Below are 72,089 nucleotides of genomic sequence, written 5' to 3'. Positions count from 1 at the left end.
AACAACATAATGAAAAACGGACAATTTCTAATTCCTCATATTTTTGAATTTCATTCAATTAGGTTATGATCGTAATATTAATTTTCATATTAATAGATATTAAGGTAAAGTGATTGTTACTTTCTATTAGTTTTATTCTTAGAGGTGGAAGCATGTTTTTGTGGATTTGTTGTAAGATTACTTTCTTGTTTCTTCTATGGTGTAGTTTCACTCCTTGTGTTGTTGTTTTCCACCTATTATTCTTTGTAGGGCTGGATTTAAGGAAATATTATGTGTAAAATTGGCTTTGTCGTTGTATATATTGTTTTCTCCGTCTATGGTGATTGAGAGTTTTGTTAGGTATAGGAGCCTAGGCTGGCATTCATGTTCTCTAGAGGTGGAATAGATGCTGAGATTAATATCTTTTTTATGAAAATACATCCATGAGTTGAGAGAGGAGGACTTCCACTGGCCTTTGTACCCTAGTGCCATGTTCTAGGTGCTGCTAGTGAATGGGGAACTAAGTGACACTCCAGTGACAACAGAAACCACCTTTTTCAGAATCCAACCTAAGAATGTCAGGCAGAGTTTATTTTGGCTGACTCATGGTAACCAGATCTTATATGGAGAGGGTGGGACTCATGTATCACTTCAGAAAATGCTTTTAAGTTTAGTCTTATATATTTTACAGAGAAGGAAAAGAGAGAAATAACTTCATGAAGGATAACACCCAAGAAAGCAAATGATCAAGGCAGCTTTATAGCAACACACAAATCTGCCCAACACTAGTGTTTACTAGTGGTTTGTTGGTGTTAAATAGCCATGGAGGCTACTGGACCATAGAGGGGCTGGAGAAAGTCAGATTGCTTTTTGTTATTGTTTTATTTTATTTTAACATTTCCCTTTTGAATTCAGGCAGTCTCATTTTAGATTTTTCCTGCTGCTAAGACCACTAGTGTTCTTTGGTACATTCAACCTTACTGATCTCCAGGCGACTAGACTTGTCAGGATCAGAGTGGAAACTGGATATTTTACAACCAATTATCTGGTCCACTTGCCTACCTCTGGTTATCCCAGTTTCTCCACCTAAATTCGTTAATGATAATTTCCTCATCATGCAGCCTGCCATGATTCACAGACAGGTACAACAACTGCTTCTGCCTCAGTATTAAATTCAAGTCCTTTCTCTTCTTCAGGAATGTTAATATTTGACAATATACAAATGCATTTATCTGAGGAAGAATGGGCTATGCTAACCCATTGAAGAAGACACTCTACAGTGTTGTAATGCTGGTCATCTACAAGCTAACCACCTCTCTAGGTTAACTGGTTAACTATAACTCCTTTCCTTTGTGTATACATTGTGTAACCTGGACTGTAACGGTGAAAAATACACTCTGGGAGATATTACCTTTTGGGTTATAATTGATTTAGATTGCTTCTTCACTGTTGAATCAGGAATGGCTACAGAAAAAAAAATATTTTCTATGTTATTTTTTGTTTTGGGGTTGTTTGTTTTCTTTGTTTTTTTAAGATACAATTTCTCTGCATAACCCTGGCTGTCCTCAAGATCAATCTGTACAACAGTTTTACCACAAACTCACCTGCCTTTGCCTCCCAAGTTCTGGGTTTAAAACATGCACCACCACCATCCAGCTCAGCGTGAAAGTTCTTAATTTTAGTGAGGATCAATTATTTCTCTTAGAATGAATATTTCTTCCATGAAATCTAGAACTCTTAACTCTCTTAATCATACATATACTCCAATTTTCCTAAATCTTTTATTTTGTTCTTACATGCCCTTGTGAATTATTTTACATACAGTATGAAGTTGAGATTGAGTTTGAGGCTGACTCTTTTACCTATTATGTGTCACTGCTCTCAGGTGAAACAAAACATACAGCACAAATTATATATATGCATAATTTTATAAAACTATGGTGTATGTATTATATATAATTTATTTTATATGTAATATATTTTATCATTTATAATATTTTGTTATATAATATACTTTAAATATACTTTAAATATACTTTAAAGTGAATTACAGGGTGTGATCTAACAATAGCTGTCTACCAACTGATATTCTAAGAACCTAATAGTTATTCAGTCAATGAGGTGGATTGTCTCAGGTAGTCTCCAGTGTATTATGGAATACTGAAAATGACCTGTATTGACAGTGAAGGAATGGGCTTCCCAATGAGGGCAAACAGGCAAAGAAAACAAACTCTCTTCTTCCACGTCTTTCATATAGTTTGCAGAATATTTATATAAGTGTGTGCCAGGTTTAAGGTGACTTTTCCCACTTGAAAGATTCAGATTCAAAATGGATCTTGCCATTTCAAATTATTAAGAAAAAATCCATTAACGTCTTGCCCAGTCAGTTGGATTTTAGTTAATTTTTGATGCAGTAAAGTTCAAACCCAAGAACACTCATCACATTGTCCAATTGGCTCCCCATCATTTATTGACATTTATAGCCTTCCTTCATTGAATTGCTTGTGTGTTTTGTTAAAAGTTACTTGGCAATTTGTATACATATGTCCAGACTGAGCTTTTTGACTTTTTGTTGTTATTATTTAACTCTTAAACAATTATAAATAAGCCCTCATATCTATTACACAATATTTTTCTACTTTATTCATTCTTGTTATTTTTTGCATTGTGAAGAAAGAGATGGCTCAATTCTTAAACAGTACATGTTAAACTTCCCGTTCTGTTTATAACACCAAATATAGTTTAACAAAAAAACTGTCTAATGTCAGGTAGTGTGGGAAAAGATCTTCAATCCCATCATTTGTGGGCTGGGGGCATAGGCAGGCGAATTTCTGAGTTTGAGGCCACCTTGGTCTACAGAGTGAGTTTTTGGAAAGCCAGGGGTAAACAAACAAACTTTGTCTAGAAAACAAAACAAAACAAAACAAAAGAACAAAAAAACCAAGAATAAAAACCTACTTGTGTCTCTAAGTCTTCTGGTCTCTTTGGACCCTGAATACATATCACACACACACACACACACACACACACACACACACACACACACACACACACACACACACATGCACCCTCACACGCAGAAAAACACCGTTCAGATTTTAAAATACATTATCTGACTCACTAAGAAATAAAACTACATCAGTGTCCCTGGTGCCAGAAAACCTTTAATCATAATACAAATTTAGTTGAACATCAATGATTTTATACAGGAGAGAATCCTGTTTAACTGTATTGAATGTGAGAGACCATTCCTTCAAATATTTCACCTCATTAAGCACCAGCTGACCCACATTGCTGACCATCCCTATACATGTAACCTGTGTGAGAAAATGTTTAACAGACGATCAAGGCTTCTCAGACACCAGAACGTGTCAGAAAACTCAGACAGAATTGCCAAGCTAAGGAAAATTAGCATATTGCAGGGACAGAATGTAAAGAAGGTTTAAAATCTAGAAAATTTGGGAGAGTTATGTTTCATATCATAAAAAAAGATACAATAGAATTCTACGTTGCTTCCCACTGTCTTTCATTATCTGTGTTATCCACACACTTTTTTTTGTATTAGTAATAAAAGAAATGAGTATTTCTTTGACATTTGTATCCATACCTATGTTTTTGTTTGACATCTGTGTTCACAGCAATGTTTTCTTAGACACTATACTCTGGTTTCAGGTACCATGGACTATGATTTAAATCTTCACTTATCTCAGAAGAGATGTAAAATGCTATTAGGGCTCTTGAAGTCAGAAAGAATTAATATTCATGGCATAGTTTCAGTGGCTATAATGTTCACCGCCATAGAATACCAAAACAAAGATTCAGGTAAATTTATGAACAACATGATAAGATTGTGTCTTCCTTCAGTGTAAGCAAGGTAGTTGTCACCTCAGTTTCTCCCTTGACATTGTCTATTTTCAAGGAAGCTTGGGGAACACAAGAAGACCTGAAAGCCAACACAAACCTTAGAAACTTGTAAGCATTTGAAGTCCACTTACAGATCTCACTGTCCATACTAGTTATCCATCTCTCTGGAAGTAAAAGAGAGCAGTAAAGTGACTTTGATTATTTTGGCTTTTATTACACACACTGGACTTTTTAAATGATTGAATACTACTCCTGTGCCTAAAGGGTTGTACAATTTGTGATTTCTTAATTTTAAATGAGTATAGCAGTTTTCTCTATAGAAACGTTTGAGCATTTAATTTATTGATAAGGTCAGTGCATGGGAGCTTATGTACCCTCTCCAACATGGTATGCATCTGGGATACTCGAGGGTCTCATCCACTAGTAGTCTGGCAGAGAAACACATGTGGCTTATACTTTTGGTCCCAATTAGAAGCAAGGTAGATTGAATCCCAGGTTTATGTTGAAATAACAACTGCTTGGCCAGGAGGATTCTTCTTAAGATGGCCATGTAGTCAGAGAAGTGAATCCTGGCTTGTGAGTTCATGAAAGACAAATTATATTGTGCTAGATACTTTAAGCAACATGGTAGGTTCACACACCGAGACACACCGACACAGACACACACACCAATACGAATTCACTCTAGGATCACAGAGAATAAAATTCTCCTTAATAATAATTGTTGAGATGAGTTTTCTCTAACACCAGAAAATAATCTGTCCTGGAGCTGATTTTTTAAATTATTTAATCAATCAACATCCCAAAACCAGTATTCCTTCTCTTCTCTGCTTCCTGACTTCTCCTCCACTCTTGCTACCCCAATCCACTCTTCCTCAATTTTTCTTCAGAAAAGAGATCTTCCATGATAACTCCTAGTTTTGGCTATTGTAGTTGCACATCCACTCATATTGATGATAGACAGGCCTGGCAGAATTTCATCCCATTGGCTATGGAAATGGAGCTAAGTGGAAGACAGGCTATGTGAACCAATCTTAACAAAAATGTACCCTCATTAACCATAAACTCTTTTTTATCTCTCTTTTTTTTTAATTAGGTATTTTCCTCGTTTACATTTCCAATGCTATCCCAAAAGTCGCCCATACCCATCCCCCCAATCCCCTACCCACCCACTCCCCCTTTTTGGCCCTGGCGTTTCCCTGTACTGGAGCATATAAAGTTTGCAAGTCCAAAGGGCCTCTCTTTCCAGTGATGGCTGACTAGGCCATCTTTTGATACATATGCAGCTAGAGTCAAGAGCTCCGGGGTACTGGTTAGTTCATATTGTTGTTCCACCTACAGGGTTGCAGTTCCCTTTAGCTCCTTGGGTACTTTCTCTAGCTCCTGCATTGGGGGCCGTGTGACCCATTCCAATAGGTAACTGTGAGCATCCACTTCTGTGTTTGCTAGGCCTCGGCATAGTCTCACAAGAGACAGCTATATCTGTGTCCTTTCAGCAAAATCTTGCTAGTGTATGCAGTAGTGTCAGCGTTTGGAAGCTGATTATGGGATGTATCCCTGGATATGGCAATCACTAGATGCTCCATCTTTTCGTCACAGCTCCAAATTTTGTCTCTGTAACTCCTTCCATGGGTGTTTTGTTAACTATATTACAAGTACAGCTTTACATTTTTCTCTTTAATAGTTTTACATTTTCTACATCTTCCAAGCCTGGTGGACAAAGTGCTCTTTTAGTCAAATTCTACTAATTCATACCAATATTGTCCAGGGAAGTTTCTTGGTAAGCCCTTTAGAGCATCAGTTTCTTGCTTTCTCCTGTTCCTTCATCGTGAGGAATAAAGTATAAACAGAGTACATAGCCACAGTTTCTGTCATCGATGAGGACTTGGTCTGTGAAATATACTATGCAGATTCTTAGCCTCTGAACTTGGCAATGGTTTACATATGCTGATGTGAGCAAAATGAGGAACTAAAGGACAACTTTGTTAGGTCTCAGGTCTGCTTGTGCACACAGTTACCAGATAATAATATGGGTAATGAGATCTAGTTTTTTAGTGCAGAGTCATTTGTCCCTGGTCAATATGAAAAGTTTTATACATTTCTTGAATATCACCTACTGAAATTTAATAAACTTTAAATTTAAATTATTTAATTACAACAAAAAACCAACAACAGCAATTAATAAATAATAATAATAATAATAATAATAATAATAATAATAATAATAATAATAATAATAATAATAATAATAATAATAAATACAGTGAGACTGATGAGCCTGCATTAACAGGACTTTAGCGTCTTTGATAGAATTTGAGTCAGACATTGTGTACTCACACATTAATTATGAGGATCTTGCTTAATTTTGTGTACATAGAACTGGATTATCGCGTGGAATCGTTTCCCCCTCTTAAATTCTGAGCATGTGAAGAAAAGTGATGTTTCTCTTTCTTATACAATTAAGCAGATTCGATAAAAGCTTATCTTTTCCCACTTCTAAATAAGCATTTTCTTTTAATTTATTGGCATTGTTATGCTTTAACTGTTTGGTAGTTGTCTGTTAATTTTTGGTTGATCTTACGTATAAAGCAAGTTTGATAAAAATTTGGTAAGGAATTTTATGCATTTTATAATTGTAAATTTTTTCCCACTCACCTCAAAGTGCTCTGTGGTTATAAATTGGCCTCTCAGTTAGTAATACACAACACAAATTCAATTCCACTTAACCCTCCTGAAAATGAACTTTCATGGTATTGTCTGATTTGAAGCTAGTAAATCTATTTAACTAAACCAGAGACATTTGTATTAGGAAGGAAACTACTACTGTCTGTTGTTTACAAAATGGAAAAGATACTTCTACAGTAAAAGAAAGAAAGGAGGGCCTGCCTTCAGCAATTATGGGAAGTCTGTGTTACATGTACATTTTTCAATTCAGCAACATCTAGGGCACTCAGAATACACAGAGGTTTCTTCATATGTGGTGAGAAAAACAACTCTACAGGAATCCCAGGCAAGTGCTTCAAGCGAAGACTTACTCGTGGGAAAGTAGATGTAAAACCTCCCATCTGCATGGGAGGTTTGTAGGAAACAAACAAGCTCCAAATCCTATAAATGTAGTCTCTCTGAAACTTCCAGTAGGAGGTCTGCTTGTTTTTATATGATTTTATACATTTTAATGTACTTACATTATGGGTACAATTGTTTGCTTAAGTACAGATGTGTGTAACTTTGCACAAACCACTGCACATGTGTAGAGATTGCAGGACAGTGTGGAAGAGCCAATCCTCTTCTTCTACCATGTATATTATTTCAGAGATGAAGTTCAGGCATGCGGTCTTGAGTGGCTAGTAACCTTACTTGAGTGGCTAGTGGGCCACCTCATACATTTCTTGAGCTTTAATTCTTTACATCCTCTGAAGAATGCCTGTTCATTCATCATGTCAAAACTCACAGAGACTATGAAGGTGGTCATGCTGCAAACCAGCATGAGTATAGAAAATGAAGCAATCAAAGTTTAAATGAGCCATTGATATTTCTTATCATCCTATCACTCCCATAGGTCGAAGTGGTTAAAACTCTCACCCAAGGCCTTCTAATATCAGTTGCATTGAACTAAAAGTGTCTGTAGCAGTATCTGCATGCACAGCGCCTGCAAGGTCTGAGATAGAAAGAGCCCAAGCAATGAGAGGGAAGGGCATGCATGCCACTATCTTTATCTCAGAAGTTATTTCTAGTTTGTAGCTTGGAAAGGAAAACATTCAAATTTCCACTAGGGTATCACTGGGTATGCAAACCATGCTTAAATCTAAGTCTCTAGTTCAGCATTGCCTGGCAAATGAAAATCAAACTGGATAATAATCTTGGAGGTCCTTTATATAATAAGGTATTGGCAGGGTTCTTTAAAGAATACCTTAAGGGTCCTTTGTTTATATATTATGATTTGCAGTTTTTTTTGTTTTTATGAGATTTCTGAGTGTTTGTGAACGTATATGTCTCTGTGTCTACATGTATATTTCTTGTGTTTTTTCTTTGCCTCTTTTTTTATTATGTTTGCTTTGTTCTGTTCTGGTTCATTTGTTTATTTTGTATCTTAATCTTCATTATTATTGTTATTAGTATCATTAATAGTATCATTATTATTTAGATGCATGTTTGTATTTTAATAAAGGGAGAAAGAAAAAGTGTGAATTTGGGTGGGTCAAGAAGTGGAGAGATTGTAGAAGGATTTGGGGGGACAGTAATCTGAATCTATTGAATGAAAAGCTGTATTTTCAATGAAAAGTCTCTTCCCAGAAATTTTGATCTTACTATTAGTACAAAGGTTCAAAAACTGATTTTTTTAAAGAATCGTATTGTATACAGAGGACAAAAATGAAAGCTTTTCCAACTGAGAAAAGTTTCATTTTGCAAGTATGGTAAGGACCCTAGAGTTAATAATCAAGAACACAGAACACAACACAAAGCAGAAAAAAGTACAAAGCACACACAAATATACAGGCAGGAATCAAATTAGTCAATTTATTGACCTTTATAATGGAGCACAAATCCTCATCCATTCTTCATGCAGACAAAACAGATTTGCTGTAGTTTCCAATGAGTTTGAGTAGGAATTCCTCCAGTAACCTTTCTCATCTATTTCATTAGAGCTGACTCATCCCTGCCAAGATTCCAAGACAGGAAAAATAGACTCCATCATCCATTTGGGTATGTGTTTCCAAGTAGTTTTACAGATGTTCACATGATTAAACAACTTAAATAGACCACATCTATCTTAGTACAGTTCTGGAAGGCAGAAAGTGTAAATATCAAGGAGCTGGCTAGTCTTACTAGTATTGCCTGGCACTGTGAATGGCAACCTACAAGTTGTAAGTCCTTGTGACACTTTCATGGGAGTTGTCTAAGATTATCTTTATGTCAGATATGTATGTTAGGATTTATAACACTAGGAAATTACAGTTATGAAGTAGGAAAAAATAATTTTATGTAGGGGCTCACCAAGCATGAGGAAGAATATATATGAAGGAACTGTAGCATTAGAAAGGTTGAGAACCACTCTCTGGATGCTTGAAAACAGAAAACATGATGGAGTCATAGGCTCGTCTTGGCATCAGTCTGGTATCTGCTTCAGACTATTATGTTACTTCCTTTTGTTTCTTGTGACCATGAGGGGAATAACCTAGATAGTATAGTCAAAGGACCAATCTGAGGACATGTTCAGAATCCATTTTGTGAAAACATGTGCTGTTGTATCATTTGGACAGGGCTGTCTTTGGAACCAGTGCTATTCTGCATGCACATGAGTGCTTTGGTGCTTTGCTCTTTCTTTCTTTCTTTCTTTCTTTCTTTCTTTCTTTCTTTCTTTCTTTCTTTCTTTCTTTCTTTCTTTCTTTCTTTCTTTCTTTCTTTCTTTCTTAGTTTCTTTCTTTCTTTCTTTCTTTCTTTCTTTCTTTCTTTCTTTCTTTCTTTCTTTCTTTCTTTCTTTCTTTCTTTCTTTCTTTCTTTCTCTTTAATTTTTTTATTTTTTCGAGGCAGGTTTTCTCTGTGTAGGCCTGGCTGTTATAGAACTCATTCTGAAGACCTGGTTGGCCTTGAACTCATAAATTTGCCTGCCTCTGCCTACCAAGTCAAGGGAATAAAGGCTTGCAACACCACACCCAGCTTCTTTGATTTTTTTTATTCTGCTATTAACTTATTGTTCCCAAGGTTGTTTATTTTATTATTTTATTTTATTAGATATTTTCTATATTTACATTTTAAATGTTATCCCATTTCATGTTTTCCCCTCTAAAAACCCATTAACATGCCCCTCCTCCCCCTACTGACCAACCTAAGCACTCCTGCTTCCCTGTTCTGCCATTCCCTTACACTGGGGTATAGAGTCTCTCAGAACCAGGATCCCCTCTTCTCACTGTGTCCAACTAGGCCATCATTTGCTCCATATTCGGTGGCAGCGATGAGCCCCTCACTTTGAATTATATGGTTGGTCTTTTTTTTTTAATTACATATATTTTAACTTACATTTCAAATGTTGTATTCTTTCCCAGTTTCCCACTCCTCCAGAAACCCCCTATCACATCCCCTGTCCCCCTTCTTTCACCAGGGTGTTCCTTCACCTGTGCACCCACTCCCACCTCACAGTGTGGTGGCTAACAAGTTTATATCTCTGTATCCTCATCATTCAACACCATAATGGGTATCCTGCAGCTTATAGGGAAGAGATGTCCAGATTCTGAGCATTGCAGGGTACCATCCAATTCTCAAGCCACATGTGGGTACATCTTCCTCAAAAACGTTTCATCCTGTTAATAGCTTTCAGTTGGATCTTTAAGTACCTCAGCCAATATTGAGGAGTCTGCTCCCAGCACAATCACTTCCCACTTCATTTTGGGGAGCATCTGTGCCAGGAAGTCAGGGTAGATCTCCACATAGTTGATGCAGATTTCAGTGGCCTGCAGGCACAGATGGAAGTCATGCATGCCCAAGCCCTACACATTTGAGCTTAGGAGATTGTAGGTGAGCAGTTTCATGTTGTCACTTTGGATTTCTGCACAGGACTTATATTTTCTTTCATTAATTTTGGGATTTATTTACATTTTAAATGATAGTTCCCTTCCCATTTTCCATTCAACAAATCCCTATCCCACCAACCATCTCCTCCCTTCCCTTTAAAAAAAGGCTTAGTTTGTCTTATATTTCTACATTGCACTCCATCACTGAGTGAAATCAAGACAGGACACATGTAGGAGTATAGGCAGGGTACATGGAGAAAGGCTGCTTATTGGATTGCTTTCTCAGCACAGTTTTCTCAGCTTTTCTTCTTACAAAATTTCAAAGCTTTTTTAAACTTTTATTTTAATAACATACCCACAAACACACACACACACACACACACACACACACACACACACACACACACACACACACACAAGACATAAGATCACTAAGGAACAAGCGAAATGATTGTAAAGCAATGTCCTAAATGTATTTCATTATCTCCAGTGCCAAATTTATAAGTCAATTCTAGAGGCCTTATGTCTAAACATATTTGGCAAATGGATATAACCCATTATGCAGAATTTGGAAAACTAAAATATGAACATGTTTGTATCGATACTTGTTCAGGATTTCTTTTTGCTTTTTTCTGCTTCTCTGCATAAAGGAGAGGTTTCTAAAAATGTAATTGATCATTGCCCACAAGCATTTAATGCAATAGGATTGCCTAAACATATCAAAACAGATAATGGGCCATCCTATTCTAGTAAAAATTTTATTTCATTCTGTAAGGAATTTGGAATCAAATATAAAACTTGAATTCCTTATAAGCCCATGGCAAACGAAATAGTTCAATGTGCTCATCACACCTTAAAGAATTGGCCTTTTATGACAAAACAGTGGCAGTTATATCGCCCAAGGTCACCAAAGGCACATCTTGCCTTTACTTTATTTGAACTAATTTTTTTTGCAAACTGATATTAAAGGTCAGTCTGCAGTAGATCACCACTGGCATCCAGTTACTACTAATTCATATGCATTGATAAAATGAAAAGACCCACTAACTAAGGAATGGAAGGGTCCAGATCCGATTATAATCTGGGGAAGGGGCTCGGTTTGTGTTTTTTCACGAGAAGATGGAGTACAGAGGCTGCCCAAGAGATTAATTTGTTTGCTGAACACAGATCCTGAATCTTCTTATAAGTATCACTCTGAGAACTAAAATTCCTCTTTTGCATAGAATTTAGTTGGGGACTCAGCCTCCCAGAATATCTGTTTTCTTGCTACTCTCAGAGCTTTGCAATTTGCAACTGAATAAAGTACCTGGACTTCCCCAAAAGAAGCTTTGCATTGCTACTTTCTCATTGATTGGTCTCTTTTTCTCAAGCAGGTCAATCAACATCCTCCAATCAGACTGCAGTGGGAGTGCATCCCTGCAAACAAAGGCTTAAGGTGGCAACTGCTATTTTCATTCTAAAGACATTCTACCATGCATTTTGGCTTTAGGTCTGATTAGAGAAATAGGTTTATTAGAAGGGCTAGAAAGGCAGATATTTCAAATATTAGAAGAGATTGGTTTTTATTCTGATAGACAGTCTTAGTCCCTTTGCTGGTCTCTGGTTTTCCACCCTTGCTGTTACTGCATGCTCCCCTAATTTCCTCAGGCTGTGGGAATAACAGAGATGAGGAGGATGACCTCCAGCTCCTAATATAGCCTAAAAGCCAGGAATTGTGGTGTTACCAGTGATATAATTCTTGTTGAGGCCTTGCTAAATCTGAGGTTGGCAATTCTCCTTTAGGAGATGCACAGTACTGAGAACTGTGCATACTGATTCGTGATGATATGAATACAGTATGGGTACTGCTTCGGTGCAGATATTTACTGTATAATATCATGGGTATTCTGTGTTCTTTGTCTAATATCCACATAACAGTGAGTGCATACCATGTGTGTTCTAGTTTTAGGGAGAGATGTTCCACATGTATCTGTTAAATCCATTTGGCCCATGACTTCTATAAGTTTCACAGTGTCTCTGAGTTGAATGGTAGGGATATAAAGTAGGGAAAGAATTTGTTCAACCCATATTACATGAAAAAATTAAATTAATATATACTTTTATTTAATCCAAAAAACATGCCTATAGACCCATCTAATGTAGGGAGATCCTATTTGATGTTTCCTCTTCATAGGTGACTCTAGGTTTTTCACAAGTTGGCATAAGATTACTAGCATACTCAGATTAACATAAAAGCATTTTCAGTCATGTCTAAATCCATCACACCAATCGACAGAGATATTCTCTGTACATTCCATGAGATAAATATCTGAAACACGTGTGTTTTTACAGTGAGTCTCGGCTTTAAAGTGTAAATCCTGAAAGGAGGGCCATGGTCAACCTTCCTACTTCCTGCTCCTAGGCCACTATTTGCTGCTCTGTGGCACTACAAAGGCTTCTTTGTTAATCAGGTACCACTGTGCCATAGATATCTTGAAGTGACAGAGTGTACAAGCATCCATGGGACCTAGATGCTGATGAGAACACTCTTACACCATCTCCTGCCTTCACAACATACTTATTAAGATGGTGAAATATTGGGAAAGTCATGGTAGAACAAATTCTTTAAAGCCCAGGGCTGTTCTCAACAGTCATCTCCTGATTTTCTATATGGACCTCATATGTTACACTTTGAAGTCAACCTACAATCTCATGTTTCTTGTGCCAGTCATTAGAGTGTCAATTAAAGCTAGACTTTGGGAATATATTAAAAAGTCTGCCTTATCTTCATATTCCCTGCCCTTAATTATGGTAACCTTGCCAAGAATATATGTCTCACCATTCTCACTGACAGTTTACCTGGTAAATAGATAGTTGAGAAAAAGACATTCTTCTAAGACCCAAATAGCCTAGTTAATCAGTATATGAGAAGCAGCACTGACATCACTCAGCACAAAAGCTAAAGAGAGTCTCTTGTTTTGTGGAGAACTGTGAGAGCAGCAGGGACAGGGGCCTTAATGATAGTCAGTCCAAACCTGGAGGCTGGGTCTAACAGCATCCAAAGGAATACAGGCCAATTTCCTCCAGCTTCCTGGAGGAGCACTGTTTCTCTTCAAAATGTGACAGGGATGGCACCCACAAGGGGAAGAATGCAGTGTGTTCTAGACTTATTTTGAGCCATCAGGGTACTGATCCTCCCACCTTTCCCTTGCTATTACAAATGATCAACCTCAATAGGGATCATGTAAGCTCTGCTGACACCAGAATCTCGAATTGCAAAACCCTTACAAGAAAAACCAGTTTTCCTCCACTCTCAGGATAAAAAGCAAGGATTGGGCTCATATGGCTAAGCATTTTCTGACTAGCTTTGAGAGAACAGCGTGTTCCAAAGCCCAAATTTCAGATTTAGAGATTACTGACAGTTTAAAAAGTAAGTACCTGTAATGTTTGCTCTGTGGTACTAAAAAATATTGTCCCCAAATGTATGAGGACAAAACGATGAGCCTGTAGCCTAAGGTGCAACATTTCCCTGATAGAACACTAGGCACTTGGCATTCATTCTATACACAGAAATACCCCCCGAGTCTCCAGACCACCTTCCTCAACTGTACATTACAAGCATTCCAAGTTTTTGTTATAGCCCATAAGATACAAGTCTTCAAGAAAACACAATCTGACACAAGGCAGAAACAAGAACTCATGTATTGATCAAATTGCATTATCAATAAAAAATATCAGCAATGGGTTGGCATTGCTTAGTGTCTGCATAAAATTGGTAGAAATGGAACTAAATGTTCTGTAACAGTTCATGAGTACAAGAAAAACAAGATTATAATTTCTTAGTAATAAAGAGAGAAATACTTTCTGTTAAAGTATTCAAAACCCTGTGTAAGGTAGATTTGTCACTCAATTTGATTTGTAACTTCAAAAGCTGACCCGTCCAGCAGGTCCAGTTATTCGAGGGTCTCGAGAGGACTTTCTCCTAAGAAATACATGGGGGGTAGAGAGGGATTAGGGTATTGTGCGAAAAAAAGATATGGAAACGTTCTGAATTACATCAGGACCCCAATGTATTAACCATGACCAAGGTTTAAATGCACAAGCAAAAAGGGAAGTGCCTTTCAGCAGGAGGAATGGGGCAGAAGCAATGCACCTCAGCAGGAGGGATGGGGCAGCGGGGTAGGGAGGGGGGAGAGGAAGTACCTCTCAGCAGGAAGGAAGGGGCAGCGGAAATTTTTCTTTTGGCGACTACTGGTGGAAGCAGGAAACTGGTGTTATCAGGGTACATCTTGAGGTCAGGACATCCAGCACTGACTTAGGGTTGGAACAATCTGTAGTTGTTCTTGGAGCAGCATGTCTGTGGCCTGCTTTTGACCCTCTTTTCTTAACGGAGGGGGGCGTGAGACCCAATTCAGAGATCAAGACAATCGCGTTGCAGTAATAGCTCCCAACAAAAAGCATAGATGCACTCCCTACCACAAGAAAAGAAAAAACAAAACAAAACCAAACAAAAACAAACAAACAAACAAGCAAAAAAGGCAAAAGATAATCCAATGCACTGTATCTGCTTTGTTGTGAGTAAATCCACAAACATGAATGGATAGCAACACAGGAAGGAATTATACACAGCAAGGCACACACATACACACACACACATACACACAAGTAAAAACAAACAGTCCAGTCAAGAAGCTATTGAAGAGAGTCCTTTAAAATTTATGATAAAGAAGATGAAGTGTATTTCTTCACAATTGATGATTTCTGGTGGAGGGCAAGGAAGATTCACTTTTATAGCTTGTGTTTGATATTTTCTAGGTTCTTCTTTTTATACCCCAAAACAATAGATAGGACAGAAATAAGGGTAGAGAGAGGAATTAGAAAATCTCTGATTCTAATTTTTTTCCTAGTGCTTCTTCTTTAACTATGGCTATGAAAAAACCACAACCAACTTGCGTAACCAACCACCAAACACCAGACAAAAAGTACTAGCTTTGACACTCAATCTTGTGCAAAGTTAATGCAGCAGGAGTTTTTCACTAATGTATGTTGTATGTAAATATAGTATTCCACCAATCTTCGTAACTCTGTATTCCATACTTCCTGCATTCAGCTGTTTACTATTTTAATATTAGTCATACCTGTTCCATGCTGTGCCATGTGTTTTGATGCAATTAAGTTTCATCTGGGGACCTCATATGAAATGCAAATATTGTGTGTAAATCTCCCTTAGTGTTACTTCATAAACATGTTTCATATATGGAGTAACAGTATTAATGCTTTCTGTTTGAAGTACACTTTCAGTGTGCATAAGTAGATACTCCTCTTTAGTATTTTATGATACACTAAATATAACATATAGTGTATACTTAGAAGATGAATCCAGTAAAGGATTTTTAAAATGTTGTGTGAGTGCTTTGTGATTAAAAAAAAAAAGTGTTCTCAATAGCGTTGGCTGAGATTCTGCAGTCTTGTGTGTGCTCTTTTCTAATGAATCATAATTAACGTTTATGCTGAGACTCGGGGAGTCAGGCTTATCAGTAGGAAGAAAGCCATTATCTTGGAATCTCTCCTTTTATAAGTATTCCTTGTGTCTGCGTGGCCAATTAGACAGAAACCATGTCTTGGTATACTTGTTGCAATCTGATAGCTTTGTCGTAACCAATCACCCCACCTCTCAGGATTTGAATTAATGTAACTTCCTAAAATGTCCAAGAATTACAAAGACACACACCAGGTACATGCACACCACAAATTCTGACTCATTCTCTAATTCTGAATCTTCCTATGACTGTCCCTGTGACTCTGCCTCTCCTTCTATTTCTGCCTCTACATTCTCTTCCTCAGCCTGTATCTGAACCTCTGCCTCTGCACCTTCCTATACCTTTGATTGTCCCACTGCTACTTATTAGTGCTGAGATAACATTCAGGTTAGTTTAGTTTTAGAATTGATCTACTGTGGAATTGGTTTTCTATGAACATTAAGTTGCCTCTCTACCTTGTACTAAAACCATTTGATTGAATTTGAATCTTCAGTATAATGAGAGATGTAACCCAAATTCATAGGGCAACAATTGCTAGGTAACTGTCTGGCATTCAACCGTCACTCCACTGTTCTGAACAAACTGTTTGTAACCAGTAGTTTAAGCACAGTCAGATAGCATAAGTGTAAGTATGCAAGCCTGTCTTGATTTCAATGTGATAAAGATCGGGGCCCAAAACTACAAAAGGAGGTAATGGTTTCCTTCTGTTTACAAGTCTCAGCTTGTAAATTGCATGACCTAGGAAAGTCAGGACAGAACTTGATTCAGAGCTGGTAAGTAGAGGCAGAAACTGAAGCAGAGACTATGGAAGAACTCTGGATTACTTTCCTCCAAGTCATAGGGATGCGAGGTCCTAGGGGATGCAAAACAGAAAAGAAAGAAAAAATAAGTACCAAACATATCACAATTGTTGACCTACATGCATACTTTAAAGTCTGCTCTTCATAATATGTGTGTTCATTTGGAAATCAAGTTCTACATGGCGATTGGTAAACAGCATACTTTTCATTATTTTTATTGGATGAACATTTTTACCTGAAGGAGTGTATTTTTTGGATGTGAACATTCCTGGACTACATGGAGGTCCTAAGTTAGCTTGTATCAGATCCCCTGGAACAGGACTTACATGTGGCTGTGACACACAGGATGATCACTGGGAATTGAATCCCAGACCCTCTGCAAGAGTAGCCAATGATTTTATACTCTGAGTCATGTAAAGATCTCCACATTTCTGGAGAGAGAAGGAAGGTGTAGGAAGAGAACATTACTCAAAAGGTCCAAATTCATTTAAGAATAAATTAATGCTTGCAAGGGTCTGTCAAGATACACAACAAAAACAAGAAAAAATAGAAGGTGGTAAAAATTGAAAAGAATGTTTGTTTCTGCTCTGTGGTGTGTTCTGACCAGGACTAAATGAACACACTAAATGAAGCTGCACTGAGAAGCATAAAGAAGACAGGTACCACATTCTGACAAGTGCTAAGGTTGTTTCAACTGTATTGGTGTAATCCTTCAGGGGCTTCTTGTCAGAAATAAACCCCCTTTATCAATTCCCCAACAGTAAATTCCGTGTGTCTCATTTGGAGACTGGGCAGAAGATATGTGAGATGCACCAGGAATGATTAAACTTTATGTTCTCTAGCTCAGAAACCATTTTCAGGGATCCTATGAAATCCAAAAGGTCAGCTCCAGACTGCATCGCATCAGTTTTTTCTTTGCCAATTCAAAAGTAGAGCCAGCATCTAAAAAGATGACTTATCTGTTACACAGAGTTGCTGCTACCACATAGGAGGTAGCTATGATTCCCAACACCAACACTGTGGATCTCTCTCTCTCTCTCTCCCTCCCTCTCTCTCTCTCTCTCTCTCTCTCTCTCTCCGTCTGTCTGCCTCACTCTCTGTTTCTGTCTGATCGTGTCTGTGTGTGTTTCTGTGTGTGTCTGTTTCTGTGAGTCTGAGTGTGAGTGAGTGTGTGTTATTATAATGTAGCCCATTCTTAAAATAAGAAAGGTGCTTTCACTTTGTTTTGTTTTTTTCTTTCCATTTTGGCCAAATTGTATTGATTAGCACTGGCTGGCCTCAAATTGGCTATGTATGTGTGGCTGTCTTAGAAGTCAAAAGAGATACGATTTCATAAGACCCATAGTCCTCTGGTTAAAAGCAGGAGTCACTGTGAAAGGCTTCCATTTTGTAATATTATAAGGTTTGAACTATATGAAGGTATGTAAGTAGTCTTCAAAATTAATTACTAGGTGCCAGGGAATGGGGGCAAACACACATTTAATCCCAGGACTTATTATGCTGAGGTGGGAAAATCTCTAAATTCCTTGTCAGTCTCGTCTATAGAGCAAATTCCAGTTCAGCCAAAGATATTCCATGGAATGCAACCTGAAAAAAAAAAGAAACTTGAAATGAATAAACTACATAGTTAAGTAATGAATAATTAAAAAAAAACACTGCGAAAGATGAGTGAAATATGCAACTATCTAGACATATACCAAATCCATAAGATAAACCATCTATACAGCCCCTTAACACCTTAAGAAATAGAAACAATCATGAAAATCTCCCACCAAAAGTGTTGGGAGCCATTTAGGCAACGCTATTGTCCTGATCTCTGAATTGGGCCTCTCCCCCCGAGAAGAAAAGAGGGTCAAAAGCGGGCCACCGACACATGGATTCCAAGAACTACGGGATGTTCCAGCCCTGGGTCATCACCGGTGTCCTGACCACACCCTGATACCACCAAGTTCCTGCTTCCTGGTGTAGCTGCCAAAAGAAAGAATTTCTATTGCCCCCCTTCCCATAAGTACTTCTCCTTTTGCTTGTATTGCCCTACCCCTCCCACTGATAAGTATCTGTACTTCCCCCTTTGCTTGTGCATTTAAACCTTGGACCTTTCTCAATACATTGGGGTCTTGATACAACTTCAGAACGGTTTCCGTGTCGTTATTCGTACAAGACCCTCGTCTCTCTCTACCCCCCATTTGGTTATTAGGAGGAGGTCCCCTCGAGATCCTCGAATAACTGGACCTGCTGGACGGGTCAAGTGGCGCCCGACGTGGAGCACGAGGTACGACTGCCCTCCGGACAACGGATTAAGGATTAAAGAGGTACCGCACAGACAGAGAAACAGTGGGACAGTCCACCGACACTTCACTCGAGTGTCGAGTACGGACGTCGGGAGGTAAGCCTAGGCATTCAGTTGTTGTCCCATTAACCATGGGGCATTTAGTGAAGAGATAAAGGGTTCTCTTAAGGAGAGAGGGATAAGAGTTTAAAAAAAAAGGGGAATTTAATAAAATATTTTTGTTTTGTGGACAAGAGATGTCCATGGCTGGTATTAAATGGTTCTGAAACTTAGAATAAAGTAGGCAAAGAAATCAATAGTTTAATAAAACAAGGAGAAGATGTCCATGAGTCCTTTTTTAGTTATTGGGGAATCATCAGAGATCTCCTTGAGCAGGCAGAAAAGGGCGGAAAAGGTGCTCGCCTCCTAGCCCTTACTGAAGGTTTTTTAGAAAGCTCCCAATCGCCATCTCACAAAAGCAAAACTAAGCTGCCGGCGCACAGTATCTCTATTAGAAGGTTTAGCAGAAGGCTACTTGGTACCCAATAAATGAAATAAAGTTATTCAGTCTGTCCTCACTAGAGGCCAATATTTAACTTGAAAGTCAGAGTTTGTAGAAGACAGCCTCCTGGACTGCTAACAAAATCTGTGGTTAAGACAATTTTGCTGCAGAAATAAAACAATTAAGGCTCTCCCCTGTTGTCCTCGCCCAGACAGCACAAGCAGAGGCACTGAGAGCTTGATGCGCTGTCCCTGCTACAGGGGCACTAACTATGCCCCTAACCAAGATTATACAAGGGCCCCAAGAATCCTATGTGCAGTTCGTTGCCAGATTGCAGGAAGCAGCTGAGAAAATTTTGGGACCTTAGGAAAGTGAGGGTCTGTTAGTCCAACAACTTGCTCTTGAAAACGCCAATTCAACATGTAGGGCTGCCCTGAGAGGTAAAACCAAGAGTTTAGATATAAATGGTATGATCAAGCTTTGCAATGAGGTAGATGTGTTTTCTCAACAAGTTTCTAAGTCTATTAACCTAGCCATTGGGGCTGCTCTAACTCCAGCTCCAAGATTGGTGCCGAGCCCCATTGGCCCAAGTTAAAAGTAGACATCTGTGTCCTCACATTGGGTGCAGATGCCGCCTGGGGCACCCCTGGTTATTATATGCCTCAATTAACAGCAGTTAACACAGGTAAATTTGAGCCCCCTCCCCAAAAGACGTTTTTTCTCATCATCGGCCGAGTGTCCAGACTTTTACGAGGCCTAACGGTGACTCCTACAGTGGTTGACACCGACTACCATGGGGAGATGAAAATCTTAGTCACCGCCATGCAGGAACCACTTACCCTTAGGGCTGGAGAGCACATAGCCCGAGCCCTACCACTCCCACTATTCGGCCGTTTCCCTTATATGAAAGAAGAGCGAGGACCATCCTCCCCAGGATCCTCAGAAGTCTCCTGGGCACAGAAAATAACTGATTCACAGCCCATGCTGACTTTGTTTCTAGAGGACAAACAGTTTCAAGGGCTCCTGGACACCGGGGCAGATGCGACAGTAATTTCCTCAACACATTTGCCTGCAGCCTGGCCCTTACAGCCCACTAAGAGATGGTGTAATCCACTGATCATAAAATTTACTGCTAAGAGGAGGAACTTAGAGGCTTGAGAAAGTTCTCGCCCTCTCACCTGGGGCCTAAGATTGTATCAAGATAACTATGACAATGGCCTGACCTTTAAAATCATCCCTAACAATCATAAAAGATCCAAAGAACTTCCAGGCACCCGCCCCCCTGTTCCTGCCCCAGGGTGTGCTACGATCCTGTTTCAGCCCACTCTCCCTGCGGGGAGGCCCCCCTCTTCCACTGATTTACTGTGGTCAATATTGAATGCTTCTGCTTTAGCCTTGTTGTATAAGACACAAAGAGATAATGCGTCAGAATCTAAAGATTGTTAGATGTGCTTTTCTGCTTCCCCGCCCTTTTATGAGGGCATAGCCTTATTTGAAAATTTTACCCTGCTTTCAGACGCTAGGCAGCTTCCCCTTGAGTCAGTTCAGCTTACCTTGACAGAACTCTCTGGGGTAAGAAGTTGTGTGTTGGGCCCAGACATGCTTCGAGGCCCTTGCTAGAGATTTGCAATAACACGTTTAGAGTAAATAAAAATGGGTTTTAAAGAGACTTCGTAAAGGTCAAAAAATTCATAGATTAGGTTTTATTGAAAGTTAAGAAATCATTTCCTAAAACATATATAATTCATTTTGTCAATGGTGTTTTTGTTGGTTGCAGAAAATAGAGAGCGTTTTTACAGATGGCTATAAAATATTTAACTAAGTGTGGACTAATAATGACTTCAAAAAAGATTTAGCATGGTAAACTTTTAGGCTATTTGAGACATTTAGTGTATAGAGATTGTGTGTTTTCTCAAAAATTTGCCCTCAGATTAAATAAATTAAAAGTTTTAGATGCTTGCCAGAAACTGTTAGAAAATTTTGGATTTTAATCTTGGTTTGACAAGCTACCTCTTCTTACAAGCAGAAAAGGAAAGAAAAAAATAAAAGAAAATAGATTTTAAAACTCCCAGGGACAGAGAGAAATCGGGGGACGCCCTGTTTTATTCTCTCTGGCCCCTACAGGAGAAGCTCTCTACCCTCTTTCTATTGTCTGGTTGGTGCACCAATCACGTGTCAATTCATGTATGTTTTCTGTTTCGTTGTCTAAATGATTGTTTCATTGTCTGAATGACTGGCTGTTTTATGTTTCATGTTAAAAAGAAAAAAAAATGGTTAAAACTTTACCTGCTGAATCACTCTCAGTTTGCACAACTGAGGCTGAGAGGCCCTTCCCTTTAGCCAAAATCAAGCACAGCAAGAGAGGTCCTGCTAAAAAACTTAGAATCTACAACCTCTTAGTTCTAAGGCAAATAAGCTGATAGTTATTTTTTCCTAAAAAATTCTCTGCAATTTTGTGATTATTGTGTTTAACAAATGACAAAGTGTGTTTTTATCTTATAAGTATAGCTATAAAAAAGTAAAAGTCTTTAATTGATCTAAATTTATAAGTTTCGTGAAGCCACTTCATTTGGTTTTTGATTGGTCTTAAAGGTATAAATATGATCTACATATCTTGGTCATAGAGAATTGGCTTATAAGTTATTTGGGTATGATTAAAAAGGTATAACACTGGTTACAAAGTTAGCTTAGTAATAACTCAAGGCTAGAGTCATTTTCAAACAAAAGCACCTGGCATAAAACAGCCCAGAAAACTAGTCCTCTAAAGATACTTCTAAATTGAGATAAAATTTTGTGTAATTCTTATCCCAGAAAGTAGACTTATAGAAATAAGATTTTAAAACAATGTCTCTTTAATAAAACATTAAAATTTACACTGTCATACATTCATGAATTGACAGCCAAACTTTGTAACGTGATAGTGATGTTTCTAGTATTGATTTTAAAGAAAAAATATTGTTTAAAATTGGGTCTTACTTTTCAAAAGTTATAGATACATTCTAATATTACAACGAAAACTTAAAAATTATGGTTAAAATTGCCAGTGTTCCATTGACTGCAGCTTGCAGTTTGATTACAAATTTAAGATCTTTAATTCACCTGTATATTGTAATTAAGATAATTATAAGAGTAATCATCCTTAAGAAAGAGTATCAAAAATTAGAGACATAGACAGTTAAATTGTTCCTCTAAAACTGGTCCTTATTACAGGAGGGCCAAGATGCTCAGATTAAAAAATATCCTACGTTTAAGTTAATGTAGCCCAGAGAAGCTTGTGGCCTTCTTTTATTTTACAAACAGTGCCTAAGAAAGTTTTTCCCTGTGTTCAAGAAAAGTTCTTTTTAGCTTTGTTACAGATCTATTCAAATGTTTAAAATAATGCTTAAATTCAAAGAGTTTTACTTTTAGTGAACTGGTGATCACTAGATAATTTTGCCTGTAGGTATGGCTAACATAGCTTTACAATATGTATGAAATTTTTATTGTCTGCTTCAATACAAGAAACAAAGTTTAAATCTTTCAGTGTATATTGTTTCCTAAGTAAAAAAAAGTATTCTATTAGCTAATGCCTCCAAAGAGAAGTTTAAAGTTCTAAAAAGTAATTGTTGCTCCATAAAATTTAGAGGCAACATATTTTTAATATTTAAGATTTTAGTTACAGAAAATCTAAAAAAGAAAAATTTATTTGCTTCAAAATTTTTATTTTCAAAACCTCCAAAAGATGTTTTGTCAACAATTTAATGTTACACATGTTACTGAGATATTTTATAATTCTCAAAGGTATTGTAAAACTTTAAAAACTATACCTTCTTTAAAAACAAAAAAGGGGGGAGAGAAATTATATCCCCGTGCACATTATTTGGATCACATATTTGTTTTGGAAAAACTGGATAGAATAGTGTCTAGGGCAGATAAAAAGGATCCACTTATTGGCACTTGCCATGATCCTGTTCAGATACTTAATATGGGGAAAAGGGGGAATGTTTCTGTTTTTTCCACAGAATGCTACAAGAGCATGCTAGCTTCCAATGTGACAGACTGACCTGTGACTTGTGAGTGCCCTGACAGTGGTGACCAAAAAGCTGTGCTGAGTACACAAAAGAAGAAAAATCGGAGAGCATCCACTTACAAACAGATAAAGAAACTTCGTATCTCCACCATGGGCTGCAGCAAGGAGTACCAACCTGGTGCCAACTTAAAATACAAACAACTAAAAAAAACTGACTCGTGAGGCAAAAAGACTGGTACAGAGAATGTACAAGATGCTTTCGTCAGAGACACTGTTTTTTGCCATTCAGGCCAGCTCCTTATAGCTATGAAAGTTTATGTACCTTACCTATATGCTTATTGTTAGATAATTTTAAGAGTTAAGATCGCCAATCTTGGCAAGTCTTTTCATATTCATTGTAATTCTTGTCAATTAACTAATTGTGTAGATCCTAATTTAGATAAGGAATCTACTGTTATGTTTTTGTTAGAGACCTGCTTATGTTTTGCTGCCTATTAGAGTTAAAAAATGATCCTTGGTTTTAAAATCTGAAAATGCAAACTTTAAAAAGGTATCTACCACAGCTTTAGATCAGCAGCTACATACTGCCCATTTTGTTAATGATAAGCATAGGAATATTTCCATAGCTTTGTCAGAGCAACATATTATATAGATAAAAATTTAGAGACAAAAGATGTCTTAGAAGTAGTAGTCTTAGTAAAAAGACAAGATATAACATACATTAAGGCTAGAAAGGTAGAAATTTTAGACATAGCCAAGCCTTGACCGGTGTTCCACTGTCCTAGAAAGTCCTTGAGCAGACCATGGGCTTAGATTTCAGGAAGAGTGTTGCCTGTTCAGTGACATTCAGAATTGCCTCTGGCATTACACTATCACTTTAAATAAAAGCTAGGTCACTGCCTTACACAGGAATTTACCATCAACTAGGAAAAAGGAAGTTTAAGACCTAAAGAGGAACCAGAGTAGATACTTAGAACTGTAGATAACTGAGTTACACCCATACACAAGTATTTACAATGGCCTAGGGGAAAGGTGAACTACCAAAACTGGTTTTCAACCTCCCCCTGGCTTTTGACCTTGTTGCCCTCCCTTTTAGGGCCCCTATTAAAATTCCTATTATTAATCTCCTTCGGTCCTTGGGCATTTCAGAAATTGACCCGATTTGTTAAATCTCAAGTTGATTCATCTCTTTCAAGTGCATTTGTTTCAGTTCATTACCATTGGCTGGACGTTGGTGATAACAAGCAGGTTACTGGAGAAGAGGCAGACGCGGATGTCGCTTCATCACCCTCTTCTCGGAGAGAGAGACTCAATTTCCATAAAATGCTTAAGTAAGATCATTCCCCTCCCCCTAAATTCGGCCATCAGTCTCATGCCACAAATCATTTATAGATTGCCGTAGTCTGTGCTTTTCCGACATGGTAATATACGTTCTCGCCACATTGGAAACTAAACAGTCATCCCAGGCTAGACACATCAAAAAATTAAAACTTGAAGCCGTCGCCCGTGAGAGTTGTAAGACTAAGTACTACACAGAGATTAGTCTAAAAGCTGTTAGACAGTCTCTGAAAGACATGTCTGATTACATAAAAGTTGAGTGCCCCAGAGACCTTTCCCCAGAAAAAAACGGCACAGGAGCAGGTCAGGGTTACTCTGGGTAAAGATCTGTGGGCCTGAGAGTCAATCCTGTACATGGCCCCTAACATTACACACTGGGGATCAGACCTCTACCTCTACCCATGGAGCTTGCTTCGTTCCTAAATCCCTTGGCTAGCCCAAGTTATATCCAAAAGATTGGAACCATTAATTCAAGCCTCATAGATGACTTGTCCTTGTGTCCTTCGTGGTTTTAGAGAATCATCCGGTGAGCAAACAGACGTTTAGATGATCGTTAAAAACGTGGCTACAAATTTATTATACAATATGCCTTTATAAAAATATTAAAACGGGGGAGATGTTGGGAGCCATTTAGGCAACGCTATTGTCCTGATCTCTGAATTGGGCCTCTCCCCCCCCCGAGAAGAAAAGAGGGTCAAAAGCGGGCCACCGACACATGGATTCCAAGAACTACGGGATGTTCCAGCCCTGGGTCATCACCGGTGTCCTGACCACACCCTGATACCACCAAGTTCCTGCTTCCTGGTGTAGCTGCCAAAAGAAAGAATTTCTATTGCCCCCCTTCCCATAAGTACTTCTCCTTTTGCTTGTATTGCCCTACCCCTCCCACTGATAAGTATCTGTACTTCCCCCTTTGCTTGTGCATTTAAACCTTGGACCTTTCTCAATACATTGGGGTCTTGATACAACTTCAGAACGGTTTCCGTGTCGTTATTCGTACAAGACCCTCGTCTCTCTCTACCCCCCATTTGGTTATTAGGAGGAGGTCCCCTCGAGATCCTCGAATAACTGGACCTGCTGGACGGGTCACAAAAGAACCCTTGGACTAGATGGCTGTAGTGCAGAATTCTATCAGACCATCAAAGAAGAACTAATACCAATTCTCATGAAAGTGTTCCACAAATTAGAAACAGAAGGAACACTACCCAATTCATTCTATGAAGCCACAGTTACACTGCATATTCTCCTGTGGAGATGGAATGGTCACTGCCTAATGAGGAACTGGTCACTTCTTCCTTTCATACAGGACTTTGTTTGAGAGTATTTTTTGTTTCTACTACAAAATTACAAATAGATTTTAAATACAGTTTTACAAAATTACAATATTACAAATAGATTTTAAATACAGTTTTAACATATATGAATTTTTGCTTTAGAAAATGTCATGTATATTTAACAGGCTTTTATCAACCATAACTTATATTCACAACATAAAAGCAAAAGAAGTTACAACCTATTTAATCAATGAGAGAAAATTAGAGGCTATTCTAACCAAATTGAACCAGGAGGAAAACAAGAACTGTACTGAAAAACTGATTTTTAGTAACAAAAATAATGATAATAATAATAATAATAGTAATAATAATAATAATAATAATGAAATACTTTGGAAATTAAAAAAATGAATACATATATTTTGCTAGTTTAAGTAAAAAATATTAATGAATAATAAGAAATATGTTCACCTGATTTTGAAATCCCAATCCTCTCATTCTATGAAAATTTTGGTTGGAATTTGAAAGATTAGCTTTGTGAATAGTTGTCCAGGAAATTGACAGATGCCCTTAGGTTATGTTGCTTTCAGTTGTTATGGAGACATTGTCTCAATTACACTCCTTTCTGTGGCTTGGAATTCTAGGTCCTCAGTCTGCCACTGCCTCCATTTCTGCCTCTGCTCTACCTCTGCCTCTGCCTCCTCCTTCCTGCCCCTGCCCCTGCCCCTGCCCCTGCCCCTGCCCCTGCCCCTGCCCCTGCCCCTGCCCCTGCCCCTGCCCCTGCCCCTGTCCCTGTCCCTGTCCCTGTCCCTCTCCCTCTCCCTCTCCCTCTCCCTCTCCCTCTCCCTCTCCCTCTCCCTCTCCCTCTCCCTCTAGCCTCCCCACTAGCACACAGATAACCCTCAGATTAGTTCAGTTTTAGTACTGATCTACTCTAGAATTTTTTTCCTTCATGTCTACTTCCTTCCTAGCTTATTGTAAAACTATTTAATTCAATTTGAATCTTCCACATAATAAGAAATTTATTCCAAATTCATAGGCCAACTATTGCTAAGTAAGAGTCTGGTGTTCATCAACCACTCCACTGTTCTAAAGGAAGTGTTTTGTAATCAGAATTTTAAGCACAGGCAAATAACTTTAGTGTTAGTGTAAAATTCTGTCTTGTGTTCAATGTGATAAAGATCAGGACCAAAACTGTTGGAAACCAGGCCTTACCTAACTTGAACTGTGTTTCACCTGGGAGGTAAACAGAGGCTGAAAAGAGAGGGGAACTATATAGGTGAGAGAAAAATGGAGCCAAGACAATTTTCTGATCTAGGCTCAAATATTTAATAAAAGTTTGCACTTATAAAGGGGGAAACCCATTCTCTGCCATGCCAAGTTTCTTGCGTTCCTGATACCAAGTTGCCAGCACAGCCTTTTAGCACTAAGTCACCAAATTCACAGATTGCAGTTAACTACAGAAAATCTTGGAGAACCAATTTGGCCTCATGGCAGATGGCAGGTAGTGTCACATCAAAGGAAACTAGCTGAGGAGCTGCACTGCAGGTGGCCCTGCCTCAATGGCATAAGGTCTGAACCTGCATAGGTTGGAGGAGGTTATACTCCCCCCCCCCCGTTAATAATATTTTAAAAAGTGCTGTACTGAGGCATAAAATGTATTTATGCTCTATAGTCTTGCCTGGGAGTTATGGTGGCTGGAGGCCACACCTACCTTAGGAAATCTTAGATCTTCCTGAAGCATCAAATTCCATTATGGATGCTATGTGCAACTAGTTTGTGTTATATTTCACACAAAACATGGCTCTGTGTTGTGTTATCAACAGTCATGGCCTTTGGCATGTACCTCTGTCTTAGTTTGGCATGGTTCTGAGATCTGGATGTCTGTCATTGAATATCCAGCCCTCATTAGCACACCTTATTCCCAATTCAGACCAAAGTCATAATATGTACTAGAATAAAGATCAATAACTGCCACCTGGGCTGTTGGAGGCAAGGCTGTATATCTGATACAGTCAGGCTGAAGGACTTGGATGACCTGCTTGAGAAACAAAGGTGGGACTGTGATAAGCAACAGTGTGAAAGTTTCTTTGGTGAAGTCCAGGTACCCCATTCAGTTGCAAATTAGCAATGATCAAGCTTAGTCTTAGAGATCCAGGTGTGGGGGAGGTGGCTTTGAGAATTGCAGAAAGGCTGCAGCCTCTCTGGGAGTGGAGGCTGTGATCCAAATTAAATTTGCTAGCTAATTAAGATTTTAGCTATCTTCCCTAATTCTTCTAATACTGAAATTATTAATAGACCAGTCCAATATTGAATTAGAATAACTGCTCACAGTGAGGTTAGAAGATGAATCACTATAATTCTATTCTGAGACTAATCTTTCTAAATCGGATTACACAGTCTCTACTGTGCTATGTCCCATAAGTCTTAAAAACCTTGAAGTAATGCATCTTAGCTTGTCCAAACTGGGAAAATGATAAACAAAGGTGGGTCAAAAACATATACACAATACAGCTTTCTTGTCACTACAGTCAGGGCACTAAGCAAATACACCTTTTAGTTTGTCACAAAAATTAGCCTTCATATATGCAGCATTCTGTGAAGAGAACCTATGCTTGTCCATTTCCCAATAAAGTAGCTACTTAGGATCAAGCCATATACCAATAAGTAGATTATTTTCATTTGACCTAGATATGATTATGTCTCCTATTTAAGATACTATCAGGCATTTTTAAGTTCTTTGACATCCAAATTTCAAAGTTCTTAAAGTGTGATTTAAATAATGTGCATGGGGATATAATTTATCTTGTCCTTTGTTTTTTTTTTTAAGAAGAGGAGTTTTTTTAAAGTTCCACATTACCCTGTATTTGAAAATTAATAAATTGTTTACAAAACATTTCAAATGCTTTACTGTTATAGTCAGTATTAATATAACAAGGCCAGCGACTAATTACACTTTCAGTTGTTTATCTTGAAGAGCGGATTTAACTAGAAAGCTTTAAAATTTATTAATAGTCCCCTTCTTCCTTTCTCTTTCTCACTTCCTCCATTTCCAGCAGCATATGCTGCTGTAGTGTCTTCTTTCCTCTGCAGGTATTTTACACATGAAGTGTCCAAGCAAAATGACATGTACACAAACAACCATACCCACCATCAAAGTTTATATAATAAAAGAAATGATGTCTAGACTATGATTCTAATTTTTCTGGGAAAGGTAGGATAGGAGAGAGCAATCACTGTGTGTGGACTCACAAAGACACAAAGAACCCCCCAAATAGAGCCGATTTACCACTCCTTAGAAACACAAACACCGCAGGCAGGAGGAGGGATTTTGAATGAGGAACTCTTTCCTTGTCTTTCCAAGTGCTTTGGAGGATGAGCACAACTACAGGAAAAGGGTCTCACAGCAGGGAACTCCCATTACCACCCCACACACAAGGCAAAGTCACCTTGGTGGAACCAGGAGCAGATCACCTGACTCTGCAGGTTGTTTCTGTTTAGCTGCTTTTGGAGAAAGCAGTTGGAGCAGTTGCTGCCTGCTCTTGAGAAGGACTCTAAGGGTACAATGTATAGGTCTGTAGAATTGCAACAAGTTTGGACCCTAGAAAAGTAATGGGTTGCTGAAATGGTCCTGGACTGTGAATCTTAGGGTCTTGCTAGGGAATTTCTTAATCTGCAGTGGCATTTAGACATTGGAGCAAGCAGAGGTGCTTTGATCCTTATCTTAGGCACTCAAAGTTGTCCTTGAAGACAATCGTTGTGACTGTTTGTGAGGCTTTGCTGGAAGAGAGGGGATATTGACAGCCCTCTACATGATCTGTGTTGGGAGCCATTAAGGCAACGCTATTGTCCTGATCTCTGAATTGGGCCTCTCCCCCCGAGAAGAAAAGAGGGTCAAAGGCGGGCCACCGACACATGGATTCCGAGAACCACAGGATGTTCCAGCCCTGGGTCATCACCGCTCTCCGGACCACACCCTGACACCACCAAGTTCCTGCTTCCCCGTTTAACTGCCTAAGAATGTGCAATTCTATTGCCCCCCCTCCCACTGATAAATACTTCTCCTTTTGCTTGTATTGCCCCATCCCTCCCGCTAAGTATCTGTACTTCCCCGTTTCCTTGTACAATTCTACTGCCCCATCCTTCCTGCCGAAAGGCACTTCCCCTTTTGCTTGAGTATTTAAACCTTGGGCCTGGCTAATACATTTGAGGGTCTTGATACAACTTCAGAACGGTTTCCGTGTCGTTACTCGTACAAGACCCTCTTCTCTCTCTACCCCCCATTTGGTTATTAGGTGGAGGTCCCCTCGAGATCCTCGAATAACTGGACCTGCTGGATGGGTCAGATCTGCATGGCACACAACTAGAGCTTTGTTTCTTCTGAAGCATAGAAGTGACTGAGGGCAAAATACCACAGGAGACAACTATATCAGGGTCTCTTAAGTAAAATCTTGCTGGTGTATGAAATAGTGTGCCTTGCAAATACTGAAGTGGATGCTCACAGTCATCTATAGGATGGCAAACAGGGCCCCCAATATAGGAGCTAAAGAAAGTACCCAAGGAGCTGAAGGGGTCTGCAACCCTATAGGTGGAACAACAATATGAACTAACCAGTACCCACAGAACTTGTTCCTCTAGCTGCATATGTAGCAGAAGATTGCCTAGTCGGCTATCATTGGGAAGAGAGGCCCTTGGTCTAGCAAAGTTTATATGCCACAGTTCATGGGAATGCCAAGGCCAAGAAGTGGGAGTGAGTGGGTATGTGAGCAGGGGGCAGGAGGTATAGGGGACTTTTGGGATAGCATTTGAAAGGTAAAAGAAGAACATATGTAATAAAAAATGTGTGGGAAAATAAAGACACGAGGTCGTTTCTACAATTAGGAAAAGTCTCATTACTTTATCCCATTAAATGTGCACATTAAAAAAAAAGTGGCTAATGGCTTTGAACAGGATCCTTTCTGAGGACAGGATCTTATAAAGGGTTCCAGATAGACAACTCATTTACAGTTTTACAAGCTAGTACTTATAAACAATTGATCATTGGGAGCGTCAAGCTGAGACACCCGATCACTGGGCATAAGTGTTGAGATAATTTGAAGATATTTCCATTGTTTTGAATAATCTGTATGATATTGGATACATTTACTCTATGGAAGGAGTATGTGTGTGGAGTCCCTTGTGTCACTGAAGTAGAAGGAGTTGTAAACCACCTGTGGCGATGTTGCAAGTTCATATCTATGATGTGTTTGTGATGCCAGTGTTTATAAAGGAGGAGGCATCTCTGAGATGCAATAACACATTTAAAAAAGAAAACCACAAGACAGAAAGGGAATATTGCCTTATGTTGTTGTATTTCTGTTTTTTGTGTGTTGTGTGTGTGTTTTGTTTTTTGTTTTTGTTTGTTTGTTTGTTTGTTTTCTTATTTGTGTGTATGGTCTGATTTTTGGATTTTTTCGAGACAGGAATTCTCTATATGCCCCTGGCTGTCCTGGAACTCACTCTGTAGACCATGCTGGCCTTGTACTCAGAAATCTGCCTACGTCTGCGTCCCAAGTGCTGGGATTAAAGCTGTGCACCACCAACACCCTGCAAATATTGCCATTTTTAGTGAGATATTTTTAATGTTTTTTTTACTGATTTATGTAAGATATTTCAAATGGTGTGTCCATTTTTTTCACATTGTTGCATTATTCCTTTCAAAGTTTGTTGATTATTGCTCACAAAGACAGAATTTACCATCAAGACACTGACATTCTTCTTTTTTCATTTCATTCCTCTCCTTTTTTTCTGTTTAACTTATCTGGAAATAGATTTTTCTGTATAGTCCTAGCAATTCTGGGCCTTCTTGTGCAGTTCAGTCCTGAATTCAAATCTACTGGATTTTATCACCAAATCCTGAGATTAAACCCCTTTCTAAGCAGACATCAACATTTTTTTTTAATTTTCTGTCTCACAATACTTCTTTAGAAGATGTCCTCATCACGGTTCCCAAGTAATGCCTTCAGACACTTCTAACTTTCTGTAACAACCTTACCACATAGAGCCTATGTAAGGCATCCTGTTGGGTAGCATTCTGTCTTAAGCTGTGCACATCCAAAGTGTTTGTATTCTTCACAGTGGCCTGTGAGGTTAGTGTGATAAATCTGGGATGAGCTGTCAGGTGAGGAATTATTCACCACTGCAGCCACAAAGCTTGCAGTTTCCACTACTCCTGATCATGATGCTGCAGAAGGTTTCTTTGATTTTCATAGACACTGGCTTCTTATTCCCAAATCTTGGTAGTGGTACTGTATTCTGCCTGTCTGTGTAAACAATTAGACATGAACCATGTCTTAGTATACTGGTTGCATCTTGAGAAGTTTGTTGTTCTTTTCTACTGGATAGCCTGTTACTGGGGAAATCAGGCCATCAAGATTATTCTTAGCCTGGAAGGTACAGAGTCAGGGTCAGAGGAAGTGTGAAGTCTGGGTACGGACTAGTTCTTAATCCAGATATTCCCTATGTATAAGAAACGTAATTGTCAACATTTTTCATTAAAAAAAAAAAAAACACTTGAGGTTTATATGTGTTATTCCCAAATGACAGCTGTAAGTTTTTTCCACTTAAACACACCCCTCAATATACAGGAACAGATATCTACAGGGCCCTTTATAAACTATTCAGAGTTGTGCATCCCCATGGTCTCTGGTCTGTTTCCATTGTGAAAGGACATATGTTGAGACAGAGTTGTTTACCTTTGCTCTAATGATGTCCCTGGTCTTAATGTCTCAGTATTCATCCTGGTGTGAATACTGTGGAAATTGAAAATGTTAAAGGGACTATGAAGCAAAAATGTTAATTGGTGTGAAAGAGTTAATGGGAACAGCCGTTAGTTTCCACTGACTGAAACTAAAATATTCATTACCTGTTATATTTCACAAAAACAGAATTATTGCTCATTTGTTCAAAGTGGACAGCCAGGTACAAATGAAATGACTTTTATCCACTGGGCTGTTTTTTTTTCCGAAGCCTGGGCATGGCTCAACAAAGGAGTGCCTGAGAGCACCTGAATGTTCAGATAAAGTTTACTGAGGCCTCCTTGGCCTGAGAGTGCCTGTCCAGCCCCACTTTTGAACAAGAGGAATGGGTGGGACTTTCTTTGATAGAAACAGCAGGAGCTTGGTTGCCTGTTAGACAATTGTTGAAGAACAGCAGCAGGCTGTAGTGATTGAGATTGTCAGACACCCTGTGAAAATTGCAAAACCCAAAGTAACTTGGAGCTAAAAAGATAGAGATCTGATTAAGAGGTAAAATCTTGGATGTTGTAGTGAAGAGCAAAAACTTATAATTCTGGGTCTTATAGCATTGTGGTGTGTAAATTCAAGAAATTCAGGGCTGAAGAATAGACCCAGGCAGGTCCAGGCACAGCCAAACCCACCCTGTAGCTAAGAATGTCCGGCCATAAAAGATAAAAAAGAGAATGCAGGAACTAGCCACTGCTATCAGGGCGGACCAAATGGCCATCTGGCAGGATGGCACCTCCCTATAGCTCCCCATAAATCATACATTGACCAGGTGTCCTGCTGACCTCGATAAGTCCCAAGCCCTTGTGCCTCCCTACACCTTAGCATGCAAATATTACCCTGTTAATTTGTAATCATCCCGCCAACATTTAAATAAGCCAATCATGTGTAATGGCCCAAATTCTTTTGGCTCCCCTGTTTTTGGTTTGTGGTTTTTGCCTTTATAAGCCTGTAAAAAGTTTGGGCTGGGGTTGAACTTCCCTGCCCCCTGCGCGGTGCATGAGTTTCGACCCCAGCATGCTGTCTGGGGCGCTCCTTTTTTGTTTGTGTGTTTGTGTGAGATTAAAGCTTGTATAGTTACAGCGAGTTCCGCCTCAGTGTCCTACTGGGTGCGCACCTCCCTGAAGAGGGACTCACTGAAGGGGTCTTTCATGTGGTGCATTGGCCGGGAAGTGCGTGACCACCCAGGGGTCCTAGACCCAATTGGAGGTAAGGCCCTCTATCTTGTCTTGGTTTTGTCTCTATATTCTGTCTGAAAATCTTGTGAGATCACAGTTTCAGTTTTGCAAATGCTCTTATGAGACAGCGCTTTGAAGGGAGAGCAAAGTGGATAAAGACAGATGTGTCTAGGGGTCCACCATTTGTTCGCCCTGGGAGACGTTCAGGGAAGTCAGGGGCAGGGCCAGGAATGCCTAGTGAACCCCCTTGGGAAAAGTCAGGAGATAAATTTTCTCCTTGACGATCTCTTTCTGAGACCTGTTACTAGGCCTTCTGATTCTTTTCAGGAACTCTGGTTGACACAGAGTAGGCGACTGGTTTTGTTTTTGAGTCTTGTAGCCTTTGTAATCGTTTTTATCATGTGTGTGACAGAGCTTAACGTGGGAAAGACTGTGACGACCCCACTAACACTTACTCAGAACCATTGGACAGACGTTATGACTAGGGCCAACAATCTTTCCTTCAATGTCAAGAAGGGACCTTGGCAAACTTTTTGCTCCTCTAAATGGCCAGCTTTCAGTGTGGGCTGGCCTTCGCAGGGAAATTTTAGCCTGCCTTTTATTCTAGGTGTAAAGTTATTTTTCAGACCGCAGGAGGGCATCCTGATCCGGTGCCGTATATAATTGTGTGGCAGGACCTGGTACAAAATCTGCCACCCTGACTGTGTTCCTGGACTTCCGGAGCTGAGGCAGCGATGGTGGCAGTAGCCATGAAACCGAAAATGATGCCTGCAGGTCTGCCAGAGCACGTTCAATCGGCCCCCCTGAGGATCTATCCTGAAATTGATGATGCCTTTTTCCTTGACTCCTTCTCACCCCCTTACCCCCAAAGAAATTCTAATCCTGGTCACTCACAGCTGCCCACCCCAGCAGACCCCAGGGTGGCCTCTGTGACAGGACCGGTGGGAGGGACTCCTAGCTGCGAAGGCCATAGTTCAGAGGGAAGTGAATCTAAACCAGATTCCACTGTTGCTTTGCCTTTAAGAGCTTATGTAGGAGGACCTGCCCCTGCCCCGGGCAGTTAGTCCCATTGCAGTACTGGCCATTTTCATTGGTAGATATGTTGGCAGATATGTATAACAGATATGTATAACTAATCACTCCTCTTTCTCATAGAATCCCTCAGGCTTAAAAGGACTCCTTGAGTTCCTAATGTTCTCCTACCAGCCCACTTGGGATGACTGCCAGCAACTTTTTCAGGTCTCCTTTACAACTGAAGAGAGAGAGAGGATCCTGCTAGAAGCCAGAAAAAATCATCCCAGGACCAGATGGGACCCCCACTAATCTCCCCAACCTTATAAATGCAGCTTTCCCCTTGGCCCGTTCTGCCTGGGAGTTCAATACTGTGAAAGATAGGGAGCGTCTCACAGTCTACTGCTGGACTCTAGTGGCAGGGATAGAGGGGGCCACACAGCGACCCACCAATTTGGCCAAGGTAAGAGAAGTCCTTCATGGTTCAATGGAGCTGCCCTCCGTTTTCTTAGCACGACTAATGGAGGCTTATAGGAGATATGCCCCGTTTGATCCCTCTTTGGAGGGACAGCAGGCAGCTGTAGCCATAGCTTTCATTGGTCAGTCTGCCTCTGATATTAAGAGAAATTTACAGAGGTTAGAGGGGCTCCAATATTATACTCTGCAGGATTTAGTAAAATAAGTTGAGAAAGTGTACCACAAGAGAGAGACTGAGGAAGAAAAGCAAGAGAGAGAAGAGAAAGAGGTAGAGGAAAGAGAAAACCGGCATGAACGCCAGCAGGATAGGAACTTGACTAAGATTTTGGCCGCAGTGGTAGGTGGAGAAAGTTCATAGAAGGGTCAGTCAGGGTACCTGCCCAATAGGGCAAGAAGACCCCCAGGAGAACAGAGACCGCCACTTGAGAAAGACCAATGCACATCCTGCAAGAAAAAAGAATATTAGGCCAGAGACTGCCCAAAGAAGAAGCAGAGGGGCCCCAAAGTATTGGCCCTTGAAGAAGACCAGGGAAGTCGGGGCTCGGTCCCCCTCCCCAAGCCTAGGGTAACTCACTCTGTGGAGGGGACCCCCGTTAATTTTCTAATAGACAAAGGAGCTGAATAATCAGTCTTGACTGAAGCTTTAGGACAATTAGGATCAAAGAAGATTTTAGTTATGGGAGCCACTGGTAGCAAGCTTTATCCCTGGACAACCAAAAGGATTTTAGACATAGGAAAAAATAAAGTGACACATTCTTTTCTTGTGATACCTGAGTGCCCAGCACCCTGCTAGGCAGGGACCTTTTGAAAAAATTGAAAGCACAAGTCCAGTTTACTTCTGACGGACCTGAGGTATCATGGAAGAAGAATCCAGTGGCATGCTTAGTTTTAAATTTAGAAGAACAATATCACCTCCACGAACAGAAGTCTGAGACTTTACCCTTTAAAGAATGGTTGACAGCTTTTCCAGAGGTTTGGGCAGAGCAGGCTGGGATGGAATTAGCTAGGCAAGTGCCACCCAACATAGTCGAGCTAAAAGTGGCTGCCAAATCTGTTTCAGTCAGGCAATACCCCATGAGTCAAGGGGCTAAAAACAGCATTCGACCACATATCCAGAGACTGCTATAACAGGGTATATTGGTCCCGTGCCAGTCCCATTGGAATACCCCCTTCCTGCCAGTGTGTAAACCTGGGACAAATGACTATCTGCCTGTCCAGGACTTAAGAGAAGTCAATAAACGGGTACAGGACATTCACCCAACTGTGCCCAACCCTCACAACTTGCTAAGTTCCTTACCACCTGAACGGTCCTGGTAAACAGTCCTGGATTTAAAAGATGCCTTTTTCTGTCTCAGATTACACCTGAGCAGTCAACTTCTGTGTGTTTTTGAGTGTCGAGACCCTGAAGGAGGATATACGGGTCAGCTAACCTTGACTAGGCTGCCACAGGGGTTCAAAAACTCACCCACTTTTTTTGATGAAGTGGTCCACCACAACCTTGTGCCCTTTAGGGAACAGAACCCCCAAATGTCTCTCCTGGAGTATGTAGATGATTTAATCCTTGCAGCTTCAACCCAGGAACTGTGCCTTGAAGAGACCAAAAAGCTTCTAAATGAAAAAAGTGAATTGGTATACCACTAAGAAAGCTCAGCTATGCCCTATGGACTTGACCTACCTAGTATACACCCTCCGAGAAGGAAAGCAGTGGTTCATTGAAGCTCGAAAGAAGACTGTGATGCAGATCCCAACCCCCACCACTCTGTGACAAGTACTTGAGTTTCTGGGAAAGGCAGGCTTTTGTAGACTCTGAATACTAGGGTCCACAATGTTGGCGGCCCCTCTGTACCCACTCACTAAAGAAAACGTCCCGTTCACCTGGACAGAGGAACACCAAAAAGACTTTAACAGCATAAAGGCTTCTCTGATTGCAGCCCAGGCTTTGGCCCTGCCAGATTTGACTAAGCATTTCACCGTATACGTTGATGAGCCAGCTGGAGTAGCCCGCAGAGTCCTGACTCAGACTCTGGGACCCTGGAAGCGGCCAGTGGCCTACCTGTCAAAAAAAATTGGACCCAGTTGCCAGTGGATGGCCCTCCTGCCTAAAAGCCATCGCTGCAGTAGCCCTACTTGTTAAAGATACTGACAAGCTTACTCTAGGTCAGCATGTGACTGTATTCGCTCCCCATGTGTTAGAGAGTATTGTAAGACAGCCCCCTGACCATTGGATGACAAATGCCCAGATGACCCACTACCAGAGCCTGTTGCTAAATGACCGAGTGACTTTTACCCCACCTGCCATCCTCAATCCTACCACCCTCCTCCCCGAGATGGATGACTCCACCTGGGTACACCAATGTGCTGATATCCTGGCTGAAGAAACTTGATCGAGAAAGGATCTGACTGATCGAACTTGGCCAGGTGTGCCTGACTGGTACACAGATGGTAGCAGCTTTGTGGTAGAGGGAAAATAAAGAGCAGGAGAGGCAGTGGTTGACAGAAAACAGGTAATTTGGGCAAGTAGCCTTCCAGAAGGAACTTGGGCTCAGAAGGCTGAGCTCCTGATGCTAACTAAAGCTCTGCGGCTGGCAGAAGGTAAGGCAATCAATATTTACACTGACAGCCACTATGCTTTTGCAACAGACCACATTCATGGGGCCATCTATAGACAAAGGGGGCTACTTACTTCGGCAGGCAAGGAAATCAAATATAAAGAAGAAATCTTGGCTCTCCTAGAGGCTATACACATGCCCAAGAAAGTGGCCATCATCCTCTGCCCTGGCCATCAAAGGGGCAAGGTCCTGTAGCCCAGGGAAATCAGATGGCAGATTGGGCGGCCAAACAGGTGGTACAATGCATCCCTGCGCTGCCTCTAGAGACTATAGAAGAACCAAAAGGAACCCCAGAGATCAGTTTTGAATACACCTCCAAAGATTATGAGATGATTGAAGATCTTGAAGAACAAGGGAAGTCCAAAGGATTTAGCTACCATGGGATTGCAAGAACAAAAGAAGGAACAATTATTTTGCCCTATAGAGAAGGAAAGGCATATGTAAAACGCATCCATCCCCTGACACATCTGGGGGCAAAGAAATTGTGTGATTTAATCCAGTCCTCAAACTATTATGTGCTCAGGCTACTAGACGAACAAGTAACTAAATCCTGCAAGTGTGTGCCCTAATTAATGCTGCACGCCCCTTTAATGAACAAGAAAAATGACAACGGGGGGATAGACCTGGTGTTTACTAGGAAATAGACTTCACTGAGATCAAACATGGAAAATATGGTAATAAAGAGTTACTAGTTTTCATAGACACTTTCTCAGGACGGGTAGAAGCCTTCCCCATCAAGTCTGCAACTGCTCAGGTGGTGACCAAGAAGATCATTGAAGAGATCCTACCCCAGTTTGGGATCCCCAGGGTAATTTGCTTGGATAATGGGCCTGCATTTGTTGCCCAGGTAAGTCAGGAATGAGCCACACAATTGGGGAACAATTGGAAGTTATATTGTGCTTATAGACCCCAGAGATCAGTATAGGTAGAAGGAATGAACAGGACTCTAAAAGAAACCCTAACTAAATTAGCTATTGAGACCAGTGGTAAAGACTGGGTGACCCTCCTTCCCTTTGTGCTCCTTAGGGCCCGAAACACACCTGGATGTTTCGGCCTTACTCCTTATGAAATTCTACATGGGGGACCACCCGCCTTGACCAAGTCTGATGGGATATTGGATTCCAGTGATGACTCTTCCTCACCCTCTTCTCTGTTTACCCATTATAGGCCTTAGAAGTTGTCAAAACACAGATCTGGGACCAGATCAAAGAAGCCTACACACCAGGGACCACTGCAGTGCCCCACGGGTTCCAGGTCGGGGACTCAGTTCTGGTCTGACAACATTGAGCTGGCATGCTTGAGCCCCGGTGGAAGGGACCTTATCTAGTGCTGCTGACCACCGCCAAGGTCGCAAAGGTAGACAGGATCGCCACCTGGATCCACACATCCCACATAAAAAAAGGCACCCAACCAGGATGAAGACGACCTCGGAGAAAATTGGACAGTGGCCGCTACTGATAATTCTCTTAAACTGTGCCTTCGCAGTACCCCAACCTTGGGTAATAATCCTCACACTCTTATGACCCTGACATGGGAGGTCATCTCTCCAGCTGGAGATACTGTATGGAGTACTTCAAAGGTGGCCCCCCCTTATACATGGTGGCCCCCTCTGTTTCCTGAAATCTGTGCCCTGATAGATGGATTAGACGCCTGGGATATCCCTGAATAGTCACATGAAACGGTGCCCCAAGATGAGGTAATCTATCACAAGCTGCCATATCACCAGGGGTTAAGTTCCCAAGGAAAGTACATTGCAGATATACCAGGCTGTAGTAGTAGGTCTAAACAGAGGAGACTTGGTCAGGAGCCCTTTTATGTCTGTCCCAGGGACAGGGTAAATAAAAAAGAGGCTTGCTGGTGTGGGGGAATAGAGGGCATCTTCTGTAGTCAGTAGAGATGTGAAACCACTGGTACCACTCATTGGGACCCATCCTCTAGCTCGATATTATTATAGTATCCAGATGAAATAAGGGCCATGATTCCTTAAACATCACTTTTACTCAAAAAGCAAAAGAGACAAAAAAGATTGGATAAAGGGAAGACAGTGGGGCCTAACATTTTATGTGACAGGGACAGGCCCTGGATTCACATTTAAGATTCGGCTAAAGATGAAGTGTCCCCCAACCCAGGCAGTAAGACCTAACCACGTTCTTGTTAAAAAACTTCCAATGCCCCTTCCCAGACCTACCTTTCCCGGACCTACCCTAGTTGGTCCAGCTATTCCAACAGAAGTCTATACCTCTTCCTCAGACATGAAACTTACATTGCCCCTACTCCCCCAGATTCTGAAAACTGTCTGTTTAGTCTGGTACAGGGGGCTTTTTGGTACTCAATTGTACCAATCCCAACATCACTAAGTCTTGTTGGCTGTGTTATGCCTCCAATCCCCCATGTTATGAGGGAGTTGCTCAAGTCAGGACATACAATAAGGCTGAGGACAATTCTCAGTGTCCTTGGGGAGAAAACAGAAAACTAACATTAGCAGCTGTCTCGGGAAATGGACTTTGCCTGGAACAAGTCCCACATGACAAACAGTACCTCTGTAATCAGACTCATCATCTCCAGTCTTCCAATAATAGAGGTCAGTACTTAGTTCCTCCCTTAGACACAGTATGGGCTTGCAACACTGGACTCACTCCCTGTGTATTTACTTCTGTTTTTAATACTTCTAAAGATTATTGTCGTTTAGTTCAGAGTGTTCCGAGGCTTCTGTATCATGAAGACAGTTTTTTGTCAATGGATTCAACCACTGGACCCAGTATAAAAGGGAACCCATTACCATGACCTTAGCAGTCCTTTTGGGTCTAGGAACAGCAGCTGGGGTCAGCACAGGCACAACTGCCTTGATACAGACCCCCCACTATTTTCATGAATTGCACAACCGCTATGGATGCAGACCTAGGAGCACTAGAGCAGTCCATCACCAAACTTGAAGAATCTTTGACCTCACTATCAGAGGTAGTGCTACAGAACAGGAGGGGGCTAGATCTACTTTTTCTCAAAAAAGGTGGACTCTGTTCCGCAGTAAAAGAAGAGTGTTGTTTTTATGTAGACCATTCTGGTCTTATCAGGGACTCCATGGATAAGCTCAGAGAAAGGTTAGAAAAACGAAGCAAAGAAAGAGAAGCATATTAAGGATGGTATGAAAATTGGTTTAACAGGTCTCCCTGTTTTACGACACTGATATCTACCCTGGCAGGCCCTCTGATTATTTTTTTTTCTCCTGCTTTCTTTTGGGCCATGTATTTTAAATAAGCTGGTTGCTTTTGTTAAAGATAAAATAAACACCATACAAGTCATGGTCCTCAGACAGCAATATCAGACTCTTCAACAAGAAGAAAGGTCGTTCTAAAATTAGAGCTATCCACTAAAAGAAGTGGGAAATGAACAGCAAAAACTTATAATTTTGGGTCTTATAGCATTGTGGTATCTAAGTTCAAGAAATTCAGGGCTGAAGAATAGACCCAGGTGGGTCCAGGCACAGCCAAACCCACCCTGTAGCTAAGAATGTCCAGCCATAAAAGATGAAAAAGAGAATGCAGGAACTAGTCACTGCTATCAGAACAGACCATATGGCCACGTGCAGGATGGCGCCTCCCGGGCAGCTACTTCCTACATTGACCAGGTGCCCTGCTGACCTCGAGAAGTCCCAAGCCCTTGTGTCTTTCTACATCTTAGCAGGCACATATTACCTTGTTAATTTGTAATCATCCCGCCGCCATTTAAATAAGCCAATTATGTGTAATGGTGCGAATTCTTTTGGCTCCCCTGTTTTTGGTTTGTGGTTTTTGCCTTTATAAGCCTGTAAAAAGTTTGGGCTGGGGTTGAACTCCCCTGCCCCCTGTGCGGTGCATGAGTATCATCCCCAGCACGCTGGCTTGAGTGATCCTTTGTTGTTTGTGTGTTTGTGTGCCATTAAAGTCTTGTATAGTTACAGCGAGTTCGGCCTCAGTGTCCTATGGGGTGCGTGCTTCCCTGAGAAGGGACTCCCTGCGGGGGTCTTTCAGTAGGTTTTCTGAATAAGTTTGTATTACATGGCAAAAAAAAAAAGATTTATTATATTCATTTCCTTCCGTCTTGGTGTTTAAGGCATATATAATGCAATTGAAGACTGCACATTCGGATTTTTAACAGTTTCATACCAAGTTCCAAATTTAACATACCACGAAATGAGAAAGCGTACAATATATATTCCAATCATGAATAAGCAAATGAATGTAGGGAAATAGTTTTCAGGTACTAAGATACATAGCTATTAAGACATGATCATAACAATTTAGATCAGAGGATATTATCCTAACCCCTATGACATAAATTTCCTCTCGGTTGTATACTCTCACAGTATATAAGGTTCTTTCCCGAAATAAGTAATGGCTGCTTTTATCCCCCTAAGTGCAAGTTGAGCAACTGTATTAGGATACCACTCAATGAATTTTGTAGGGAAAGCATTAGGATGGACCCACAGCAAGGGCCCATTTTGCCATAAGACTACTGTTGGTAACTGTGCCGTTTTTAATATGCACAATTCAAATGACTTTGACTCGTCAATGCGTTGTAATTGAGCATCTTGTAGGGCCTTTTCTACAGTTTGTTAAGCTTGACATGCAGCTGGGCTAAGTGCTCTGTGGGAGGAGATATGGGTATCTCCCTCTAATATGTCAAATAATGGATTTAATTCTGCTGATGGAATTTTCAAAAATGGTCTCAGCCAATTAATATCTCCTAACAATTTTTGAAAATCATTCAAGGTATGTAGTTGGTCTTTGTGAATCTCTAATTTTTGAGGAACAATTTTGTCAGGATAAATGAGTGACCCTAGGAAGGCTCCCATTCGAGCAACTTGCACCTTTTCGGTGGCCACCTGCAATCCCCATTGCCCTAACGTTTTTATTAATATAGGGTATGCATCTTGCAATAACTGTGAATATTTATGGCAAATCAAAATGTCATCCATATAAATTACCACCTTTAATGATGGAAAATGTTCTCTAACTGACTTAAGTGCCAATTGTACATACAGTTGACACATGGTGGGGCTATTCGCCATCCTCTGAGGTAGGACCTTCCATTGGTATCTTTGATCCGGCTCTAAATGATTAATGTCTGGGATGGTAAACGCAAAACTTTGCCTATCTTGAGGGCATAAAGGTATAGAGAAAAAGCAATCTTTAATGTCTATGATTATAATTTCCCAATTTTTGGTTAAGGCAGAAAGTAATGCTAGCCCTTGCTGAACTGGTCCAAACAGACGCATTTGTGCATTAATTGCTCTAAGATCATGTAATAAGCGCCATTTGCCAGATTTTTTCTTAATTACGAAAATAGGTGTATTCCAGGGTGAGGTAGAAGGCTCTAAATGACCCAAGTGTTCAGAAATTAGTTTTGTGGCTGCTTGTAATTTTTCAGAGGAGAGAGGCCATTGAGGAACCCATACAACTTCCTCTGTAAGCCATGGTATGGGCATGGAACCCTCAACAGCTGTCTCTAGAAAAAACCCAAACCTTGTCTCCCATTATTACCTTTTTGAGGGATAGGTTCAAGTTTACCCTGCTCTCCTTTTCCTAATCCCCTTCCTTCTTTATAGCCCATTTTCTTAATCATTTGAACAGCTTGTGGCGAGCATTCATCAGTTAAGGTCAGTCCTAGTGCCTGTAAGATGTCTCTCCCCCAGAGATTTACTGGGAGTGGTAAGACATAAGGAGTGAATCGTCCCATTTGACCTTCAGGCGCTGTCCAGCTCAAAGAACGGGAACTAATAATGGGACAGGACTGATAACCTAAACCTTGCAAAGAATGTGATGACTGAATAACTGGCCAAGTTTTCGGCCACCAGTGAGAAGAAATAATACTTTTGTCTGCTGCTGTGTCTAAAATCCCCTTAAATTGTTTCCCTTCTATAACTAACTCTAAAGAAGGCCTGGAATCTAAAGGCATTATTAAATAAGCCTAATCATTTCCAGTAGAACCAATCCCTCTGGCAGCTTGAGGGACACCAGAAGAGGGAAAACAGCCATGTAGGCTTGGCTGAATTACTAACTGAGCTATTCTATCTCCTTGTGAAATAGAAACGACACCCTGAGGACAGGAACAGAGAACTTGAAGTCCCCCTTCATAATCTTGATCTACAACTCCAGGGTGAACAATAAGACCTTGTAGTGTAAGGGAAGCACTGCCCAATATTAGGCCGACACTCTCGGAGGGCAGAGGTCCTTTATAGTCAGTAGGAATAGGCTGCACTCCCATTTGAGGGATCAGCATGAATTGGGTGGTGGTATGGAGGTCCAATCCAGCTGAGCCTTCTGTTGCCCTGCGGACTGTGGGGTCCACTTTTCGCCTGTCGAGGTCCCGTATGTTTTCGGGCCCTGAGACCTGAGGGCCCTGTACTGGTTTTTTGAAATGGTGTCATGATCTACTGTTTGAGGGAATCCTGGCTGCAGGGGCCTGCCTCGAATGTCCCTGATTGAACGACAAGCACTAGTCCAATGATATCCTTTTCCACACTTAGTGCACAATCCTGGCACTCTCCTTTTGACAAGGGCTCTACAGTCCTTTTTTAAGTGTCCCGGTTTGCCACAATTATAGCAGAGTTTGAGCTCAGCCATGTCAGGGCATTTTTGCCATTGTAGAATGGCAGCTGCTAAACCGGCATTAGTGAGTGGCCCTCCAAGTTCACGGCAAACCTTCAACCAGTCCTGCAGTCCCTTGCTTTTTCTAGGTGTAATAGCCGCCCTGCATTCCCGGGCAGCCTGTTCATATATCAACTGTTCAATTAAAGGCATAGCTGCTTCTGTATCTCCAAATCTGCTGCCTCTGTCATTCTAGTCACAAAATCTGAGTACCACTCCTGGGACCCCTGAGTGATCTTGGTCAAATGACCACTTGCCTCTCCCTTCTTAGAGAGTGCCTTCCATGCTTTAACAGTGGCAGCTGAGATCTGGGCGTACGCTCCCCAATGATAATCTGTTTGGTTAGCAGCATGCTGTCCCTGACATGTAAGCAATTCGAACGTCCATGTCCTTTGGTCTCCTTCCATGGTGGCATTGGCCCTTGCCTGCGTCTTACAGGAGTCCTGCCACAAAGCTTTCCATTCAAGATACATCCCCATACTGGGGGCTGCAGCTTTTACTACAGTCTGCCAATCACCAGGAGTCATAGCATGAGTCGCGAGCCTTTCAACTTGTGCTACAGTGAAAATCGCACTGACTCCATAATTACAGACTGCTTCTGCAAGCTCCTTAATCTGTATATATTCTACTGGAGCATGAACACGCCCTCCCTCAGCTCTTTCAAAAACTGGAAATGCCTGTTGCATCTTCCTCTGTCCTCTTTTGGAATAAATAAGTCTGAATGATACCTCTGCACATAAGGCTCCGAATGGTGCCTCTGCACATAAGGCGGAGGTGCACTAGAACCCTAAAGTTGCATATCCGAAGACCGTGCAACGATTTGACATTTGTCTCTACTTGCTTTCGTGTTATTCTGTAACTGATTAACTCGTCTTTCATCTGACTGGTATCTTTCTCCCTCACAGCCTGTCACTTTCTTCTCTAAGTCTGTTTCCTCATAGGAGCTAAGTTCCTTATCTGATTCTGAGCTACTGACAGCTAGCTGCTTAAACTCATCTAGTGGCAGGTAGAGGCTCCTTTCCTTATGTGACTCTCCAGCTCGATCTCCCTTCTTCTCTCCCTTTCCATCCCTTTTTCTAATCTCTCCCCAGATATTTTCCCTGACATTCCTTTTTTCTCAGTCTCAAGGCCTGTGGAAAGGCCTAAATTCTTCAGTGCACTTTGTTTCCTCTCTACTTTTACTCTCTCTCCCCGCTCTACCTCTGATAGACTTTCTTGAATTTCGTCCAGAACTTTCTGACCTGCTTCTACCATTTTCTGACAATTCTCATCTGTTAAACACGATTTCACCAATTTCCATAGCGGCCTAATCCCTGCTTTAAGTTTGCCTTTCTGCTGTTCACTAACTAGATCTCCTTTCAATTTGTCCCAAGAGGCGACAGTTAATGACAATGAGCAAGCATACCATGGTGCAACACCGTCTATCTCTCTGACAAATCCCTCTAAGGTCTTCATGGCGATTTTTAGGCCACACTGCTTCAGGACCAAGCATAAGGCCACTACTATAGAATGGGAGATACCCATACTGCCGCTGTCCAGGCCTGACCACGACTAAGAACCAGTCAGCAGTTCCAGTGGTGGAAACAAAACGAAACTGAAAGGAAAAGTGTAATCGCCATGCAAACAATCAAAAGGGCTTCTAACTCTGGAGAAATTTCAAGATTGTACGTAACTTGTAGAGCCTTTTGTCCCACGGTTCTGATTCTGCCCCGCAAACGAAGTATCTTCCTTGCGCTGGTGTGATGACAGTTTCCGGGTTTCGTCACCACTTATTGCGTCCCGCTTGACCGGCGAGAAAGATGCAACAAACCAGAATTTTCCGCGGCAAGAGCTTTATTGCTTGCTTCTCAGGAAGATCCCGAACCAGAAAAATGTCGCTGCTTTTATAACCCACAGCGTGACATTTCAGCACCTGATATGGCGTGACTGCTCCTGATTCATTGCTTGCCCATCACCCCACTATTACACCCCGAGAATGGGAGTGACTAGGAGTGAGTTCACTCTCGCACCTGCGTACAAGGCTTGTTTACTACTTAGGCACAGCGGAGGCCCGCACCATCTTATAATGGTGATTGCTCCCGGCACACATGGCTCTTCTCAGAGATTACTGGCGGCATGGAGGCGATTGCTCGCAGCATGTACCGGCTCTCCACAATTCACCACGATATCTGCAGTCCCTTCTCTGAATAGTCTGTTGTAACCTGGAGAGTTCTGGTCATCCACTCTGATACCACTACTGTTGTAGCAACTTGAACTTCTCTTAAATCATTCAGACCCTTTCTATAGAGATGATTCATCTCTGAAGCATCTACTTGGGAGAGAGAATGGGGAGCATAGAGATCAGAGAGAGGCAGAAGTAATCTAGACTTCCAGCTGAGAAAAGAAAAAGTGGTCCTGGGGAAAATAGAGTGATTTCTGGGCAGAGAATATGGAAGATCCCAGTAAAGGTAGATCTGATCTGAACTGTTTATCTTGAAGGTAGACTTGGGCATTGTATAAAGCTCTCTTGTAAGGTCTCATACACAAAATTTTGCTCAATGTCTGACTCAGAAGTAATATTTCAGCAGTATCTAGGATTCATGCTGGAAAAAACTGGAGAAAAGGAATCAGGATTTTTGTGGGCCAAGGTCCATGACATAAGGCTTCAGATATCTAAATTAGCAAAGCTCATGCAGCCAAGAGAAACCTTTACACAACCACCTAGAGTCTTGTGGAAATGAGCCAAAATCAAATTCACCATAACTATCCATATTTTAGCATTCCTTGTGCTATGATAATAAAGGACACAGCCTGAGTTCATATAAATCATTAGGTCTGCTTTTATTGGGTTCTAACTTCCTGGGGCCTGGCTCTAAAGCAGGACAAATCTTTCCTCTGATCAGCAGAAGACAAAACATGACCTAGTCATGTCGGGCATGCATGCAGAGCTTAGAGAATGAGAACCCTGAAGGGGCATAGAACCTCAAGAGATCAAGAAAGAGATTGACTTCTGTTTGGTATTTGCCTGTCAGAGAGAGAAGCACTTAAGGCATGGTCATCTCTGCCTTTCATTGTTTCAGGACTCAACACTCTGCAACTTTGTTTCAATACCTTCTTTCTGTTAGCCATTAGCTTGCCTTTAGCCTCCTAGACTCAGTTTTGCTGAGTGTGAAACAGATTATACTCCTGACAGCCTCTGAGCATGTAGATGTGTAATTCACACACAAGTACCAATTCAAATGTGTTGTGTCTGGCCAGCCACTCACATGTCTGGGTTCTAATCTGGAAAGGAATCTTGGAAACCTGGAAGAGAACAGGGAGCTAGGCCAAGAAGAGAAAGATGTAGCTAAAACAATATTCTGAACAAAGCTCAATTTTACTATTTCTAAAACTCATTTAGGAAGCAGGGGTAGGGACCTGATTCCCGCCAAATCATCTTGGAGTAAAGTTGCAGGTGAACATGTGATGGGTCCAGAACAGCTAGTTGGAAAGCAGCAGTGGGAGTGGCAGGGTTATAGAGCTGCAAGCTCTGCTGAGATGCTCTCTAATATTGAAAACTGAGCAGATCAGCTGAAAATGAAAGGAAGCTTGCTCAGGTGTAAGAATAAAAATAAGGGTTCTGGGCATGGAGGAACAACACTTGGGGAATATCAATCTGATATATAAGGACAAACAGAAATAGACTAGCAACAACCAGTCCCAGAGAATAGAGGGAGATAGCTTAGGGAGGTTAGTCTAGCACCATTTGCTCTTTGGAATGCCTAACTGCTCATCCATCCAATTTTGCTTGTAGCCATCTCCTTTCTAATCTACCACAATTATTTTGGATGATATTTTTGATTAGTTCCTAGATTCAGTTTATGAGTCTTTTATTGAGGATTTTTCATCAATGTTCAGAAGAGAACTTGGTCTGAAGTAATTTTTCTTTTCTTTTTTTATTATTTAAATCATTTTAAAACTTCACATTTCATTCCTATCCTAGTCTGACACCAAACTGTTCTCCATCACTTACCTCTTTCCCCTGCTCCCCCCTCCCTCCCATATCTAGGAGGATGTCCTCACAACTACTCTCAATCCACTACACCTCCCTATTCTCTGTGGCCTCAAGTCTCTCAAGAATTAGTTGCATCTTCTCTCATTCAGGACAGACCAGAATGTCTGTATGTAATCTGATGTATATGTGTCGGGGCCTCCTATCACATCAGGTGATATACGTTGCCTGGTTGGTTGTTCAGTGTCTGACAGGTCTCTGTTATCGTGGGTAATTGAGACTTATGATCTTTTTACAGGTCGTCCTTCTCTTCAGTTTCTTCCAGCCTTTCCCTAATTCAACTGCAGGGGTCCCCAACTTCTGTCTATTGGTCAGCTAGTATCTACATCTGACTCTTTCAGGTAATTGGTAAGTCTCTCAGCAGACAGCCTTGCTAGGCTCCTTTTGGCATACACACCACAGCATCAATAGAGAGTGTCATGATTCCCAGCCTCACTGTGCACTGGATCCCAATATGGGCCTGTCAATGGACCTCCTTTCTCTCATTATCTTCTCCATTTTTACCCTTCAAAGAGGAACAATCCTTGGTCAGATTTTTGACTGTGAGTTGTCAACTGCATCTCACCATTTCATGTCCTGTCCATCCACCGGAAGTGGGAACTACAAGATCCCTCTCCATACTGTAGAGCATAGGAAGGTCCCTCCCTTTGAGTTTTGAGAGTCTCTTACATCCCAGATCTACTGTGCATTCTGGGGGTTCCCCCACCTTCTACCTCCTGAGAATGCCTGTTTCAATTAGGTCTGCTGACTATCAGAGATTCAGTGATGTTCCCTGCCCAATACCTCATCATTTTCCCAATTTTGCCTCTCTATCTCCTCCCTCCCTTTTGTCCCCTGCTCTGTGAGTGCTTTCTTTTGCTCCCAAGTGGGTTTGAAATATCCTCACTTGGGCCCTTCGGACTGTTAAACTTCTTGAGTCCTGTGGGTTGCATCCAGAGTATTCAGTACTTTTTTGAATAATATGAACTTTTAGTGAGTACAAACCATGAATGTCCTTTTGAATCTGGCTGACCTCACTCTCGATGATATTTTCTACTTCCATGGATTTTCCAGCAACATTCATGATATGTTCATTTTTAATAGCAGAGTAGTAGTCCATTGTGTAAATGGAACACATTTTCTGTATATACTCTTTCATTGTGGGACATCTGGGTTGTTTGCACTGTCTTGTTATTATAAATAAGACTTCTATAAACATAATAGAGCACATACCCTTGTGGCATAGTAGGGTATCTTTTGGGTATATGACCAAGAGTGGTTTTCTGGGTTTTCAGGTAGATATATTTCCAATTATCTTGGAACCTCCAGATGGATTTCCAGAGTGGATCTACCACTTTGAAATCCAAACAACATTATGGAGAAGTGTTTTTCTTTCTCTACTCCTTTCCAACTGATGAATTTTTGATCTTGGGCATTCTGATTAGTGTACTGTGAAATATGTATGAAAAAATTTTTATGTCTCTCAAGAAAGATATGGAAGAAGAATTGAGAAAACACAGAGATCTCCCATGTTTTGGATTTGTAGAATTAACATAGTAAAAATGACAATCCAACCAAAAGTAATCTATAAAAAAAAAAAACCACAATCCTCAACAAAACTGTAACATAAATCTTCAAAGATTTGGAAAGAGCAGTTCTTAAATTCATCTGGAAAAACAAAAACAAAAAAATTAGAATAGTGGAAATAATTAACAATAAAAGAACTTCAGGAGAAATCACCATCCCTGACCTGAAGCTATATCAGAATAAAAATGAGTGTGGTCAACTAAGAGGATTTATTCTTCAGGAGCTCGCTTTACATGAGAGGCATGAATCTAAGGAGAGATGCCTTCTACTTTGATAGCAGTGGGAGTGGTCAGCAGCATGATTCAAGGGCCTTTCTAACAAGGTTATTGATTCTCAGCTGGATGTTGTCAGACTAGAACTGCATCTCCCACCTGGAGCTGGTGTGGTACCACCAAATCTCTTTGTTCGTAGGCCTCCTTGAGCTGCTCTCAGGCGGTGTTTCTTACTAGTTCTAGGGCTTTCATGAGTGTAAACAAGGAAGAACCAGGGTTAAATTTTAAAGGATATAACACTGTCTCACTTCAGTAAGCGGGGGAGACCCCCTCCCCCATACAGGATTACAAATGGAGTGAGCTTAAATGTTCCCAGTGTGTTCCTGACTTGGAACAAGGCAAAGGAAAGGAGAGCTGTCCAGTTATTCCCACCGTGGGTATCTAAGGTCAATTTAGTCAAGTTTCTTTTTTTTTTTTTTCCTTTCTACCTAGACTGAACTCTGGGGTCTATAAACACAATGTAATTTCCAATCAACCCCTAGTTGGATGGCCAGTCCTTGACTTACCTGGGCAACAAAGGTGGGTCCTTTGCCAGACCCAATTACCTTAGATATTCCAAACCGTGGAAAATTTCTTCTAGGATTTTCTTAACCACAGCATTGGAATTTTCTTTGTTGTTGTTGTTGTTGTTGTTGGGTAGGCCTCCACCCATCCTGAAAACGTGTCTATACAAACTAAAATATTTTTATTACCATACTTAGCTGGCTTTACTTCAATAAAATCGACTTCCCAATAGGCTCCAGGGCGATCTCCTCCTAGTCTTCTCCCTGGAGCATATCTTGAATGTCCTGCATTAGTCATGGCGCATGGTACACAGTTCTTAACTATTGCTTCTGCAACATCAGTGAGTCTTAAAACATAAAAAGTAGAAGCTTTTACCAGTGTTTGAAGTGTTTGACTCCCAGGTGGGACAGTATTGTATATTTTCCAAAAATCTTTCTCCTTCTTTTTGTGGTTCTGGGAGAGCAACTTTCTGGAGAGGTTTTATCTGTTGAGTCCTGAAGGGCAGTATTGAGTCCTGAAGGGCAGTATCTTAGGGCCTGGAGAGGTTCCATCTGTTGCGTCCTGAAGGGCAGTATTGAGTCTGAAGGGCAGTATCTTAGGGACAAGTGCAGCCTGTTTAGCTTTAACATCAGCAATGTTTTTACCCCTTGTCACAGCATTGTGTCCTTTTTGATGTCCAGGAAAATGTATAATGGCCACTTTGGCAGGCAGATGAATAGCCTCAAGGAGGCTCAGAATCTCCTCTTTATTTTTTATGTCCTTGCCTGCTGACGTCAGCAACCCTCTTTGCCTATACATGGCAACGTGGACATGGGCTGTAGCAAAAACATACCTGCTATCCGTGTAAATATTGATGGACTGCCCTTCAGCAATCTAAAGGGCCTGAGTAAGGACAATTAATTCAGCTTTTTGAGCTCACTTACCTTCCTGCAGGCCGCCAGCCCACACATCTCGCTTACCATCTACCAGTGCAGCCCCTGCCATCCTCTTACTTTACACTAGGAAACTGCTTCTGTCTTGGAACACCTGGCCATGGCTGGTCACGTAGATCACTTTGAATCCCAATTTCCTCTGCAAGAATGTTTGCACAGCAGTGTCCGGGTGAGGAGATGTCCGTTTCAGGCAGAAAGGTGGCAGGATTGAGAATAGCAAGAGGAGCAAACATGACCCCTTCAGTCAGGAGCAGACTCTGGTAGTGAGTCATCCAGGCATTTGCAATCCAGAGGTCTGGGGGCTGACAAATAGTGCTTTCAAGAGAGTGAGGGGCTTCCACAGTTATTTGCTGTCCCAGAGTTAATTTGTCAGCATCCTAAATGAGTAGTGCTACTGCAGCAACAGACTTTAAAAATGTGGGCCATCTCCTGGCAACTGGGTCCAGCTCCTTAGACAAATATGCTACCAGCCTCTTCCAGGGCCCAAGAGCCTGAGTAAGAACTCCTCTGGCCCCCAAGCCCTCTCATCAACATAGAGGATGCAGGGTTTGGTTAGATCTGGCAGTGCCAAGGCTGGAACAGTCAGCAGGGCCTCCATTATATTTTCAAAGGCTTTCTGATGTTCTGATGTCCATCTGAATTCTCCACTTTTCTTGGTCAAGGGGTACAGGAGGGTGGCCAGTGTTGCAAACCCAGGTTTCCAAAGTCTGCAGAACCCAGCAGTGCCTAAGAATTCTCTCACCTGTCTTGGAGTAGCCAGTGTTGGTATTTGAGTCACAGTCCTTTTTCTAGCCTCTGTCAGCCACTGTTTTAAATCCTGGAGAGTATATCCCAAGTAGACTACTTCTATGTGACATAGCTGGGCTTTTTTTAGCAGAAGCCCATTAACCCAACTCACCCAATTCGGCTAGCAATCTCTTGGTCCCCTGCCAGAATTCTCTCTCCCTGGCTGCAGCAAGGAGCAAGTCATCAGCACACTAAAGCAGAGTTATCTGGCAGTTTTCAGCTCAGAAGGAGGCTAAATCTCGATGTAGAGACTTATGAAAAAAGGGTGGGGGAGTTTTTGAACCCCTGGGGTAACCGCTTCAAGGTCAATTGTCCCATTTGTCCCATGTCAAGATCTCTCCACTCAAAGGCGAATATGGGCTGGCTGGAGGGATGTAACTTCAGGCAAAAGAAAGCATTTTTAAATCAAGTACTGTGTATCATTTTTGCTTTGGAGGGGGTGAGCTGAGGAGGTTATAGAGATTAGAAACAGCTGGGTAAAAGTCTTGAACCCTCTTATTGACCTCTCTCAGGTCTTGGGCTGGTCGATAGTCACTGGTGCCAGGTTTCTTTGCCAGCAGTAGAGGAGTATTCCAGGGTGACTGGAAAGGTACCAAAATACCTAATTGTAATAGTCTCTGAATATGTGGCCTGATTCTATCTCTTACTCCACAGCTCATCGGGTATTGTTGCACTCCTATAGGGGTTGCACCGCTTTTCAGTCCCACAACCACAGGACTCTGACAGCCATTCCCATTCCTCCAGTCTCTGCCCATGCTCTAGGGAAAGCACTCAACCAATTTTTAGGTCTAGCACCTCCGTTTGCTTTATGCCTTTGTGGAATCAGTATTCTTCCTCAAGCTGCAGGGCTAAGACTACGGAGGTGTGAGATTCCCAACTTACTCTCTGCCCTTCTTGGATAAATCTAATGTAAGCAACTATTTAGTCAGAAGATCTCTTCCTAGAAGCGGTGTGGGACACTCAGGAATGACCAAGAAGGAATGACTCACTTGGCCTTTACCCAGATCTACTGTGCGTGCAGTGGTCCAGGGGTATTGTTTCTGACCGGTGGCTCCAATCACTATGGTTCTTTTATTTTTTAATTTTCCCAGTGGATATTTCAACAAACAATGCTCTGCCCCTGTGTCAATTAAAAAGTCCATGAGGGTCCCCTCCACCATCAGGTTTACCCTAGGCTCGGGGTGCCCCCGCCCCTATTCATCATTTTTCAGAGGTAGGTCCTTAGGGACGCTTCCATTCTTTGGGCATTCCTGTACCCAATGTCCTTTTTCATTGCAATAGGCACATTGGTCCTTCTCTAAAATCTTCTGGGCATACCTTCTTCCTTCAGGTCTGGGTTCATTGTTGCCCAGGTAACCTGTCTGTCTATTATCTGGCTTGTTTCTCCCTTTACGTTCCCCTACTACTGGGGCCATAATTCTGCTTAAATTCCTCTCCTGTCTTCTTTCCCTCTTATTCTCCCTCTCTTCTTCTTCTCACTTTTCCCTCTCTCTCTTCTCTTCCTCTGTTTTTCTCTTGTGATATACCTTTTCTGCCTCCTTAACTAAATCTTGTAAAGCCATGACATGTAATCTTCAAAAGCCATAGCAACCGCGACTTGTTGACCATCAGAGGTAAGGTTAAAAGGAGTATAGTATCTATATGCTTCTATCAATCTTTCTAGAAAAACAGATGGGGGCTCTGTAGTGCCCTGCATCACTTCTCTTACCTTAGACAAATTGGTGGGTTTTCTCATTGCTCCCTTTAAGACTAGATCCTGGCCGGTAAACTGTCAACCTCAGCCTATCTTGAGCCATGTTGTAGTTCTAATCTGGCCGGTCAAGAGGGAATGCAGCATTCCAATTGTACAGATCAGCCGATGAGAAAGGCCAATATTGAAGGGTCTGCAGAGACTGCCTGTCTGTGTGTGGGTTGCCCACAGCTAGTAAAGGAAAAGGCAAAAGTGGTGTCAGGTGCTTCATCTGCTGGGGACTCTGGGCTTGTCGGCTCTGGGACCCAGCTGCAGGTACTCGGTCCTCAGACTGTGCCTTTAGCAAACTTAGAGCCGGGTGCAGGGACCTGGGGAGTGGGAGCTGCTTGAGCAGTAGGCCTGCATGCCTTTTCACCGCCAGCTCAGAAATCGCACTGGTTCAGGCAGGGTCTGCACTATCACCACTGCTGCCACCATAACCACTGTGCTTACTGCTTCTTAGGGCAGAAAGCGAGGGCACTGTGCTGACCCACCCTCGTGCATGGGAACAGCTGGGGGAGAGCTCTGAGAGGCATGCGGGAATCCATGGTTTGATTTATGGTGGTTGATTCTGAAAGGCTGTTGATCCGAGTAGGATCCAGGTCCGCTCTGAAAAACAATGGCTTTAACTTCAACGATAAGCTTCAAAACAAAAGTCCCCTTTAGTGACCATTTTACATTAAAAGTAGGGCATTCGGAGGCTCAAGAAAGTCTGCCTAGGTCCCTTCTTAATTTCTACTAAAAAATTATGGGTCTTGATCCAATTTCAGTCCAGTGGCCTAAAGTCAAACTTCGGGGGGGGGGCATTACAGTCTGTCCAATATCATGGAAAACAGACACAAAACACACACAACCACTGACAAATACCTGAAAACAGACACAAAAAACAAATACACACTGACAAATGCCCATCTTCTAACGTACAAACAAAATCAACTCAGAAATGCAGAAGGTCAGGAAAGTGCAATACCTGCTCCAGACGGAATCTTGGAGTCATCGCCCTCACTCACAGTGTCCCTCAGAGCAAGCAGCAGCCATTGATTCCAGCATGTCTGCTGTTCACACTCAGTGCCTAACCCCAAGGCAAAGTCACTGTTTCTCACAAAACGTAGTTACTGCAAGTTTCAGGACTAAAACTCGCCGGCTCACAGAAATATTTTTAGACAAAAAATTTCACCGCCAAGTGGGTTTTTGGAGATGTGGGTGGTCATGCTGATCCAAGGCAAGCCCCAAAATAAAAGACTCCGAGAAGAGCCCCTTGCTCAGGCCTCTGGATTTTATCAGACACCCAAGAACTCACGACAGACCAAGATTGATGTAAACCACATGAGGCTTTATACGGGGGAAAGTCAGAGCTCTGGGGACAACTCAGATCCCATATAGGGGTAGAGGAGTCGACCACGAGGGGAAAGAGGTTCCAGATTTTATAGGCCATCACGGGGAAAGGAGAAGGTGGGGAGTCGGGGATTTCCAGATCTAAAAAAATGTCTATTCTAAGGATATGGGTATGTGAGGGGTATAAGGAAAGAGTCTGGTGCAGGTGTAGCAACTCTGGATTAGCCGGGATATGGTTGCTGGGGAGATTTTCTGACTCTTTCTCAGCAACCAATATCACAAACAGCTGGGCCCACATACTATGAAGGAGAAGCACTAGATGGATCAATTGCTGTGACTTCAGTTGCAAGCCCTAGACCCTGGGGGTAGTATAAAAATAGGCTCACCTTAGCCGAAATTTCAGGGTTAGGGAAATATATAGGAGATATGCCTACTTCTCATAGACACCTCTGCAATCATACCTGGACTATTCCAGTTTCTATGACCTGGTAATTATTATTGGGGGGTTGTAGCACCAGATTGACCCCATGTGTTGCTACAGCTGTCTTTGTCCAGTCAAGAGATTGTTGTGCAGTAACACAATTAGTCCCTAGGTGTGGGGAGCCGTGAGCAATTGCCATCATGAGCTCCTCTGTACCTAACTGGTAAACAAGTAATGTGCGCAGATGCAAGAGTAAATTTGTGCCAAGTCACTGCCCATCCTGGGGCGTAGTAGTGGGGTGATGAGTGAGCAGCTAATCAGGAGCTGACACATCACATAGAGGGGTATATAAGCAGCATCATTTTCCTTGTTCGTTGTTCTTCTTTCACCTGTGCGATCAATGCTCTCCCAATAAACGTGTGCAGAAGGATCCAGTCAGGCGAAAAGTATTTCATTAACATTTGCAAAAAAAAAATTTATATATCGTGTTGTATTACCAACCAAGAACAGAATCTCCAGTAACTAATGATAATTAGAATGCAAATTCTGAAGAAGTGATTGGATATACACTGTAATATGTTCAAACTTATTATTATTTACTTCTTAGTGTAAGTATTTCAATGAAAGTATAATTGATTTTATAGCAAGTAATCTATATTAATATTTTGCATATGATGTATATTCCAAACAATAATTCTATATGATTAATCTTTAATTTTAATGGTTTTCTTGGAGGGTATAGTGGTGGGTCAAACTCTCATTGTCATGCCTGTAGGTCAAAAGATGAGTCATCAAACTCTAACATCTGCATTCTTACTTTTTAAAACTTTAATTTCTTTATAGATTTCCAGTACAAAATCTTCTGGGAAAATTTGAAGGTACATTTTTGGATATATAATTTTTTAAAACTATATAGTATTAGCATAGTTTCTATATTAGGAAATATTAGTTAATATACTGTATGACATCATAGTGAATTATACTTTTTATATGTGGTGTTTTGTAACTATTTTTATTTTATTTATTTATTTATTTATTTATTTTTACTAGATATTATCTTTCTTTACATTTCAAATATTAGTCCTTTCTTTGTTTCACCCCAGATAATCCCTATTCCATTTACCCTCTCTGTGTTTCTACGAGGGCCTTCCTCCATCCACCCATTTTACCCTCCCCACCCTGGTACATGCTTACACTGGGGAATCAACCCTTCACAGGATCAAGAACCTCTCCTCCCACTGATGTCTGACAAGGTCATACTCTGCTATATATGCAGCTGGAACCATGGGTTGGTGCTTAGTCCCTGGGTGCTCTGGACTGTCTGGTTGGTTCATATTGTTGTTCTTCCTATAAGGTTGCAAACCCATTCAGCTCCTTCAGTTCTTCCTGTAACTCGTCTACTGGGGACGCCATGATCAGCCTGATAGTTGTCTGTGAGCATCAGCCTCTTTTCTTGCCAAGAAATGGCTGAGCTTCTCAGGAGATAGACATATTTGGCTCCTGTCAGCAAACACGTGTTGGTATCCACAACAGTGACTGGGTTTGGTGTCTGTATATGGGATGGATCCACAGGTTGGGCAGACAATGGATAGTTATTTCTTCAGTCTCTGCTCTGCACTTTGTCTCCATATTTTTTCCAAGGAGTATTGTGTTCCCCATTCTAAGAGGGATTGAAACACCCACACTCTCATCTTCTTTCTGCTTGACCTTCATGTGGTCTGTGAATTACATTTTGGATATTCTGAATTTTTAGAATAATATCCCTTCAATAGTGAGTGTGTGCCATGTTTGTAATTTTGGGAATGGGTTACCTCACACAGGATGATATATTTTATATCCTTCCATTTGCCTGTGTATTTAATGAAGTCATTGTCTTTTTGTCATTAGCATATATTTTTATCTCTATTGCTCTATTCTACAGCTTGAGGTCGAGGATGATTCCCCCTGAAGTTCTTTTATTGTTGAGAATAGTTTTTTCGTATCCTGGATTTTTTTTTATTCCAGATGATTTTGTAAATTGTTCTTTCTATCTTTATGAATAATGGAGTTTGAATTTTGATTGAGATTTCACTGAATGTATAGATTGCTTTTAGCAAGATGACCATTTTTTACTGAATTAATCGTGCCAATCTATGAGCATGGGAGGTCTTTCCATCTTCTGAGATTTTCAATTTCTTTCTTCAGAGACTTGAAGTTCTTGTCACACAGATCTTTCACTTGCTTGGTGCGAGTAACAGAAAGGTATTTTCTACTTTAAGTAAATGTTAATAAGATTTTAAATTTTGTTTTACATTTGTTGTGGAAATTCAGAAGTTTTCCACAAAGATTTAAAAATGTACTTTATGGTTTATTATGTTTAACAGTATGGAAAAGAATCAGTTACATATACAGGCAGGCAATTTGTATATTTTAATTAAATTATGTTTTACATTAAGTCTTAACTGAGTCAATATAGGAAAAAAAATTAGACCTTCTATTTGGTAGAACAGAATAAAACCCTACTCTGAAATACAATTAATTTTCTAAAAAAGATTATCTATCTATCTATCTATCTATCTATCTATCTATCTATCTATCTATCTATCTATCTATCTATCTATCTATTTATCTGTCTGTAAACTTTAATTTTGAAAATCTAAAACATGAAATAAAACTTCTCTGATAATCTCTTAGGAAAAAAATCTGTAATAACTTCCCATTTGATGATTTTTTACTGCTATTTTTCTTTTTATAGTATGAAAAGAACAATTTAATTTTTTTGAGAGTTCTTTTCCTATTTGTATAAATTTGACTGCTTTCATTACTTTACAGGGACATGATCAACAACAAATTATATGAGCAGTATAAAAATATGTTTCAGAAGTTGGATGTGGGTGTACAGAAATTCAATAAAGAACAAGAAAAAACAGTGGTTGGTATAATAAATAACTTTATAAATAACCTCATATACCTATGTATTAATTAAGAATGGAGAAACCGGCCTTGTGTTTGACACATGAAACTATATTAAGTCTCATTATCTAACTATCCTTGGTTCTGTTTTAGTCCTATTGAATTGTAAATCAGAGAGGTATGGTTACATACTATACCAATGAATACCACTAAGAATTTTAATGGAGACGAGATCATAAATTTCCAAGAGGCAGACATTTGCTGAGAGATGAAGAGAGGATTACCAGTTTTTACAATATGTCAGCCTCAGGTATAGTTGAAAGATAGACAAAGATTACTTACTGTTGTCATCTGGACTCTGTCGTTTATTTTAGAAAACCAACTCAAACTAGCAAATTAGTTTTTACAATCCTAAACTTAGTCCCTATTTAGTAAAAAAAAAAAAAAAAAGTGTATGGAAACAACTTTCCTAACAACCCTGGCAAAACACTCCTGTGGAAGAATATCACCAAACTATTTTAGATCATCTCCCCATTAATATAACAATCACTGTAGTCATCAAATGGTTTCCAAGTAAGATCTGAGGCAATTCCCATATTAACCATTTCTTTTTTAATTTGGTTGGTTAATTGTTTGGGGGGGTATTCAATTTGAAATGAACACGAGATCATTTCCTGCCTGTGAACAACGTGGAGGGTGCTGCCATTATGAGTCAGTTCAGGAAAGAGATAGGGACTACAGATAAAAATTAAATAAATACTGCAAATGAAGGCCATTTTTAAACCTTTCATAGCATGGCAAAAAACACTATAGTCATTTACAGACCAAAAGCTAGAACCTCTTTGTAGTGTGGGCATTGCGCTTACCAGCCTAGTCTCAGTATACTACCTTACTTGGAAATTATCATTAAAAAGTACACTGAATATTTTGTCTTTAGATCTCTAAAAACCTCAGAAATACTTATCAAAATAACAGACTACAATAAATTCAACAGAATAAGTTTCATTTTATTTCAACAAAAATTTAGGCTTTTTATAATATTAAATATTTGTTATGAGTAATTCTAGCTCATTTGGTCAAAAATATATATGTTTTGAGGAAAATAATTCTAAAAACTTAAAATTTATGTTTTGTAGTATTATGTATAACATTGGCAAATTAGATAAGACATGCTCATTCATGTTAAACTCATAAATCTACTCTTATTTACTGAATCTTTTAAAAATCAGAAACCACCCTAGGCAAGATCTTAAACTACTGTTCTCCTGTATGGAATGACATTTTTAGCAGATATTTAAATGTATTAACTGATCTACTAATGAGTAGAAATCTGAAAGACCAGAATCTCTGTTACCTTTCACATAATGACTATTCAATATAAACTATGACTACAATTAGAAAAATACCGAAATCCTAAAGTCAAATCCTCACCTCTTTTATCAGTCATAGAAAATCTTTTAATAGCTATGGTACTGTAATCTGTAATCCCAACACTTAGCAGTTGAATGCAGAAGGATCAAGGCCTTTGACTGTCCATAGCTACATAGTGAGTATGAGTTCAGCATGAGTAATGTAGGACTGTCTCAAATAAACATGTCCTCTACAAATTAAACAGAAATATAATGTTAGTATAAAGATATAAAAATAGTAAATATTTCTGTCACTTCAGTAGGAAAATGTTGACCACAAATACTAAAATAAATGTACAATTGGAAATTTTTTACTATATTTTTGAAGTGAAAACTATTGAAATCTTGATATCCATAGAATTCCCTGTTTAGAACATTATCCTGACAGCATATAGCCTAGAACTGGTAATAAGCAAGGCTTGGAGAATCACAGGAGTTGCCTTGCCCAGACTTTAGAGATGGCAGCAAATAACTGTAAGAATCACCTCTTATTTTAGACTGAGGCAGTGCAATTGATGATGGCATGTTCCAATATAATAATAGAAAAACAAACAAACAAAAAAACAAACAAACAAAAAAAAACAACTATTTTTAATGCTTCAGATCTTGGCAGGGCCATTCTAGCCCCATCGTTTGACAAAAGCACAACACACCTCAGAAAATTGTTTTGATGACATCAACAACTGTCAGACTTAAAATCTATCAATGTGCTTCAAACTTCTCTCATCGTCTGCGGTTATACATGGTGATATTTATGAGACCTCTAAATGATCCCTAGGATTAGGAGCATAGATGGTAGAGTTGGGAGTGGATATATAGACTGGAGAGATAAAATGGGAAGCATGGTGATCCTTGGATTGCCTGTGCCACATACCTTTGCAGTTGTGCTAATAGATTCAGTGCAGATTGACACTATGAGCACTACCCTAGCACACAGTACAGTGCTTTCTTTTCTTTTTCCGGGCTTTTGCCTGTGACAGGGAATGTAGCTTGGATACTACTGGGTATTGTGTGGAAGATAACAATCTTTGGATCAGTTCAAAGCTTTGGGAGCTGCCAGTTAATAGGCTAAGCTTCAGACTACATCCTACCAATGGATAAATAGGGTCCAGTCTAGATGAATTTCTGGATCCCCAGGATACATGAATAGCATGCAGTATTCTAGAGTAGTATCCAGCTTAATGATACTTCTGTTGCTCTTGTGTCTTTCCCTCTTCTGTATCCCCCAAGTTCATTCTGCTTTTTTGGCATGACTCACAAATGAGCCTTTGTGTATTAACCTGTGATATATGAGAGGAGTTTTCTGAATAGAAATGAAATATTGAGTCATGGCAAACACAACTATGGAAATGGAAACCATCCAGAGGCAAATTTTGGAAAATTAACATAGTCTGTGAAAGAAAAATGCTTTTGCTTTCAGAAGGAGAGGGAATGGAGTTTTTCACTAAGCTGGAAGGGGGGCTAATAAAGGCCTTTTTTACTGGAGAATTTAATAAGAATTAACCAAAACACATGTGCAATTATTCTTACAGGATTGAACTGATTAGATGGGCAGAGTTTGGGTAGTATAAGATACTTGATTTAATGACTTTTGAGGTCCTTTTTCGAAATCATGATCAATAAATTCTGCCCTCTGTGACATTTCTACTATATTTGTTTGAAAGATGAATAAACTAGGATACATAGATATAGCTTTATAGTATAGTTCTTGAACTTTCATGATGTGACAATTAAATCTGTATGACCAGGTCATATTCTAGAGCTCTGCATTAGGCAAACACAATCTATAGCTCCTGGGGACATACACACAAATGAACAAACTTGACTTTATAGTGTTTCTTGTTTTCAGAATGGAATACATTTTATGAATAATCTAAAACAATAGATTCAGTTTCTATGTCCATAGAGACAGAACCTTAAAGACCCTAACAACTCTAAAAAAGAAAAATGAAAAAAGGAGAGAAAATAAAATAAAATAAACTTGAAGCTTTAAATAAACAACAAAAACCCAAAAACAAAACAAAACAAAACGAACAAACAAACAAAAAACATAATTTTTTTGAAAAAAGAAAACTAAAAGAACCTAAAACCCTAAAGAAAAACAAACAAACAAAAAAAATCAACAAAAAAATTCTAGATCTCTACAAAGACCCAGAAAAACATAAAATCATTACCATAAACAAACAAACAAACAAGCGAAGAACAACAACACCACACTAAGTCTTAAAAAAATAATCTCGCCAAATACACTGAGAACAACCTTAAAATCATTGAAAAACTGTAAAAAAAAACACCAAAACAAAACTAAAACAAAAAAATCCTAAAATAATAAAAGCAAAACCTAAAACCCTAAAAAACCCTAAAATTATTAAACAAACTCTAAATGACCCAAAAAAGCTATTTTTTAAATTCTTAATAAACATTTTTAAAACCCTAAAATTCTATAAATAAGAAAACACAAGAACTCTAAATAGACACTAAAATAATTATAAAACCCTAAAAAAAATCCAAAAACTACAAGTCTAGATCCCTAATGAGACAATAAAAAAACAATTAAAAAAAAAGGAAATGAAAATGAAAAGGTACAAAACCACCACCCCAACAACTACAAATTCTACTGCCTTAAAAAATTGCCAAAGACACTGGAAAAGAAACTCATTTTACGAACATTATTAAAAACAAAATAAAACAAACAAACAAAAAGACTTAAAACAATCTTTAAAAATTCCTTAATTCAATTAAAAAAAAAAACTAAAAAATAAAGAAAAACCCTAAAATTCTAAAACAATCTCAATAACTTTAAAAAGAACCAAAAGATCTCTAAAACACTTAAAAAAAGTTCCTTTAAAAAGTTATAAAAACACATCAAATCTCACACATCAAATCTCTGAAACTCAAAAAAAAAACTTGAAAACCCGCTTAAAAAAAGCAAAACAAAAATAAACAAACAAACAAACAACAACAAAAAAACTACAATGCCCTGAAACCCTAACTAAAATCCTGATACATTAAAAACAATCCTAACCCCACCCCGCCAAAAAAATACCTACAAAACTCAAAAACATTAACTAAAATCCTAAGACATAAAAATAATCCTAAACTCAAAAAAAAAAAAACACACACACACAAGAACACAAAAACCTATTACAAAATCCTAAAACCCTATAAAACACTAAAAGTGTAAAAAGAAACAAAAACAAAACAAAACAAAACAAGAAGAACAAAAACACACAAAAAACTACAATTATCCTAAAATTATTTATAAAACCTAAAAAGCCCTAAAACCCTAAAATACCTTAAATTTCTAAAAGAAATCAAGATCCAAAACAAACAAACAAACAATCAAACAAACAAACAAACAAATAAATAAATAAATAAATAAATAAATAAATAAATAACCTCAACCCTACCCAAAAAAAAAAAAAAAAAAAAACTTTAAGGACAAAATAACCTCCATAATTTAAAACCATTAAAACCCTAAAACTCTAAATAACCCAAAGGGCTTTACCCTCCTGCCTGCTCGCCTCCCCCCCAAAAAAAACAAACCTGAAAACTGTAAAATACTAAAAAGCCTGAAAAAAAGCCTAAAACATTAGAAAAAGTAAATCAGAAAAAATAATCTAGAATCTTTAAACAAATACTGAAATAGTCCTAAAATCTCCCCCCCCCCGAAAAAAAGAAAAGAATAATAAAATTCTGAAAACACACCTATCAGTTAGGCAGGCATTCCACTTACAGAGTTTAGCCTGCTTCTGAGTGCTGTTGTAAAAAAGGAATAAAACTATACTTGACTCCTTTTTGTTTGTATAATTGTTTTCTAAAAGTTTTTTTTTTTTCTCTGTGGGTGAGTGTATGTGTGTGATGTGTGTGTTTGTGTGTGTGTGTGTGTGTGTGTGTGTGTGTGTGTTGTCCAAAGAGGTCATCAGATCGTCTAGAACTAGAATTGCAGGTGGTTGTGAACAACCATGTGGGTGTTAGAAATTGAACCCTTGTCCTGTGCAAAAGCAATCAGTAGGCCTAAGCAGTGAGCTATCTCCTCAGTCCTTTCTGCTTGCTCTAATCTCTACTTCACTATTCATCTTGCACAAATATGTCTTTAACTCCTACTTCTTCTGTCTGTTTTTATGTGATGAATTCTCCTTTGCTTTTCTCTTGTTTCTCCAATTATTTCAGCAAGATTCTGCATTTCCTTTTGTTTTGGAAGATTCTCGAGGAATCCTAAATCCAGACTTTAGAGCAGTTATTTAAAATTCTTGCTGGTGGTTCTGACAATGGTTTCCTCTTTTTTTTTAATTAGGTATTTTTTCATTTACATTTCCAATACTATCCCAAAAGTCCCCATACCGACCTCAACCACACCCCCATCACCACCACCATATCTTGACCCTGGCATACCCCTGAATTAAGACATATAAAGTTTGCAAAACTGATGGGCCTCTCTTTCCAATGATGTTCAACTAGTCCGTCTTCTGATACAAATGCAGCCAGAAATATGAGCACTGATAAGTTGCTAGAAAAATGAGCTCTGCGGGGATTCTTTAGTTCATATTGTTGTTCCACTTATGGGATTGCAGACCCCTTTAGCTCCTTGGGAACCTTCTCTACCTCCTCCATTTCGGTCCCTGTGATTCATCCAATAGCTGACTGTGAGCATCCACTTCTGTGTTTGCTAGGCCATGGCATAGCCTCACAAGAGACAGCTATATCTGGGTCCTTCCAGCAAAATCTTGCCAGTGTATGCAATGGTGTCAGTGTTTGGAGGCTGATTATGGGATGGATCCCTAGGAATGGCAGTCTCTACATGGTCCATCCTTTTGTCTCAGCTCCAAAGGTTGTCTCTGTAACTCCTTCCATGGGTGTTTTGTTCCCAATTCTAAGAAGGGGCACAGTGTCAGCATTTTGGTCTTCAATACCCTTAAGTTTCATATGTTTGGAAGATTGTATCTTGTATCTTGGGTATTCTAAGTGTCTGGGCTAATACCCACTTATGTCACCACTAGGGTACTGGTTATTCTCCTCTGCTTCTCATTTGGTCACAGAGATTTTCATTTGATCTCATTTGTCTAAGATGCCAGCATGCCCTCCTTATAGACTGTGGTACAATAGATGTTTAACTTTCATAACTATTGGGTAATGCTTTGATTTTTCTGCGTTTGCCTAATTGAATAAAGAGGATTATTCCTCCAGCCCATAGTGACAGGCATGCTTTAGAGAAGTCAGGACTAGTGGTCCTCAATCTTCAAAATGTTGTGAATCTTTAATATACAGCTCTACAACAATAATTTTATTTCATTGCAACTTCATAAATATAATTTTGCTGTAGTCATGAATTGTAAAGTATATATCTTATAAACAAGATATATGATATGTGACAGTTGTGAAAGGGTTGTTTGAACACTCAAAGGAGTCTAATTCCATGGTGTGAAAAGCACTAATTTGGACACAATGGGGCTACTGCAGCCAATGTAGACTGTTCATCCTGTGTTGCTGGTCAGAAATCTCCGTACTTTGAAGGCAATGGGTTTTCCCAGAACAGGCTTCTTCTGAGTCCCCAAACTTCTGTCAACACCTGTTCACCTTGGTGATGATCACTGATGTATCAAATGACCATACTTAGTAAATTAGAGTAATACAGTTTTCTTTTCCACCCTAGAAAGTGGGGATTCTAAAAATATGTCTACTAGCTAAAAGCAGTGATGGTGCTCTTCCTAGGGTTCCTTACATAGTGTCCTCCTTGGATGTTCCTCTCTGATCTATACTCACCATCTATGCTGCTTCCTCTCATCAACAGCACACATGATAACACTCAACCCATCTGATCTTCAGTCAGCAGAAATACACTAATTATATTTCCCATATGGCCAAGTTGCTCATGATTCTGAGGCATAATCATGCATGTTGTATTGCCAAACAGAATGACACTAATTGTCTAGTATATAATGAAGCATATTTTGTATGACTTATTTCAGGAGTCTGTATATTCAATGATGAACACACCATCAGCAATTGAGTGAATTCTTGTGAGATGATTTCATCACAGCGGGATCCAATGTGCTAGAAAGAGAAAAGAGGGAACCAAACTCCCTTTCATAATTAAACCTTTTCTATAACAGCATTATTAAATTATTTTTATATGTAGGTCATATCCCTCCTGACCCATTCAATTTCTTCCAAATATATTCACACCTGGGGATTAATTTTCAGAAAGTTATTTTGGGGAAACACATGTGATTATTTCAACATCTATAGTAGTGTGGGGGCATTATTCTCCCTACGTCATGTACACTTAAGAACTTTAGATACCTCCTTCCCTGTGATAGCCTTGCAGCTCACTGAGTGACATGTGCATTTGATGATAAATGATACACAAACATTGAAGCACATTACCATATCCTGTCACCCATATCAAGTTTAAAATAGCAAGAACCACACGTGAGTAGAAAAATACAAATACATTTTATAGTGTCTTGAAGCTAAAATCCGCAAATTAATCAAAATATTATTTGGACTCTGTTACTTTATACCATTGTTTTTTAAGTGTACAAGTCGCAGGCCTTTTCTGTGACCCTTTGCACAGGTTTATAGCTTTATAGTGTCCTTTTACCATCTTCATCCTCCCCACTATCCTCCATTGCTATCAAATCTCCCCCCTGCTGCTGCACTTACTCTTCCAAAATACCTCCTATTTTTTAATGTCCCTTATTAAATTTATATGTTCACAATTGTCATTTTGAATTTTACTTGTCTAACCTAATATATTGTATTTTACCGTTCCATCCATTTTTTTAAAACAAAGCCCTGCACTAATACACATAGATGAGAAATATATTAATATCCCTCTCTCTCTCTCTCTCTCTCTCTCTCTCTCTCTCTCTCTCTCTCTCTCTCTCTCATTTCTAAGCCATTCATCCAGTAGTTGACATCTAAAATCACTCCATAGCATGTATGTTTCATACAGTGAGGCAATCAATATTGATGATATGGATATATAGTGGTCCTTCTTAGATTTTTTTTTGAACTTAAATCAACATGGGAAGATAGAATCTCAGATAAAGAACTTCATCCATCACATTGGCCTGTGGCCACACCTTAAGGAATGTTTTTTTGTTTGATTTTTGTTTTTGTTTTGTTTTGTTTTGTTTTGTTTTTTTTTGATGACTGTTTTTGAAGGATCTAGCTTTCTATGGATAGTGTCATATCCTATGAAGATGATGTACAGGGTGTGGTGGGACCATGGAAGGTACTGAAAAGGATGTTTTTGAAGAACTGAAGATCTATGTGCCATGAACAATTAAAGTGTCCTCTAATTTGTAAGAAAATTTTATACGTACCTGTGTCCAATATTCTGTCTACACATATTTCAAAAGTAAAATTACCTCATCTATTTCATCCTGTTTTACTGCATTTAATCTATGAAATTCCTTATAATCAGAAGTGCTGGTAAATTTTAAAAACCTTTAAAATATGACTGGGAGATATCAGGTTTGTTTTATCACAACTTTGTAAGCATGCCCAAGATCTATGTTGTCCTCTTACTTTCCAAAGAATCTATAATTCATGATTGCCATTGGTTTCAACACATGTCATTTAACCCTGTCAAATTCCAGCTTTGTTTGCATAAATATAGTCCTCCTCTAACTGTGGGTTTTCATAAAGTGAAAATTGGTGTGCTATCCAGTGTGCTTCCTCAAAGAGTCTGGCAATATTTATGATAAGAAGCACAGCTTAAAGATAACCAAGGGAAAGGTTGGAACATGAAAAATAACCACCATGGATGATGTCAAGTCAGAAACCGAAGACTTTCTCAGAACGAAAATAAAAACAAAAATGAAACAAAACAAAACACACACCAAACAAATAAATAAAAATCCAACAACCAAACAATAAAAACAATGCAAAGGTGAAATTCTTTGGCAGAATATTACTCAGATCATCAGGCCTTTCAGTTGGGATTTCATTTTTAATTTCTAGCAAGCCATATGAAAAGGTAAAGTCGAGATGCTGAACGTTTCTTTTCTGGTCAAGTCTATTTGGAGTTCTGTAGGCTTCTTTTATGTTCATGGGCATCTCTTTCTTTAGGTTTGGGACGTTTTCTTCTATAATTATGTTGAAGATATTTGCTGCCCCTTTAATTTGAAAATCTTCATTCTCATCCACTCCTATTATCCTTGGTTTGGTCTTCTCATTGTGTCCTGGATATCCTGGATGTTTTGAGTTAGGATCCTTTTGCATTTTGCATTTTCTTTGATTGTTTTGCTGATGTTCTCTATGGAATCTTCTACACCTGACATTCTCTCTTCCATCTCTTTTATTCTGTTGCTGATGCTTGCGTCTATGGTTCCAGATATCTTTCCTAGGGTTTCTATCTCCAGCGTTGCCTCACTTTGGGTTTCTTTATTGTGTCTATTTCCCTTTTTAGATCTAGTATGGTTTTGTTCATTTCCATCACCTGTTCGGATGTGTTTTCCTGTTTTTCTTTAAGGACTTCTACCTGTTTGGTTGTGTTTTCCTGTTTTTATTTAAGGACTTGTAACTCTTTAGCAGTGTTCTCCTGTATTTCTTTAAGTGAATTACTAAAGTCCTTCTTGATGTCCTCTACCATCTTCATGAGATATGCTTTTAAATCCGGTTCTAGCTTTTCGGTTGTGTTGGGGTACCCAGGACTAGGTGGGGTGGGAGTGCTGTGTTCTGATGATGGTGAGTGGTCTTGATTTCTGTTAGTACAATTCTTACATTTGCCTTTCACCATCTAGAAATCTCTGGAGCTAGTTGTGATAGTTGTCTCTGGTTAGAGCTTGTTCTTCAGGTGATTCTGTTAGCCTCTATCAGCAGACATGGGAGACTAGATCTCTCCTCTGAGTTTCAGTGGTCAGAGCACTCTCTGCAGTCAAGCTCTCCTCTCACGGGAAAGGTGCACAGATATATGTTCTTAAGACCTCCCTCCTGGCCGAAGACGAAGGCCCAAAACAGGACCTGTCCTGAAGCTGAGTTGCTTTGGCCTTTCCCAGAAGGTGTTAGCTTCTGTATTCTACACTCTCACATGTCCAGAAAACTCTCGGAGGAGTCCTGGAACCAAGATGTCTGCAGCTGATGCTCAGGCAAAGCACTCCTGCACTGGGCACACCCCTCTCCTCTGGCTGGGAAAGTGGCCAGATATCTGGGATCTGTGCAGAATAATCTCGGCTGGGTCCCGGAACCAAGATATCTGCTACTGATGCTCAGTCAAAGCGCTCCCGTACCGGGTGGACCCCTTTTTTCTGGCTGGGACAGTGGCCAGGTGTCTGGGGCCCGAAAAGGGGGCTGTCTTAGAAGCTCTGTGGCTCTCGCCTCTCCAAGAAGCTTTTGGCTTCTGTAGTCCATACTCTCACCTGTGCAGAATACACCTGGCGTGGTCCCAGAACCAAGATGTCTGTTACCGATGCTCAGGCAAAGCACTTCTGCACCGGGCATACCCCCTTTCCTCTGGCCGGGAAAGTGGCTAGATGTCTGGGGCCTTTGCAGAATACACTCGGCAGGGACCTGGACCAGTCTTGTAGTTCTTCAGAAAATTGACATAGTACTAACAGAAGATCCAGCAATCCAGATCCCAGGACACCCTTTGCAGAAACTGAAGTTCTAAAATCCACTTGGTGAATTGAAGTAGACAATAGGCCCAGATTCCTACTGGGAAGAAAGGGAATGTTAGATTCTCTTTTATGTAGAATGAGTGGTGTAAGTCTCCTATGGTCTGACATCCCTTTAAGGAAAAATGATTCAAAGCTACTTGGTAGGATTAGGAATATTCCTTATAAGGCATAATACATGTTTTAGGCGACATTTGACCAATAGGGCTAAGGCAATGTTAGCCCTAGGAGAGTTCTGACATTCTATTCAGTGTAGTGAGAAAAAAAATGAGTTACCATGGGGAAATGTGTGCCCAATGTAAGAGAGGAAATCTCGAAGGCCCTACTGAAAGAGGAGGGCAGAATCCTCTTGAGGCAGAATGTGAAATTGCCATATACACTTCTGTCAAAGTTAAAGGTCCCTGGTACCTTATAGAGTGGAGAATGTTTCCAGCCATGATCATAAGTTTCCAATTCTTATTCAGAGTTTTGTATTTTCATAGTTTGTGTTCATTCAGGAGAGACAAGGCAGCAACATATTTTTTTCTTCCAAAGGCTTTGAATGACTTTTGATGACTTTGTTCATCTATCCAGGTCTAGGCAGAATTAATGAAGTTATTACATTTCTATTGACTTGCCTAAAGGCAGATGGCACAGGTACTTTGCTCTGATTTGTAACTTGGACTATGGGACCTCAAACCAGAGTGGACTAGGGTACCTTGTTTAAAGAAGGAGTCACTTTTGGAAATATGGCTGATCAGCTAGGTATAATCCTACTTTGATGTATACATTCACAAATATACTTCATATATGTGAATGTCATTTTTGAGAAAGAGAACATGTTGGGTGGATAAGGAAGAGCAGGAAGGTCACAGAATCCCTCAGGCAAAAGTTTACCTTGGGAATTGGAAGATGTCAAAAATAACTTATCAAGTGCAAATGTCCTCATAGTCCAGAATACTCATGTGTTCTGAGACTTTGAGTTTTGCTTGCCAACAATCAGAGTATTTTTCTTACAAATTGTTTGGTAAACTCTAGTTCTATGTTCTCCATAAGCTGCACAGCAGCATCCCAGGCATAGGCACCAAAATGGAATTGCTCCATTTCAAGTGACAGGCTTAAAATTAAAAATTAAATTAGGGTTCATATAATTACTGTCATGTCCCAGAACATCATTTCAGAGTGTTTGGCATCCCTTCTTTTATTTGAGCATATCTGGCCATCCATGTCTGAAGGGAAACTTTAGGACCTCCTAGAGGAATAGACCTCATGGTTCTATGGATAAAAGTGGATTTTCTGAGGTAAGCATAGTTAAGGGAAATTGATTTAAAGTTTCCTTGAAGGAAAAAAAAAAGAAAAAAAAAGAACATCGGCTAGAGTTTTTCATGTCAGTGGCTTTTCTGTAGGCTCCATAAGCAGCAGAATTTGTATTAATCCCTGGTCAAATTTAAGGGTGAATCTATATTTCCCTAATTCAAAGATAAAATGAAAGTTTCTTCCTTGAAAGAGTATCTATGTCAAAGATTCTTCATTGAAACCTTTTTGAATCTAGAGTTTACCTTGAACTGAGGAAAAATCTGGGAAACATTAGGAAAAATATGTAAGGTTCAGTCCATAATATCAGCAAGTTTTGTGGGATTCCTCGACCTAAATGAATGTCCAAGCCTGCTTTGGACAAACTGGTATGATCAGAGGCTCCCTTTGCTTCAGTGGGAATATGTGATGCCTCCTTAAGCAATGGTAGAAGGAGTGATTAGCCCTCGGGGAAAGGAGGTGCTGATATCCTTGTAACAGGAGAGATGAACAGAGTATAAAAATCCCCATAATATTTTGAGCAAAAATTAATTTGCTTACCTTAGCTCATG

This window comes from Mus musculus, chromosome Y (genome assembly GCF_000001635.26).
Source record: "Mus musculus strain C57BL/6J chromosome Y, GRCm38.p6 C57BL/6J".
In the NCBI taxonomy this organism is placed as follows: domain Eukaryota; kingdom Metazoa; phylum Chordata; class Mammalia; order Rodentia; family Muridae; genus Mus; species Mus musculus.
This window is presented reverse-complemented; position numbering follows the sequence as displayed.